This window comes from Synchiropus splendidus, chromosome 5 (assembly GCF_027744825.2).
Source record: "Synchiropus splendidus isolate RoL2022-P1 chromosome 5, RoL_Sspl_1.0, whole genome shotgun sequence".
Lineage (NCBI taxonomy): Eukaryota > Metazoa > Chordata > Actinopteri > Syngnathiformes > Callionymidae > Synchiropus > Synchiropus splendidus.
In genome coordinates, this window is record NC_071338.1 from 4,883,628 (window position 1) to 4,935,561 (window position 51,934).

The 51,934-nt window shown below is 40.9% G+C and overlaps 2 protein-coding genes across 4 annotated transcripts in view; both read right to left on the reverse strand.

The window, feature by feature from the left end:
- The window catches only part of LOC128759464 (dnaJ homolog subfamily C member 7-like), an 11,126-nt gene extending 6,103 nt beyond the window's left edge, over positions 1 to 5,023 (reverse strand). Inside the window, exons 1-7 of the mRNA XM_053866427.1 lie at positions 4,866 to 5,023; positions 3,600 to 3,688; positions 1,848 to 1,972; positions 1,639 to 1,752; positions 961 to 1,035; positions 607 to 725; positions 1 to 70 (exon numbers count right to left, since the gene is read on the reverse strand). The exon at positions 1 to 70 is cut by the window's left edge and continues 84 nt beyond it. Of these exons, the coding sequence (XP_053722402.1) occupies positions 1 to 70; positions 607 to 725; positions 961 to 1,035; positions 1,639 to 1,752; positions 1,848 to 1,972; positions 3,600 to 3,688; positions 4,866 to 4,936 (663 nt within the window). The 5' untranslated portion in view covers positions 4,937 to 5,023. The remainder of the gene's footprint in view (positions 71 to 606; positions 726 to 960; positions 1,036 to 1,638; positions 1,753 to 1,847; positions 1,973 to 3,599; positions 3,689 to 4,865) is intronic.
- Positions 5,024 to 11,179: 6,156 nt separating this feature from the next.
- Positions 11,180 to 47,702, reverse strand: LOC128758980 (zinc finger protein 385B-like). Of its 3 annotated transcripts, XM_053865521.1 has the most exons (9): positions 47,638 to 47,702; positions 21,672 to 21,935; positions 21,072 to 21,220; positions 19,580 to 19,687; positions 18,726 to 18,903; positions 17,639 to 17,929; positions 16,110 to 16,297; positions 15,935 to 16,033; positions 11,180 to 14,319 (listed from the first exon to the last, which is right to left on the reverse strand). In XM_053865521.1, exons 1-9 carry the CDS (start codon positions 47,666 to 47,668, stop codon positions 14,089 to 14,091), a joined length of 1,539 nt encoding a protein of 512 aa, XP_053721496.1. In that variant the 5' UTR covers positions 47,669 to 47,702; the 3' UTR covers positions 11,180 to 14,088. The 3 variants fall into 3 exon arrangements, with proteins under 3 accessions (XP_053721496.1, XP_053721498.1, XP_053721497.1); XM_053865523.1 differs by lacking the exon at positions 19,580 to 19,687; XM_053865522.1 differs by lacking the exon at positions 15,935 to 16,033.
- Positions 47,703 to 51,934: the final 4,232 nt, after the last annotated feature.

Sequence of the window (51,934 nt, forward strand, 5' to 3'; positions counted from 1 at the left end):
CTCATAGTAGAGACACAGGCCTCGGACATACAGGGCATCTGCATTTGTGGACTCCAGTCTCAGGATATCACTGAAAAAGAAAGTGGATTTTTAATGCCCAGAATAATTTACTGAAGAACTTACAGTACATCTTCATATTACACGAATCAAAGGCAAATTTTCATACATGTTATATACTTGAAACCACATACGTGCATCAATGTCCTACATTCTGCAAAACACACTTTTTCTGGCTTGTGAGTCGTAATTGTGGGACACTGCAACACGCATTTAAAAGAGTTTAATTGAATTAAGACCGTGCATGCATTTTTGAGAGAGATAAAACGTCTCAAGATCCAAACTGCCACCATTCCACCAAGCACTGACGTAACAATTTTCTGACACCGAATTTAGTGCTGACCTGTAAGCAATAACCTGTAACCGCTACTTAATGTGTAATCAATGTGTATAATGACTTTCACTCCCTTATGACTGACAGAATATACAGAACCTTTTTACGATATTCTTTTTTTTAAGATATAGTACAGCAAACAGATCACTGACAACTATGTGGAAAGGGTCCAGAATTAATGAAGACCAACGCAGAAACAGCACATTCGATTATACCTTGCAACAGACTGAGCTTCCGGGTAGCGTCCCAGCAGGGCTAAACACTCTGCCTTCAGGATCTTGAAGCGGTGGCAGGCAGATGCCAGAACGAGGGCCCGATCCATACAGTACACCACCTGGCTCAGAGCAATGCAAGCAAAAGTCCAGTTCACAAGACCTCAGAATGAATGACCTTCCACAACACAAGGAAAGGTCTCCTCTTTAATCAAGGCCAACATAAGTTTTTCACAAATCGCAGATGGTTTTAACTAACTTAATTCACAGAGCATTCCGATCAGGTGTTTATAACATAAAACTGTACATTTAACAGGGACTGCAAACACATGGAAACACAATATCTAAAAAGATCACCTTTCTAAAATCCCTCTTCTCAAAGCCAAAGTCAGCCAGTCTCTCGAACTCCAGCAGGGTGGCTGCATTCTTGTTCTGAAATCAAACATCATGATTACAAACTTTTTTCATCCATGCGAATAACTCAGGTCACTCATACAGCAGCGAGACAGAAATGTCTCATCAACGACTGTGATAAAGGAGTCTACATAAGATTGTCGTTATGGTCAGATAGAAGATCTACATTTTTGCCTAATAAAGGTGATAACAATGCCGAAATTTTATGTACACTTTGACTTTTTATTTCTTTTAGTAAGGAACTAATTAAGATAACATATATCAATTCTCCCTAATCAGCATCAGAACTACTAAATTTAATGCCTTAATCAATTCACGATGAGAAGATAAGGATAAAATGTCAGGTTTACGCTTTATCAGCCAGGTAAAATGTGACATCCAAATAGAGAGAACCATTCTGGGCCAATATTAAGGAGACCAACTAACCCAATATGACGGCCCAAACAAGTGCCTGGTGGAACCCAACATACAGACGGGACGGCATGAAAAAAATGCTATCTCTTGGTATAAAAAAATAAATGAACATGGAAGAATGTGTAGGTTGTTTGAATTGGTTTTCAAAAGCATATTGATTTAACGATTATTTGAAAGTTGTGCAAGAATAACAGCTTCCTTGCTAACCTCTTGCTGGGCCTCTCTGTTGCTAGGTTCCATTTCCAGAACTTTCTTGAAACAGCGGCTAGCGGCCATGGCATTCCCCAGTGAGAGATGGCACTTACCCTCACGCAAATGGCCCTAAAAGTTCAAACAGAACAGATATTACTCCATAAAAACAAGTCAAATCAGATTCAGAAATATGAAGTGAGTTACAAGGACTTAATTGAACTGACCTTCATGAAGCAGTCATCCAGCCGCACAGCTTTCTGAGAATCTTCCAGTGCCTCTTGGAAGCGACAGAGCATCATAAGGGTGGCTGCTCTGTTGCCATAATAACTTGCATTTCTGGGAGAAGCATCTTGCATAAATAAAAAAAGAGGAGAATATGTTACAAAATGTATGACATATTTATGGAAAATTAGGCTTCAGCAATAACACTGCTCTTCTGCACAAACATTTGTTTTTATTTTTTTTAATCATCCATATATTTATATCCCCTGATCTGAGTGCATCTCACAGATCACTAGGACAGAGAGACATAACCTCAAGTATGCCAGGGGAGCCACCTCCTAGTTGGACATGTACTGTCCTGAAGGGTACACATCCAGACCAAGATGACCAAGCCACTGCTGCAATCTCGCACTCCATCCTTCCATCACCTGTGTGCAAGACCCCATGATAGGATCCTACAGTACTCCATGGTGTTTTGACATATTTGTGCAGGTTTAAAAAGAAAGCCAGATCAACATAAATCTATGGTACGTTGATTGATGGGTATGAGTACTTGGTATCGGCAAGTAGTCAAATGTTAGTACTTACAGCAAAAAAGTGATACACAGGGACACCTCTATTTTTTTTTCCATATTGGCCAAATCAAAAATTCTGATTTCGATGGCAAATTCATTACCCACACACTGTGGCATATAACCCAGACAATGCCTGGACAGCGATCGGCAGTTGATGGTTTTAGCAACGACCCATTTCTCCGCTCCATACCAAAACAACAGCGCGTTGTGTACGCACTGCTTAGTGGCTGTTGACTACAGCTCTCTCTACAGCACTTGGGCTGGGTATTGCTAAGAATCTCACAATTTGATTTTGATTCCTAAGGTTGCAATTCCCAGGTAATTAAGGATTGGATTTGAGTAAGTAGTAAAAAAAAACATCGTCAATGTCAACTCAGACATTAACTGATGACAGACCTCTGCCTGAGTAGTAACAGAATGTGGCATTTCACAGCCAAAAGCAAACATGAATGAGTGTTAATTTTACAAGAAAATGAAACAAGCTGCGTAATACCAACTGTCTTGATTTATCTATGCTCCTCTCACAAGAAGTTGAACAAAGTCACAGAGATTACTGACGAGCAAGCGTTTTTATAATCTGTGAGGCACAGATCCAGCAGTCAAAATGAACAATAAATAGTCTGGTAATCTCCTCACTGCTCTCCTTATGAAGACAGCTGCATGGCTGCAGGATCACGGCAGTGAAAACAGAGCGCAACGTTATTCATTCAAGCAAATCTGTCTGTCAATAAAATCCGTTATTTAACAGCATAATAAAGGTGAAAACACATGAGTTATCAAACACCCGCTACACCTCCGTTCCCTAGCACCAGTCTCCTGCTGCTGCAGGTGCACACCTAGGAGTTCTGACAGTTTGTAAAGATGTTTTAGAACAATGTTGTCCGCCCAGATAGCGATCAGAAACCTTTACTGCTCTGCACTTATATTTGTGTGGCGTCGCACTGTACACGTTTCCTGCATTTAGCGCCAAGTCGCCTGAGGCGAGAAGCTGAGCGCCGTTCCCAGGACAAGGTGAACAGGGCAAAACCCTGTTTGCTTGTGTTCACGTCTGACTTTTGAGCCAAATACACTATGTCTTGAGACAGAGTCTGCAGTGTGAAAAGCCCCTAAATATCACAGTGAATTTACCATGTGAAAAAAGAAAGTTTGACAATCAGGTTCGCAAATCAACTTCCTTACCTATGGCCTTTGTGTAATAGTTGAAAGCTTCAGAATAATCTTTCTTGCTGTAAAAGATGTTTCCTTGTTCTTTGAATCCTTCTGCTTGTCTGGAAAGAGCACAAATACAAGATGGACATATAAGTGACCGACACAGATGCCCGAGCACGTACACACATTTGTATTTCTATGTCTTTGTGGAGTCCTGTCATTGCCTTAGTGCTTTCATAAGTCTCTCATGCTAAACCTAACCATCCAAAACAAGTGGCTAAGATTGACCAGAACTCCAAACGTAAACCTAATTCCAATGACCCAATAATTTTGACGTTCTCACCCACAAATCGGGGCATGGATTTGTGGGATCCAGCTAAATGGTCCCCACAACAGCATAATGTCGTCACAAGGATGTGTTTTGTCAAGAATTGGTCCCACAAGTAAGGATTAACCAGGAATGTGTATGCACACGCACACATTGTCATATAACCATCCAAAACAAAAGGCTAAACTTAAGCAAGACTCTTAACCAAACTTAAAACCAATTATAATGCGTAACCATATCAGGACCGGCAAAACGGCCCTAACAAAGCCAAATGTGTTCAAATATTGGCATTTTTTCATAGAGCACAGATAAACCAATCCGATGCATAAAACCAAAGACTAACATACACTACAGAAAAGGACACACATCCTTTTAACTGTACAAATGGGATGAACACTTTCAACTGAAAAGCAGGCACATTGAAGAAAAAAAAAAAACACACAAGCCACGGGTCATTAATTAAACTTCCGCAGTTTTGATGTTGTCCAGATCAAACCTGTAAATATGTCAAATTTCAGCCTACTACAACAGCATTATGCTTCCCTTCTAGTTAATTACGCTAGCGGAGACAACGGTGCAGTGTAGCCATTTCAAGGACGAAAGCACGAGTGTACAACAAAACAATAGTTTCCCCACAATCTTATTCGAGGATTTCAGGTTTACATATTTTCTATCAGAGTCACGACAAACGCAGAGATATTTACGCAATACGCTCACGGGGAACTGAAGCACATGAAACACACGACAAAACAAAAAAATATTTTTGGCGGGTGTTTCTCAATGCCACATATAAACGAGTGAAAGCAGTTTTGTTCTCTTATATTCACATGGCGCTGAGGAAGTTGTAGTTCGTTAGCTCATGCGTGTTAGCACTGAAATTAGCATGAAGCCTTGTCAGACAACAATGCTTTACTATCCCGCATTATTTCAAGCCGAATACGATGGTCTATTAATAATTCGGAGTATACCGTTCCATGTCCGCCTGATTGTGAATTTGTGGCTCAGGATCCACCGGCACGTCGATATCAACAGCTGCCATTATAAGAGAGAAAGAAAAGACGTCACTTCCGGGAACAAGCAGCTTGTTTTTAGGTCACAAGAAAAGAGGTCAGCGCTGAAAACGATGAAGGTATATTGGGAGCTGAACGGATTTGAAGGCGCAGAGGAAGATGTCCAGAAACTTGAGTTTGCGTAAATACAAACTTGAAGTCACAAAGAAAATTGTTTAATAGTTGCGCACTAGAAGAATGTTATTTCACAGAGTTGAAGATTTTTTTTATTCTGCAAATTAAAAATGAACAGCTACGCCTCCTGAAACTCATATTTTGCCGCTCCACTGCTGCGGTGCACAAATCATGATGGATTGTCATCCATCCCTGCGGCCAGCCGGACGTAGATCGGTGCGCTATGCATTGTGGGAAGTCAGGCTGTCCAGGGTCGCGCAGTTCGGCTTTGACGTCATCGACGATGCTGCCCTTTAAATCTCGAGAGAGAGCGAAGAGCGCAGCGGGCGGGAGTCAGGCGTGTCGCTGACCAATCACATGCCCTCTCCTTGGGTCTCGTAATTTGTGACGTCACCATATTTACTCCGTTAACTCGCCGAGACGGAGTTTGTTTTCCACTTCTGTACGTAAGGATGACGAGCTTCGCCCACCAGTCGCACTTTGGAGTCTTTTAAAGGGGAATTTGATTCGAGCCTGTCATGGGCAGTGAGCTGATCCATGCGCAATGCGTTATGGGAAGTTGGCGGGTTTTTATTATTATTATTATTATTATTGATAAATATATTTATTGAAAACCAAAACACAGAATAAACAAGCAGATGACAAAATAAATACAAGGACACTGAAAATTACACAACAAATGACAGCATAACACAAAAGATTAATAATTAAACAGTCACACATAAAGAGACATTAAAATAAAAGTTTTAAAGAAGAAAATAAGCATACGAGACGGCTATCGAATGAAATCAACAGATTTAGTTGAATATATTCAATTGATTACAAACATCTACTGTTATGATCGCTTTAACATTTCGTGAACCTTTGATTTCCGATTACATTAAACATTAAACCTCTTTTTTCAAAACTAAAAATGTTGGAGACCTGTTAGCACATTTACACTGATGTATGTGGAACTTGGCAAGAAACAGAATCAAATTGACAACAAAATTAATATTGTTATTTGACCAATCATCTTCTTTTCCTTTCGGCTTCTCCCTTCAGGGGTCGCCACAGCAGATCATCCTCCACCTCTCTGGCTTATCTTCCCCTTGTTCCCTCCTCTCACCACAGATCACAATGTCATCAGCAAACATCATCGTCCAAGGGGCTTCTTGTCTAACCTCATCTGTCAACCTATCCATCACCATCGCAAAGGAGAAGGGGCTCATAGCTGAGCCTTGGTGCAGTCCCACGACGACAGCCATTTCCATCCTTTTTGCAAAGTCTACAACCATCTGACCTTCAGTGTTCCTATCTTGGATACCAAACTTTCCCATCACTTCCTCGTCACCTCTGTTTCCTGCACCACCATGCCCATTGAGGTATGCCCCAATGACCACTCTCTCACCTCTGGGAGTACTCTCCTGCAGTTCATCTAATTCACTCCACAAGGTCTCCTTCTCCTCAAGGTCACACCCCACCTGTAGGGCATAAGCACTAACTACATTGAAGATGACCCCTTCAATTCCTGACTTGAGACTGATCACTCTGTGTGATACTCGTTTCACTTCCAGAACATCCCTGACAAACTCCTCCCTCAAGATGACTCCCACTCCATTCCTCTTGCCATCTACACCATGATAACACAGTGTGAACCCTTCTCCTAAGCTTCTCGCCTTGCTACCTTTCTACTTGGTCTCCTGAACACATACAATATCCAGCTTCCTCCTCTGCATCATGTCAGCCAACTCTCTAGCTTTCCCTGTTAACATCAGAATATGTAGTAATAAAGTTGTAATAGATTCGGTACATCCGAAAGAAAAAAAAAAACAAAGGTTTCAGAGGAATAGCTTCAGCCATTATGGTCTAATTTCCAACCTTTCTCCAAAATATCTGTATATTTGGGCAGTCCCACAATATGTGAGAGTAATCACCAAGCTTTCCACGCATTCACCAACACTTGTTAGTAGTGCCATTTTTAAATCTACTGGACACCAACGGAATCTGAAAGAATTTTAGTTTCATTGTCCATCTTATTTGCATGTAATGAAAAAAAAAACTATTTGGTAATGCATGCTAGTTTTCAGCTGTTCAGGGGAGTTTAATATGTTTCCTCCATCCATTTGGTCAATTAATTTCAACCCTTTATCGGCCATTTTCTAAATGTGCCATTGATAAATGTTAAAAATCGATGTTACCAGGTATTGGCGTAGCGCTAGAAAATCCCACGACCACACGCATCTGTTTCTGTCCGGATTTCCATATCTTTAATGTGTGTTGACCTCGCCATTGCCTAGTTTAAGCTTCTTCTGGATCTGTTGACTTAAAAAAGGAAGAGTTGATCAAGACGTTTTGGGTATTGTGTTTTGCTCTACTGACACCCAATCTATTTCTGGATCTGATGAAATCTGTGCTGCCCAATAACATAGTTTTCAATCTGGTAGGTCGCATCCTCATTTATCTTTTGGTGACATCAGTATTTTGAGTCTGATTCTTGGTCTTCTGTTTTTCTGATAAAATGTGATATGACTCTATTAATCAGTTTAAAGGTGGTGTTTGGTAAATGGGAGAGACCATGAACATATAATTGTTTTACAGTGTTGTTACTCCTAATTAGTTTACCAGTGGTTCAATGCTGATATATATCGGAGAGAGGGCGCCTCCCTGGCATGCACCACGACCCAAAGAAAAAAATCTTGAGCAGTTTCCGTTGATTTTTACTCTTGATCCAGGGTTTTTGTCAAGAGTTTGGATCAATTTAACTAATGTTTCATTGAAGCCCACATGTTTTGAAGGTATGCCAGAGAAAAACCCAGTCAGCCTGGTGGATGGCTTTTTCTGTATCTAACCTAAAGAGCAATTGTATGCAATTGATTGCTGGTTCAGAGTTTGTCCTTTTTGTCGCCTTAGAGTGATTGTGGCATGATCTGATATGGTTATGTGTTCTATATTGCAGTCACTTGCTTTATAGGCATCAGTGCTTGATATGTCTGGAACAGTTGCCTTGAACCTGTGACATAAAAGTGTTTATCTCTCTCGGGTGCTGCAGGGGCGATACATTACCTATCCCATTTCTTCCATAATGCACCGCAAAGCATGTGACTTCTTTCCTTGAGTTATTAGAATAACCTTAATTGTCATTACACACCTGTACAATGAATTCGTGCAGCAATTCCCAATAGTGCGCACACAGATAGAATGTGTTAAAAAAGTTTTAAATTGTTTTAAAATGTTATTTATAGGATAAGTATAAAATGGATATAAAAGATGAAGTGTTAATGTGCATCTTTACAGAATGACATGAATAAAAAAAAATACTACCTCTAGTTTTAGGATAAAATATAAACCAGCAGTGAAAGTATTGCACATTGGATTTTGCATATTGTATATTGCTTGTTACATATGAGAGCAAAGGGTGGAAAAAACTGTTCTTCAGCTTATTTGTTCTTGCTTTGATACACCTGAAGTGTCTCCCAGAAGGAAGCAGCTCGAACAGCGAGAGACCAGGATGAGAACTGTCCTTTAGGCTGTTGTTTGTAGATGTCCATCAGGGAGGGGAGAGAATGGTCCAGTAGGGAGTCAGTCCATATTCGCATTATCAGCTAATTGTAAGGACATATTTTATTTAAGTCTGCATAGTCCTCATTTTTTGTGCCACCAATGAATCTGACAAGCATCAAATATTTCCCCTAAAGTACACTGATTTGCCAATAAGAATGGCAACTCTTGTGTTTTACATGAACCACTATATACCTGATCAACCCATTCTCTTCTCAATTTTTTTCATGTTCATGTGCCAATGTTAATGCATCTCCTGAATCATCGCTATGAACAGTGCTTTTGTTTCAGTTGATTACAGTGACATTTTATTACACTTTGTAGCATTGTTTATCATATTAACACATTTTTATTGGTCCTTAGGTTTACTTAGGTTTAATTGGTCAAGTATACTCTTTAATGCCTTCTTCTCACTAACCTCACCCATTTTATTATTTTCCCAAAATCTTCCATTGTTACACTCAAACACCAAGTAGCAGTCAGGTCTCAATATGGTCACAAGGTAAAACAAACAAAATGAATTACATAAACACATGAACTATATAAAGAACAATCAAAAGGAATTCTTACTTTACCGACCGGCATCTGTGTTGTGTTTTAATGATGCATTTTCTAACCTGATAATACTAGTTACCTGTCCTGAGCAGAAGTTGGTGACAGTTTCTCCTGGGGTTCACACAAGCAGTGAGAATTAGCAGCTGTTGTTAGGTCTACTAAACAATCGTTGCGCATGTTGAAAGAAATCACTTTCCAGGTGATGCATCCACTCCTTCCTACTCCGGCCACAGTACGCACAGGAAAATGTGCATGTGCAAAATGAAGCACGTCAAAATAAAATATGGCATTTAAAACACCAGCACTTGACAGAGCAAGTGCCTGACTCATGAAAGTGAGTTGGCTGGTTCCTCAGTAGCAGGCTGTTAGCCGTTAGCGCAGCATTCTGCAAGTTTTTTTTAATCTTTTGCCTTCTTGAAAAGGTATATAAAAACATGTCTGAACTAAAATGATTTAATGGTCATTTTTTCACATTATGTACAAAGAAGGTCCCATCATTTTGATTACAAATTCAATGTCATTCCATATGATCGGTATCGGTGATTGGTGGTGATCGGCACTCTGGCTGATCGGCACTCTGGCTGATCGGTATCAGTGATTGGAAGCAAAAACCCCGATCAGAGCGTTGGTATATTCTTATATAGGACTCCTATTTGGTTCCAGGCATGTTTAATTACGGGCCCATGTCTCTTCTTCTGTGTCTGTTACCCATCACTGATTTGTTCTTCTGCTTCGGTAGTTCTTTTCTCTGGTTGCTCTATATCCCCTTTAAGTTCTTGAAGTGATGTCTGTAGTTTAGTCTGTCTGCTCTGACTATGACTGCAAAGGTCATTGGCTCCGCTTGTGTCCTCCACTTTTTCAATCACATCTTTGCTGGTGTTAGAGTTCCTGTGCGTCTTTTCTTGTTAACTTGTTCCGTTTCTTTCAGCTGATGTTGACATTTTATCTTTGTTGTTCTGCTCAGTTAATTCTAGTTAATTCTAATTCTACAAGCAGCCAAGCAGACCATCTCCCATTGTAAGGTCCTCCCCAGTGCTTTAGCAGTGCAGTGAGTTTTTTTTGTTGATATGAAGTCAAGTGTAACTAGCAGTGTCAATACTACAGCGCGATCACAGTCTTCCTAAGGAAGCCTGTTAAGGACTTTGCAGTCTCAACTGTGAGAAAAACTGCAGATTGCATTGTAGAACTCTTCAAGAAAATCAGGTGGCAAGTTGAAGGGCAAATAGAAAAAAAAGGTGCCAAGGACAACATGCTGGAGGATGCCTGCACGAGCTGGAACGGAAATCGGGCCATGTTGTCCTGACTGCAAGAAGAGAGATGGCAGGTGACGACCACACTATTATATAATATTGACCCAACCATGAGCCAGAGAGTATCAGGACCTCAAAGCAAACAAGTGGAACTGTGGCACCCCGACCCTTTTTTTAAAGCCGGTAGGAAAACACTGACCAGTTCAAATTTGATTGGGCTGGTTCCACGGACTCACAGAGATGTGTAGTCAAAGTTGTTTGAACATGTGCATGTGTGAGTTCCCTATATGCCTCATCACCATCCTGGACACCTGGGTGGGGTTCTCATCTAACATGAAGATGGCTGCACCCTTCCATCTTGACTAGATTTCCAGATGCAATGAAGCACCCATTCCTGCCACTAAGTTTCACTGTCGTGACCGTGCACTTTGGGTGAAATGCCCCTCCCTTTTATCTCCAAACACGAGCAACCTTGAACAACTGTCGTGACTATAGATGTGATGGTCATTGGAGCCACATATTTTTTTTTTATTTGCTATAGTTACTAGTTACTAGTTTTCTTGATGTGATGCATAATAGAGTGCGCCTGTAGAGGAATAGTCAGTCCAGTCCAGTCTTGCTTGATGTCTGATGTCTGCGTACTACACTAATGGTGAGTATACAAGGAATTCAAGCAGATGAAACCAACGAGTTAATGGAAACAGTGAATATGACAAAAACATGTAGAAAACAATCTTTATACATCAGCTTGTATGTTCACATTTAGCAACACAAGTTATGTTATTGCAATTGGTTCATTGTCCCTTCCTGCAAACCATCACCTTATCGTAATGGGGATGGGTTCCTCAGTGATCCTGACAGATGAGTTGATGGGAACTTGGTGCACCTGTTAGGGTCTCCCATGAAAATGTGGTCTCAGGTGAGAGGACAGACAAAGAATGGTTCAAAAGGGAATGACAGACAAGGCGGCCAGCTCATAGGCAACATTACTATGATAAAAACAAATAGGATTCAGAGAACCATACTGGAACAACAGTCACCCAGGTGAAGTCTGCCTTTGGTGTTGTTAGCCTACAGGACACTATTGGAAATTGTACAACTGTTGGCCAAAGATGGGGACAGATTGAAAGAGGAGGAAGAAGACGTTGGCGACAGAGGGAGAAAACAAAGAGCAGAGTAACTGCTAGCAGTGTAGGAATGTTGAATGTGGGAACCACGACTAGGAAGCGTAGAGCGTTAGCTGATATGATGTAGAGAAGAACGGTAGGCATAATGCTGTATGTGCACAGAAAATCAACTGGAAAGGAAATAAGGCTGAGAACATTAGACATGAATTTAAGTGGTGGCAGTGGTGAACATGTAATTCCAACAAAGGGTACAAGTGTAAGCTACAAAGATATAGGAAGAGGTTTACATATGCACCATGTCACATACCGAAGGGTCAATTTGAAGGAGGCAGTTGACTGTAAGGTGGTGCCAAAGGAAAGTGTTGCCAAACAACACAGGCCTTTGATCTGTTGAATGAGGTTAGTGACTAAGAAATGACTGTGATGGCAGAGTCCCACATTTAATGATAGAGACTTAGGCAGGCAGAATGAAACTTGAGATAGTGGACCAAGTAGTAGAATTAGCTAGGTAGAAGTGAGGCATGCTCTGACGAGGAAAAATAATGGCAAGGCAGTTGGCTAGACAACATCCCAGTGTAGGTGTGGACAAGGAGAGCGAACAGTGAACATTCAAACCAGACTGTTCAATGCAATCTTTATGACTGAGAAAATCCCTGGTGAGTGGCGGAGGAGTGTCCTGGTGCCAACAAGGAGGATTCTCAAAAGCTCTAGCAACTATTGGGGAAATTTGGGGGTCAAAATGATGAGTCACACCATGAAGATGAGGGACAGAGTGGTTGATTCTAGGCTTAGAGGAGATATCAGCACCAGAGAGCCATAGTATGGTTTCATTCTGAGAGAGAGCACCACGGATCCATTGCTTGCTCTGAGAAAGAAACTGCACTGTGTCTTTGTGGATCTGGAGAAAGCCTATGACATAGAGAGAAGCGTAGTACTGTATGAAGAGGTCAGGAGCATTAGAGAAGTGTGTGAGGGATGTGCAGGACATGTATGAAGACAGTGAGACAGTGGTGAGGTGTGCTGTAGGAGTGACAGGGGGCTCCAAGGAGAGAGGGGGATTCCATCAGGGATCAGGTCTAAGCCCATTCCTGTCTGACTCAGGTTAGGGACGAGTCTCCATGGACCATGACGATTGCTGATGATATAGTGATCTGCAGTAGGAGTAATGATGTGTTAGATGAGAGGCTGGAGAGGAGAGTGAATGAAGCTCAGAAGGAGCAAGACAGAACATGTTGAATGAATGAGAGAGACACCGGAGGGTGGTGAGCTGAGGTAGTGAAAATGAGAGCGACAAGGAAGGACCCAATTAGAAACAGGTACATCAAAGGGCCAGCTCATGGAAAAAGGGTTGGAAGGTCTGGAAGGTCAAACTCAGGTGGTTTGGACACGTGGAGAGGAGGGACCGACAGTATGCTGGACGAAGACTGCTAGAAATGAAAGTAACAGGCAAAAGGGGGAGAGGCAAGCATTTCGGTTTAAGGATGTGATAATGCGGGATAAGAAGAGGATGAGTGTGACCAGAGAGGATGCACAAGATAGGCAAAGGTGGCGTCAAGAAAAAAGAACTAGAGGAAGTTAATTGTCCCAAGTGTAATTACAGAAGATATTGAAGTAAGTAGATTTACATATTGCTCATTGCCATCAATTGTAACCCTTATTAAGAAAGAGAGTCCCACACCCAAAAACCTTAAAATAATGTAAAATGAAAAATGTAAAGAAGACAGTGAGAGCAGAGCCCATTTGACTCGATGCTGTACACATAGCAAACAAATCATGTCGATTTCTGAATATTTTCTTTCTCAGAGACAAACAGGTCTAATTGCTACAACTTTACATAAAAGTGTGGCATAGTCATGTTTTTGTGGACATTTCCATGGCTTTCAATTATGGCATTCAGAGCAAGAATTTTGGTTTGTTCTTCTTTGCCACAGCTTGGAACATAGCTCAGATAACATTTATCTACTGGGATTTCATGGAAAAAACGTGTGCAATCTTGTTACATACAACTGATCAGAAAAATTCAAGTCCTGTGTTTTAATGTATTTCTATGTGAACTTTTTAGTTTCTGACCCAGCTGACCATCACAATGTGGTTGCAGCTGCACTTAGAGTATGTAAAATGAATCACCCACTTGAATCTCTGAAGCCCAGAACTATGTAGTATGTGCAGTAAAGTTTAAAACATTGATGGTGACTGTTCTTTTTTTCTTACTTTACATCAATTGCGATGTTGGTATTTTAAAAACCCTTTCTTGCATATATACAATGAAGAGTAGATTTTTTTCCCGCTTAAGATTAAAATTTGAAGATGAATAGTCAAATGAATCAATAGTCAATCAGAATATCCACAGAGGCTCAGGTCCCAGGAAACATGTCAGCTGAGGCCAACACGAATATGTAGAAGCAGTCTTGGCCAGATGAGGCCGATGAATTATAATAATCTGGACCTGCTGCAGCTATGTATCTTGAGAGTTCATGGAGGTGTGGGGGGGTTCTTTGACCACTTCAATCCCAAGCTTTGCCTCGTCAGTCACTTTTAATATGGAGAGAAGACAACAGGAGCATGCATGGCCCTAAGCGGTCCTGGTGCAGGCCTGAAGAGTCCAGGGCTTATAAGCGAAGCCTCCATGATAGCAGTGGGACCTGGTACCATCTGAAGGGTGAGGGGGGATGATCCCAAGGTGCACAAGCCAGAAGAATTGAAGTGGCTGGACAGGAACCCTGATGGCAGAACCTTGTTCAGTTGCTTATGCAAGGCCACTTTATTCTGAAACAAGAAGAGATAAGCAGAAAACACAGGGTGATTGAAATATTACATATACATTACCCGATAGGGGCCATTTAATGCACTTGTCTGATCTATGAACACAATTAACATGATGCACTCTTGTGCTGAATGATGCATAAGAGCCACAAGAATAAATGAGTGTTTATTTCAATCACCTCAAGAATTATGACATTTGACCTGTACGTTACTTCCAACACTAATTATAATGGTGGTACACCACATTCACTACATTCTTTTGACATGCATTTTAGAGATTGAAAAGGAGCAGAGAGAAGAGGAGCCCATCATTTCTGCCCCGTATTCCTTGCTTTTCCAAACAGCGGTTAGGTGTAACTGTCTGCACTCCTTGTGTCAGTGGCACGTTTTTTTCTATTCTTTGTGTTGTGTGACAGTTGTTCCAGCTCTTTGAAGTCTCTTCTCTAAAGATGTACGTAATACCCTCATGTTGTTTAGGTTTTTTATTTCCATCGTTGATGAGTTCCACATTTTCACTTCTGGAGTACAGACTGCATGTCAGACTGCAGCATCAATATTTAAGTTATTGATAATTATTCAAATTCTGTTCCACATTCCCATGTGTTCGTGAGAAAGAATGAGACGATGAAGACCACTCTATGAAGACGAAAATGTTCTGCTGCTTTTGGCTTTGCTTCCTTCCTCGCCCCTCCCTTATGTGTTTTTTTTAAATATATTTTTTGCTTCACGTCTAATGGCACACAGCTGGAACTAAGGTGCCAATCTCCTGTGCCAGATTGTCCATGCTGCCAGACAGGTAAATAGGTCCGTTCTTCAGCACAGATTCCATGTGCTTGAGATAGTAACTTTGTAACTTTTGTGCACTATTCTGTTGACTGTCATGTGTCTACTGTTCTTCCTCAGCCATGTGAGCATCTGGACCGCCAAAAACTCTGTTTTTTTCATTCTGTTCATGTGTGCGTGTTCTGACCACCACAATACTTTGTCTTTATTTTTCTGTTCATCATGTCTTTTAATGTTAAAGTTACACTTAGAGTAGGTTGTTGTGCTTGTTCTACCTGTTTTATTCTTGTGTGCATGTTGACCACAGTGTGTTTTGTATTTCATTTCTGAGTTACGTTCAGACTTTCTTTGTGCATGCTTCCCTCTCTCCCAATCTTGTGTATGTTTTTCTCCCAGTTCGGTGGCACCCTTGGTTCTCCTTTTATGTGTGTTTGTACTGTATAGTCAAATCTTCATGCTTCCAGTCTCCATTCACACTTGGATCCAACTTCGAATAAGCTTTGCAGAGAGAAGAGAGGGATATGAATAACAAGAGCGCTGACTGAGTCTTCCTTTTAATGGATCCTGTCGAAAGGTTCTGATATTGTTTGAATATTGACCCCTTTTCTCTGGACTACCCTAATAATCAGAAGCAGTTATTCCAGCAAAGTACAAAATACTTTAAATGGAGCATTATGTGAATCTCTCATTAATTTTTATTTTAAGTTGAATGACACTTTCTCCTTACTTTGAAGGTCTTACCCTTTTTGCCAACATGCTTTTGACAGGCAAGTTTGTGAATTTGAATACGTGACCTGGATTGGTCTCAGGTTTACGGGGTCTTGCAGACTCTTACCACTAATGCTGCTGAAGGCTGCAGTTTACTTAACGGTACGAGCTTCGGACTGATGTGTTTTCTGAATAAATGCTCCTTGTGTCTGCGACTGTTCATGTGCTGAAAGAATATGAGTTTGTTTATTAGGACCACAAAGTTTGCAAAAAAACATTTCACAAACAAGAGCAAAGCAAACCTGTTTCAGTTGAGTCTCCGAGTTGACGGTAATCTGACACCTGCTGCAATGAAAGGGCTGACAGGACACGACCCCTCTGGACATGTTAGTCTGCTTTGGTCGGATGTTTTGTTGTGGAGAGAGGAACACCTTGAGTCTGTGTTGTGATTGGCCGATGTGACCTCCCAACTTCTGTTTGTGTTTGGAGCCTTAAGGTAAAGGAGAAAATGTAATATTCTTTAGAGCATTACCATCAAAAACGGAGTTGAGTAAATGCACACTTGGACAAGAATGGAACCACTGAGCAAGCAGCCTACATGTATTGGGATAATGGTATGCTGGGTAAGGTTCAGCAGCATGGTGACATTGGCTGTTAAATGCCTATTTATGCCTAAACTGCAAAGCACTGTGAGGGCCTCTCCCAATTCTCACCCTAACATTAAATACGACATTTAAAGCACCAGCACTTGACGGAGCATAGAGAGTTTCCGGGCTCATGAAAGTGAGCCCTGTGATGTCAACACTGGCGGGGGAGTGTGAGATTTGGGACGCTGAGCAAGTTGCCCAAAATAATATATAATTTCATAATTAATTTCACCGAGCTAGATGACCAGCCATTCTCAGTGGTTGATGGAAACAACCGGATCCGTTGCTGTTTTGGAGTCAGGTGCAACGTTTGTTAGCCACCTGAATTTGAAACCTTTGAAATGTCCAGAGTGGAAACTTTCATAAACGCAGTGCTCTCTGTCTCGGAGTCCTGCTACGAGCAGCCAGTATGTAAATATTTCATGGACTTAGCACAGTCTCTAGAGATTCACCAAACTGCGACGTCTTACATCAAATGAAATGTTTTTCATTTGTCCTTTTGACAGAATAGTTGCTGCATTCTGCCAGTTTTTTTTTGTATCTTGCCTCCTTCAAGAATTAAGGTATATAAGAACGTGTCTGAATTAAAATGACAAAAGGTCTCATCATTTTTATAACAAATTCATTGTCAATCGATGTGATCGGTATCAGAGATCGGTGGTGATCGGCACTCTGGCTGATCAGTATTGGTGTTCGGCAGCAAAAATCCTGATCGGAGCATCCCTAGTGTGAATTGAATAACATTACTTAAAAACAATGGGGGATAGGACATGAAGGACATTTTAGTAACGAGCAATACTATCCCGTTTGTGAAAGAAGCTGCAAAAACACTGGAGCTGGCATTTGCAAAAAGTCTGCAACACTTCAAAACAAAAAACTTCATAGTTGGGGCACTCAAAACCAAGTGCTAGTGTTGAGAGTGAGAAATGGAACCGGGCCTAGCCTCCTGCTTAGAAGGGCAAATTGAAGGAAATGATCACAAAAAAGGAGCTTTGGCTTACACCTACAGCATTTGTAATTTAAGTGGGGACATGAATGCAAAACAATAACTCGGTGGTCAAACTTTTGTTTTGAAGTATGTTTTGCAGAGAAGGGATGTGTGTATGTGTAATGCATAAAGGCAATTAAATACAGCAAAACAGTCACATTGCAATTTGACTATTTAGCCACTTAAACTAGTGTACCGTTAGAGTGCGCTTCCAGCTGAGCACTAGAATTGACTGTCACTTTGCATGTTGGACAGTGGAGATGCTTGGACTTGCTCTTATGCAGCTCGTCCTCATCACCTCTCCCAGAGGTCTCCAGACATCTCTGAGCCAGCCAGCAGGTGGAACCATCGGAAGGTAAATCTGTGAGCTGAGCACCAGAATGTGAATATTGCTGGGATAAGCACACGGATTCCATTCTGGGAGGTTTTGAGGACCATGTAGGAGTCACTCCATTCCCATTCTCCTGTTTGGAGGTGCTGCTTAAGCCTGCACAGAAAAAAAAAACACTATCAAGAATTCTTAGTATTATTTATTCCCCACAACCTGCAGTCTGTACAGTGCACATAAAACTTGAAACATAACACCACAAACACAAAAGAGTTCATCAGATGCTGCAGATGGGCACAGACCGCCCACGTGAAACTCCATGGAGAGTCTCCAACTTCTTGGAATAAGCATTGTGGATGACTGGACCTGAGTCATCATCTAAAGTGCATCCGAGCTCTGTTTCTCTTGATATATATATATATATATATATATATATATATATATATATATATATATATATATATATATATATATATATATATATAAATAAATATATAACTTAATTAAAAATCTGCTACACTGGCTATTGTCACGTGTAGCGGTTTTCCAGCTGCAATGGAGCACTTAACCACATCATGTCACAGGCAGTGTCACCTTCGTTCAACTGCACACGCACAGGCGCACTGTCATTTTCAGCACCTCTGTCTGTCCGCCAGTGACGTCTGGTCAGTAGCTTGCCAAAGTATGTTGAAGACTTTAGAAAATGTAATGTAGAATATATAAATATGTTTAAAAGTGAAAATAATAACATGAACAGTGTGTTTGTACTTTTAGAGGAATAAAGTAAATATTCGTGATGGGTCCTGCAACACTGATGTGCCTTCTGTGCAAGAGTGGCAATGATCCGTTGTACTGTTGCACTGTACTGTTCCACAGTGCCCTCTTTGAAAAATGTGTTCATCTCTATGAAGTACACAAATGCCAGCATGACATGAACACAAGATTGCAATCTTACCAGCAATGTCTTCACACAAGTCTGGCGTGTCGGTACATCCCACCAGCCATCCCTTCTCTTTCGTCCTGTTTCTTCCTAATGCAGTTGGAAAGTGGCCATACTTCTGTTTCCTTTGAGTCTCCAAGACCTTCAGCTTGCGAGCATGTTTGTGACCCTTATAGTGAGCCTCAGCTTGGTTCTGCAGCAGAAGAAGAAATTGGAAATGTCACCTCCGCAGTGCTTCACGTCCAACTTTACACTGTAAGTAAATGTGTTTTGGGCAAAATACAGTATATCGGTCATTTCAGTGGGCGGAAAGTGTTACATTGATAATGAAAATGAATAACAAATTGTTGAATCAAATAGATGTGTCAAACACATGACAGGAAGACACAGATTCCCAGTTTGAGAGTGACTGTCATGTCACCACAGTGGGTCTTAATGAACAATATCTATCTTATCAATGTCTAAATACTATCGCAGTGACTATTGCAGTGGGCCAGTGAGTGAAAGCAAAGTTGAGTGCACTCTCTGTAAAATCTGTGATGATGTGGCAGTAAACAGGCTTCCTGTCAGATTGTCCAGCTACTTTCAGTAACCTTCTGATGGACGGACTTTCTCAAGTCGACATGTTTGGATCTGGAATTTTCCTGGCTCCAGTCTGAAAGTCTCCGGACTTTCTTTTAAAGAAATCAAGAAAGACATTTTGCACAAATCTTTATCTGATGTTCCACCTGTCAGTCAGTTGAGTGTAATCATGACACAGTAGATGGCCATGTCTCACCCAGAAAAAAACAAAACAAAAAAAAAAGACATTTCCACCAAGGACCACAATCAGCCTTGTGATAGCTCATAAATGATGTCAAGTTGCTTACCGTGGAGTTGAAACACATGTGACAAACGTTGCAGGAGATAGTGGGTTTTCTCTTGGGACCAATGACCCCAAATGTGTGGTTGATCACGGCCTTCTGCACAGGGTCTATCTGAATAAATACACGTGAGGAGAACAAACGACTGAATTCTTCATGATCACGTTTTAGTGGCTCGTCAAACATTAAAATAAATGATTATTCCTGTACTACAGGGGGAGCTCAAGTAGCTCAGCATCCTGACTTGCTCATCAGAAGACATCTGGAATGTTATTAGTCACTTGCAAGGTCTTTTTTTAGAAGCCATAAGAGAGTCACTTGTGAGAGTTGCAACGCAGCATGTGACAGAATCAAGAGAAAATAGACTACAACTAAATTTTGAACTGTCAGCTCTTCTAATTATGAAAAAGTGTGGAAACTGCTCTCTAAAAATTAATATAAAATACCTGCAATTGAATTTTGTTCTTCAAGTTTTATAGAGGCACTATGTATTTGAGATGAAACACAACACAAACACTCAGATGATACGGACAACGAGCCCTGTGACACTTCGATGAGTCGTAACACTTGGCTGTAGACTCTCCCCCACACATTTATTTTTTATCAGAGCAATGAATAAACACAGGAAGAGAGGATGATGAATTCACACTTTGGAAATCACCTCCGCTGTCTTATCTAATCCCGACAGTGCCGCTGCATCACTCATATTTTTAGCTCCGCTGTCACAAATCGACTGCCGACGAAGTTGCTTGTGGAGTTCTACACATCCATCATCGAGCTCATCCGCACGTTCTCTGTCACCGTGTGGTACAGCAGCGCCACCTCCAGGGACAAGGGCTTCTCTGCTGAGAAGGTGATCGGTTGCAGACTACCACCTCTTCAGGACCTCTAGGATCCAGAGACGTGCAGGTCGGATCAGAGCCGACCCTTCTCACCCTGGCCATGGACTGCTTGTCCCTCTACCCTCTGGCAGGAGGCTACGGTCCATCCAGACCAGGACCTCCCGTCACAGGAACAGCTTCTTCTCCTCAGCCTTTGTTGTCTGTGGGTTATTTGTTTATTTATTAGTTGTTTCTGTTCATTTTGTTTTATTTGTTCTATTTTATTTTGTTTTGTTTTATTTTATTCATGACAGCACTTTCCAAAGCACTTTCCTAGTTGCTAACCGTGGCAATAAAGTTGTTTCTGATTCTGATTCCGATTTTTGTTTCCACCGAACATGTAGCACCTGACTGGCATTGAACTGATTACAGTCCTCAGATAAGTGATTGGTGTAAAGGTTTGCTCTTGCTTGGTTGGAACAAAGCCCTCATGGAGATCAGTTTGAGACGTGACTTTGTTCAGACAGAGCTAAGGTAGATAGAACACAGTCGAAGTGATGGCAGGAAGAAGAGATCCAAAATGATTAACAGAACACAATAAAAAGAAATAAATAAATGAAGAATCAACTCAAGTATGGGATGTAGCAGTGTGTATGGAGATTTTAATAAGGTCTCACCCCGTTGAAAGTGGGAAACAGGTTGAGTGGTGTTGACCGGTTAATTCTCAGAGGCAGGAAGTGCTCCAGCAGCGTTTGAGACTGCCAGGATCCAGCCATCAGAGGCAGGGAGCCGAGCAGAGGATGGATGTGACTGGAGGACAAGGCACCTAAACAAACACCTGTAGTTACCCATGTTGCCCATGTCTACAGCAGCGTAACTGACTTCAACGAAAATATTTATTAACTTTCACTCTCAGTAGTTGAGTCAGGCTGTAGTTCAGCTAAGTTAATTACCAGGAAAAGCGTTCAGTATGTCATGCATTGCCTTCAGTTGGGTTTTATTTTGTCATCCCTCTTCCTATTTCTGCCCCGCCTCATTGAACTTGAACTTCAACTGCATCTCACTTCATCACCAGGAAGGTTTGCTGCAGCAATGTGTGCCAGTTTGCCAAGCAAGAATCAATTTCAGCATCAGGCCAGAAACACATTTGAAAGACTGGAAAACACTTCGGAACTGAGGTGAAGGTGAGTTCTTCTTATTAAAAAATGCATTCACAAATATATGTGCATACACGTTCCTGTTGATGGACAGGACCCTGGTCAGGTCAGTGGACATACCTGCAGTCACGGCCTTGGCCAGTCGTCTCAGCCGCCGCTTGTGAGTCTTGCCCATGTAGTGGATCTGAGCCTGTGCCCCAGAGTTCAACTGCATGTTGCACACCTGACACATGGTGGCACTCACACTTCCTTGGCGGCGCTCGCGTTTGGCCCTCTGTTTGGTCCCCACCCTTGGCCCCTCCGGTCTGTCATCGTCCTCTTCCTTCTCGTTTTTGTCCTCCCACTGCTCTCGAGGTCGAGGCGTGCTGTTGGACAATGCCATGTCTACGCGGAAAGACGACAGATTAAGAAAATATTCACTTGTTTTTTCCTGCACGTATATGGCGTATGGCGTTCAAACGTCCACTAGAGGGCAATAGAGGAGCAGCTCAGCAGAAAAGCAGCAGCTCCGCTGGAAGTCTGTGCAGGACCATATGAGCGTGCAGATCTGTCAGTCTCATGTACAGCTGCCTGCTTTTCAGCTGACGTTTGGATATATATATATATATATATATATATATATATATATATATATATATATATCTTTAGTTGACACAGAAAAAAGGGGTTGCTTCCTGGTGCTTCCTTTTCATTTGTTTTCACGTAACTATAAATTCAGGCCGCATTGAAATTAAAAGTCTTGATTGATACTGCAATGAGAAAACCAAGTTGATGATGCCAATTATGAGTACCATTGCATTTATGGCTGTGACTGTGTTCTTAACTCTCTAAAATCAATGCATTGCATTAACTAGCATTCATACTTTAAACAATAAGTCAATTACAACATTTAGAAAATAAAAAAAATATATGAATTATATGAATTTTACTTTGATGTACGACCTACCACACAATTGTTATATTAAAAAATATTTTCTCATAAATACAGTACCTATATTTAAGTCATGCGCATTTCAATTCTGAGTTTTGGAGAGCTACAACTGAACAAGTGCAGCTGCGGAAAGACATCACAAGATTTTCTCTGCAGGCCGACAACATAAGAACAACATAACACAAACATCGCTATAGCCCATATGTCAGCTGTAGGCCTATCAGACAATGATGGTGCTGAGAGACAAGGCAAGTCATTTATTCTGCGCTACGTGAGGCCCTTGCCATATGAAGACCATCGCCTTCTGTCCACGGTTTTGATAGCATCATCCCCACTGGCTGAGCTCTTTCAGTGCTAACAGTGTTTCAGTATTTCCGGTGCATCCACACAATGAATCAACAAGAGCATGAGAGGTCATTGTCTCATGTGTGTCAATAAAACCTGCACTAGATCGTCATCTTATGAATTATTATGATTAATGTTTCAAAATAAGCTGTGAGCAAAATCCACTCGTGTTACTCTTCTTACCTGGCTCTCCTCTTTACACTGGGGGAAGCATGTAGCACGATCCTGCGCTGCAGGGGGCGATGGTAATTTTGTGCAGATCGAAGGGAAGCATTGTGATCCCTGCCTAAAGCTAGTCCAGTACCTGGGACTGATTATGGGGTGCGGTGACAGTGCCAATTCAACCTCAAACACTTATTGTAGAAATGTCACGGCAGGTTTTGTTTTGGAAGCGTTCAATGATAATGGCATCAATTAAGTCATCACAGTGGTGCGCATTCAACCAACCTCCTGCATGGGCAGCCTCCATCCCAAAAGTCCCTACGTGCACACTCCATCATTGGTGAAAATCTATTGTGCTCCAAAATGCAATTTGACATCTGGAGAGATGAAAGTGGAATGGAACTGTGTTCAATGGAATTCATCAGCCCCCGACCAGCGACATGGACTTCAAAGCAGAGGGATTAGAGGGACCAGGGTTTAGCAGCAGCAACAGAAATGGTTTGAGCTGACACACACTGCCACTTGTTTCCAACCCCCTTGATTTGTGTCAAAATCTATTTGGTATCTTCATTCATATTATGCTGCATCAATCACTACAGCACTGCTTTTTAACATTCGACCTGTCAGTATAGAAAAAATACACTTGTAGGGGGGTAAGGACACCATGTGTGTATTTCGCTGAGGGGTTGGGAAGTTGACAAGGAATATGAAATGTGGAAACATAATCTCTACTTAAAAACGTTTAATCTCCTGATCAAAATGTCTATTCATATTGCTAAAAAAACCATACAGTCAAACATAAAATAAACCAAACAGATGATCAATGGACAAAGTAGTGATGGGGTTTGTTTCTAGAAGCAAGTAAGTGTGGTTCTTTACCCATAACCTTGTGGCCGTTCAGCTGCAACATGTGTTTCATTTAAACAAAGAATGAGCTTGTCATTGCAGTATGATGATACCCACTACACAGCAGAATGCATGGCAAGACTATTATTTAGAAAGAAGGCCTTCAAATGAAAAAAGTAAAAAAAGAACAAAAAAGTGTACTGTACAGTAATACTGTAGACTGTTGGCACATGTCTCCTTCATCCATCCTCAGATGGATATCCCACCTGAAAACCTCATTACAACTTTAGTACATGTCTTTTAGCAAGTGGCCTGTTGGTGTGCAGCAGCTGCTGGTCTGACACACACAGTCAGAACAGTGCCACGTCTGTCTCCAGAAAAAGAACTTGGCAATAGTCGCCCTCTGTTACCTTTAAAAGAAAAAAAAACAAAAAGACAACACCATCCATACAAATTAAACCTACATACAAATAAACAATGTCTATATTATATCTAACTATTTCACTCACATGAGTGAAATACCTGTTCTTTAATCCCATCCTTCTGCTGTTTCCTGTTCTGCAGGATTTTGTGCGTGTGCCAGGTTCAGAGCTGCCGCAGAGGTGCGCAGATTTGTTTTTATAAACTCCAACACTTTGTATACCGGGTGACAGTCATTCTTTTGTACCGAATGGGCTGAATGTCTGGCCATAAGGGTAAAGGTCAACCAACTAACATGTCTACTTTTACAGAGGAGAACTGATAGCAGATTTGATCAGTTAGGATGATGCAGAGATTTTGCAGCCTAATGTTATCTTAACAGCAAGCTGCTCTCCCCACTCATAGATGTGACTCCCCTTGACTTTGCCCCTTTGCACAGTTCCAGGTTATCTGGTAGGGCAGGAGAGGAAGGAGCAGTGATCTACAATAAACTTTATAAGTGTACTCCCACTGCTCATCTGACCTTGAACTGCTTTAGTTTTAGAAAAAAAAGTACCTACCTTGGTCTCAGCGATTTACAGGCCACCAAAACCCAGCTCTAGTTCTCTGAGCTCTTGTCACTTTTTACTCTAAAATTTGACAATATCCCTATCGTAGGAGATGTTCATGTCTTCAGCCCGAACCAATCCATCGTTGCTGACTTCTTAGTCACATTAGACTGCTTCAATTTCTGACAGGCAATGCAACAACCTACTCACATTAAAAGGTTCTTTCCTTGAGCTGAAGTTATCTACTCAGGTCCCAACCCTACCAATAGCTTATAGTCAAGGACACCTGTGTGTCGGACCACAAGATTTTTCGACATTTCGACGCGAGAGTCTAGGCCGACATTTTTGTGACAAACAGTATGCATTCACTTTCACTACGCAAAATGACATTTTGTACACTCCTTTAGTGCTCTGAATTCTGGCAATGGTGGATCTCCAAGCTCCGAACAAAATAACATTTTTATCTGAATTCCAATCTTAAAATCACTAAAAGAATTACTAGAAACTGGACACAATATCCCAAGGACTTGTGATTAGTAGGTATTTTTCAAGATTATTTGGTAATGTAGCCGTAAAAATAGACAGAAGACGGGAACCAAAGCCCTGGATTCTGCAGAGTCTGAAAGGCCGACAGATACCCAAGGGCTCTCTGCTATCATGGCAGCCATTAAGACATCCGAACAGTCTGCCATCACTAAAACTGATAACTTTTCAGTGGTTCGTTCTGAACTACAGATCGGGCTTGAAAAGGTGAACCAGAAGTTACAAGATACGCTGGAACTGGACTACACTCCCAGGCTGGACCAAGCACACAGAAGCCTTCGTCCAAAACCAAGTGGCAAAGGACCGCCGAGACAGATTGTGGTGAAATTCCACAACTTCACTGAAAAGACGGACATCAACGTCATGCGGAAAATGGCAAGTAAACATTCACTTCATTACAACAACAAGCGGATCTCCATTTTTCCAGACAACACAGAGGCGGTGAGGAAACACAGCAGCTGTCAATGAAGCAAGAGACCTGCTGAGGCAATGTGAGGACGCTCGATTTGGACTTCTGTTCCTGGCAACTCTCAAAATGACGCATCCAAACGGAGTGCAGGAGTTTTTCGATGATGCCACCAAAGCAAAAAAATACATAACAGAACATTAACTTCCTGACAGGGGAGACAAGGACGCATAAATCCGCCGGAATGTAATTTGAGTTTCACTAATCCCATCCATGGTCACCAGCCTTGATTTTGGCTGAGACGTTCATACTTAAGTTCCACACTGACTTTTTTCTTTTTCATTGTTATTATTCTTGAAAAGATGTTCCTATTTACTTATACACTTTTCCAGTCCAAATTTTGTTTGCTTTTGTTCCTGTACATCACTTATTATAGTTATTATACCTTTCTAAAGTATATATATGTATCTAGATTAGGCTGATACATTGTGATGCATGTTTTATGAGTTATTTATTTAGGTATCTGAATCAAACATTACTGTTATCACATTGCTTCCCTCTCTCTCTCTCTCTCTCTCTCTCTCTCTCTCTCTCTCTCTCTCTCTCTCTCTCTCTCTCTATATATATATATATATATATATATATATATATATATATATATATATATATATATATATAAAACCTGGACAGCCCCACATTTTTCACTGAACTATTTGCCAAGATTCCTAACATGGACACCCATAGGCTTGTTATGGCCGGAGATCTTAACTGTGTCCTCCACCCATTACTAGATAGATCCAACCCCAAAAAGGACAGCCACCTGAGTAAAGCATCTGAATGTATGAATGTATTATTGGAAAGTGACAGTCTTGTGGATCCGTGGAGGAAATTAAACCCACTAACAAAACTGTCCTCTTTTTTTCCCCGTCCATAAAAGCTCGTGATAGCGTTGTCATCTCAGACCACTGCCCACTGCAAACAGACATTTCCTAGAGAAGAGACCGCCTTGCAAACCATGATGCTTGGACCCAGCGCTGTTACTGTGCCCTACATTTCATCAATTCATAAATGAACAAATAGACACTTCTCATAGTATTACTGATACCCCAGACATTTTACGTTGGACTCTTCGGGAAACCTTACAAGTATATATCAGAGGCCAAATAATTTCACACTCATCACATGTAAACAGGGAGTGCAACAAGAGGTAAAAGGAAATTGAGCAAATGCTAATAGATCTTGATAAAAAATATGCCGCATCACCCACAACTGAACATTATAAAGAACGCCTGCTGTTTCAAATGGAATTGAACAACTTCTCAAAAGAAAATAACTTACTCAAATCAAGACAAAATTATTATGAACACAGAGGAAAGGAAGGCAAACTACTAGCACACCAGCTCAAACGTTCATTCAACCACTCACAGATAAGGGCGATAGCAATAGACGGTGTAGCAACAACATACGACCCTCAACTAATTAAAAACTATTATTCTAGTAAACTCAAACCCAACTGCTGCACAATCTTTTTTTAAGCTCTCTCCTGAAGTGCGTACTGCGCTAGACAAACCAATATGCGACTCTGAAATACAATCTGCTATACAATCTGCTCAATGCAGAGAGGCAAAGCCCCGGGCCTGACGGGTCCGCCATCAGATATTATAAAATGGTTTCTGATAAACTAATACCAATGATTAAACAGATGATGATACAATGAGATAATAACAATCAATCATTTACCACCAACGCTTTCACAAGCAAATATTTCATTAGTATTAAAAAAAGAAGATCCACTCTTATGCTCTTCGTACAGACCAATGAGCCTCCTGAACTGTGATTATAAGACACTTACTGAAAGCCTTGCAAGAAGACTAGATAACGTCATACCTCAAACCATACATGCTGATCAGTTTGTGGCAGGGTATTTTCAAGTCATTTTCAAATATTAGACAACTTCTCAATATTTTGTCCAGTCCCCCTTCTCTACAATCTCCGGAGGTTATGCTGTCACTTGATGTGGAAAAAGCATTTGACGTAGAGTGGAGCTGCTTACATGCAGTATTACAGAGGTTTGGCTTTGGAACAGTTTTTTGCAATTGGATCAAGGTTTTATATTCCAACCCTAAGTCAGCCGTGAACACCAATAGGGAGCTAATCCACAATTTTTAAATAAACAGGAGAACAAGGTTTCTTGTTCTCTAGTTATTGAACTACCAGCAATTGCTATTAGAAATAATGAAAATATTAAAGGGATTATAAGAAACGGCACAATCCACAACACATCACAATGTGCTGACAATCTTCTTCTTTACATCAATAATCCCGTAGAATCCCACATCCCACACCTCTTAAATCTGCTTCAAAGGTTCAAGGACATTTCCAGTTACAAACTGAATCCGAAAAAGAGTATAGTTTTCCCTGTCAATGGCGTAGCCAAATCGCTTCATCTCAGATCTCTACAACTTAAATTTGAAAGTAAATCTTTTGTATGTTTGCAAGTAAAAGTAACTCACTTCTATTAATCAGTAATGTCTAACTTTGACTCGCTATTAGATAAAACCAAAGAAGATTTAAAAAGATGATCCTTCATTTGGAATGGATCAATACCGAGACTAAAAAGCACACTACTACTACAAAAAAAAAAACCATGACAGATGGTGGACTCCAATTTCCCTGATCTCTGCTCTGATCAATGAATCCTGAAAATATAAAATATTTGCCAGCCCTACTGTAGCAAAGATTATCAAAATCCGGATTCAGTTCTGCAAACACTTCAATTTGGCCAATCCTTCACGCTTCTTACCTTTAACATCATCTTTTTGGGCCCTCTCAGATGGATCGGAGCTTTGATGTCTGGTATACACGAGGTTTGGTCTTCTACATGGATCTGTTTGACAGAGTCTCACATAGGTCTATTGAGACTCAGACTGCACAGAGCATAATATTCCGAGGACACACTCATTCAAATCCAGACCCGCTGTTTCGTGTCTAAATATTTTTCATCATATCCAAAGTCGCCAGATAAAAACATTTATGAAATGTTGTGAAATGAATTTAAACTCCTCCCAAAAGGCTTGATTTCTAAAACGTGTAATATAATTTATAATATAGACCCCCCAACAAAAACGCATTAAGGGTCTCAGCCATCCACACTTCATCCATCTGTATCAGACACGGGCTAATGCAGTTTAAGGTATTACATATGGCCCACTATCCCAGTGACTTATCAAAGACATATCCAACCGTTAACCCCCAATGTCCTCGTTGTAAAAACTTGGTATCTCTAGGCCACATGTTCTGGTTCTGCCCTGTCCTGACCAACTTCTGGTCCGCTGTGTTCGACTGTTGCTCTACCAAACCAAATAACAGCTGTATTTGGAGTGAGTGATGGGATTGTACTCTGAAGAGGTCAAAGAAGAGCAGTAGCATTCAGGGGTCTTCTTGCACGTCGTCTCATCTTAATGAATTTAAAATTAGAAAAAATGAGAAACACAATTAAGGGAACTCCACAAAAGTTCTATAATTTTTGTTCTCCATTAAGTCTTTGAATTGGCAAAACAGTGACGCACCGACACAATGTTGCCTTGTATATAAAATAAGTGATGGACCTTTATTTATTTATTTATTTTATTGTTATTGGTGTAATTATTGATTTACTTATTTGTTATTACTATTATTTAATAAATGTTATTCATTTATGTATTATAGTTGTTATTATTTTTTTAATGTTTTTTGTTTTTATTTTTTGGGCTTGGTCCGGGGTGGGTGGGAGGTGGGGAGGAGTTATTGTTGTAGTTTTTGTCTGTGTATGATTGTATTGTACTGTTCTTCTGTTTGTGTAGTCTCTAAAAGAGAAAGATGGAAAAAAAAACCCGTTCACCATGCAGTACAGTACAGATTACAAATGGAAATCTGCTCATAAATAAATACAGGCAATACAGCACCAACATGTGCACTTTCACATTGACGTCTTGAACAATGGCAGAGAGAATCCTGTCACGAGGAGCCTCTTTGCTGTCATGGCAGCCGTGATGTCTTTTCCATAACATATGATGGTGGATAAAATTGAGAAGCTGACACAGACAAAGTGGACAGTGGAACTGTGAGTCATGATGATGTTGACTCTAATAAAGCCAGATAAATTTAGCCACACCACAGTTGACACATAAATCATAGAGCCATATCTGTGTTTGTGACAGTTCTGGGGAGGATTCAGCAATGGCAGAAGCATAGATTGATAGATGTACTACAATCATTGCTGTGTTGCTAAGCAACTCCGTCATTTTCCGTGAACCTAATTTTGAACCAGACAAATTGCAGCGTAATTACAGTGTAATTTGTGTACAAAGACGAAGAAATGGAAAAAGGGACCCAATGTGCGAAACACGGATGAAAAAGCAGACTTCAAATGTGCAGAGTCCTGACATGACTGAAAAAAAGTGGCATGAGTGAAGAGCAGATGAAACTGGTTATTCGTCACATTTTGTATCCGCATTGTATTGTGTGCGTGTAAGTGTGGGCGTATCTATGTGAGTGAGGCCCAATTTTGGGTAAAATTATTCTTAGGGGGCCCTCAGGTCTTTGTGAGACCCTTTTGCCGGACCCAACATGGTTAAGCGTCAATTTGAGGATGAAGACTTCAAAACAAGGTCATTATAATAAGGTTTCAGTTTGGTTCAGAGTCATGGTTAAGGTTAGCCATGTGTTTTGGATGGTTGGGTTTAAGAGGAGAGACTGGGGAAATATTAGAGCGATTGGGGGCATTGAGAGGTCCTCACAAAGATGGTGCGACAAAACAGTGTGTGCATGAGTGAGTGTGTTATATTTATGATTTCATGAGGTCAACATAGATTTGCTTGAACTTAAGAGCTTCCAGTCTCTGAAAAACTCAATATCAGAACCTGTGGACCACGTCCAAAGGATATGCAGGAATATGAAGGAGGAGCTGAGAAGACAAAATTATACCCTGGATGACCGGAGCTTGCATGATGACGTCGTAGGTGGCTGCAGTTTCTGCATCACTCAACGATGCCATGGTCTATAATATGGCACGCAGGACTTATATAACTTGTGATATATGACCACAAATTAATTTATTACAGATGCGAGTAGTTCTGTGTCGAGAAATACACTTTAGAAAGACTATTTACAAGTTTCTCAAATAAAACATCAGTGTCTGAGAAACCATATTTTCTTACAGCTTTCTAACAGCTTCAAAAGTAGATGCTTCTTCACACTTCCAGTGTTCTGTTATAAAAGTTCAAAGAAAGGTCAATGGTGAGTTTTTCAATAAAATATTCAACTTTAATATCACTATTTTAAAAGTGAACGTGTGTGTGAAAGCTGTGTGTGTGTGTGTGTCCTGTGATGGACTGGTGACCTGTGCAGGGAGTATTCCTGCCTCTCGCCCAATGACTGCTGGGATAGGCTCCAGCACTCCCCGCCACTCTGAACAGGACTAAGAGCTGGTTAACAATATATGTATGTATGTTGCCAGAGCATCGTTAGAGATTAAGGCAGACTGTAAGAAAAATCTATGACAGTATGTACAGGATGTGAGTAAATTCACTCATCTAATTTGATTATTACAGTATGACGTCACTAGTTCCAGCAACTTTTACAGATGCTTATCTGATCCACTGGAAATACTCAAACTCATCTCTCAAACATGAAGATGGCCCTGAACACCACTGCTGCTGTATTGTCTCCCATGGTTAATACCTGTAGCACGTATTCCATGTTTTGTTTTGTTTTCTGTCCTGCTACCTCTGTCAGCATTGTCATCTCGCACAGTGAAGCTCCATGTACTGCGTGCAGACTGCTAAGGCAAACAGACTTGATGTCACCATCTGTCTGCCGTGTAATCTTCACTCAAGTATGTATCTTCCTCATAATCTGAGTCTGTGCTCCTACGACTGTACATACCTACAACCTCTCCTCAACCGGATCCTTGCATTTGACCTCTTGCTATCTGGGTTGAATTACGTGGACGGCATCTTGGCTTTTTGAACTGTGAAGGCTACCATAGTTGTAGGTTTCAACTGCGTGGCACAAGAGAGTTGATTGCGCTATATATATGGTCTTAACACTAGATGGGAGAATTCTTACACAGTGGACCTTTAAAGTTGGTTATTTGAGATCAACCTTTTCTGGCCTGAGCACAAGCCTCTAAGCATGTAGCTGCGGGAGCAGAAATGTTGACAACGCTTTCAGTATTAGCCGTGGTTTTCTGTCTATATAGCTGTGGTTGCAGGTGGTTGTGGAATGCTTTCAGTAAGGTGTGTGTGGGCATGTTTTGCCATACTTGGAAGTACCAAGTCTTGACACTAGGGCACAAAGGTAGTGACCATTGTGAGTCACTGACCCAACCATTCATGCATGCAGACCAGTTCGATAAAACATATGACCAGGTGATTTGCAAATGTACACTGTAGTGATTCACACTCTTAGGTAAGTGCGTGGGAGCTGAAACAGGGGGCTTATATTTTTAGTTGTCTGCTACTTGACAACTCCTCCAAAAATGGGCCGCCGCATCCTGCATGGTCAGACTGACAACTGATAACATGACAATACTGCAGCATGTGTGGACTGGTGCTCACACACTGAGTGAAGCATGTGTCTGCACTGCCTCAGCATCCACCTTGACACCTCTGAGCAGATAGGGCTGACAAACACTGTGCTCTGCAAATTAGCTGCGATGTTAAACAAAGCAGCAGACAAGCAAAGCAACACAGCATCTCACACCAGGAAATATTAGACGATGGATACAGTTATACAACACTACACACTATCCCCTCAGGAATACACTGATGCATTGACATTCTGTTCATTCACAGAGCACATTTTAATTTGTACATGATCAAAACATGACACAAATACAGCGGATGGAGGGCTTTATTGAGAGGGTGGGTGCAGCCAACCTGGGCAGGGGGCCAATCAAATCAATTCTAAGGGGAAAGGCAGGGCTGCGGAGTGGATTAACCAATAGCTCATTAGAGGGGAGAGCATGTATGCTACAAAACATCATCATTGGTAAAATCAGAGTGGAAACAGTAATAAACAAATACAGGTGACCAAAAAAATGGAAGTTTAAGACAGAAAGGCTTTAAAACTGGGAAGTTGACAGCATAGAATGGGGGGCCTCCCGCTTGCCAGCCACTTACTTATGATCACTGAACAACACTGATAAACAATCCTGTGCTGTCGACATGAAGAGAAGTGAGAATTTTAAATTGCCGTAACTCATCTATGTTGATAATTGAAACATCAAAAAGAACAGGGCCTTTACATGCACGTCAGATTTACAGCGTAGCCTCCCTCATGGTTCAAGAGTTATTCCCGTTTCTAAAGTACAAAAAGTCCTGAACAGTGCTATTTTCAATATGTACTTTGCTTCAAGATGGCGCCAATGAAGGCTGGCCTGGAATTATCGTGCATGTTATTTTGCTCGTTTCTTTATGTTTTGATGGTGCATCCATGTGTTCTTACACACTGGGTGAAATGATGAATATCAGCGCTATCACGCCATCTGACCTAATACCTGTATTTTCGGTGTTAGTTTCTGAGTTAGACCACCTTTTGGCATCACAGAAGTGGCGGTGCATTCGTTCGAAGAGGATCACGCACTCCGCTTCCCGGGATAATCCTCTCCAACGCCTGCTCACTCAGCAATAAGATGTTGAGAAGAAACAGGCACTTTTCCTCCTCTTTTTTGTGTTTCACGGAGATGGTCTCCACCCGGACATTGCGCTTCATCTCTAAGGATTCCAGCTTCACTCTTATACCGCCCTCCCTCGAGATGCACTGGGACTCTCTGATCTGACATACAAGCAGAAGCTGAAGCTCGCAAAGCCTGTTGTGAGGAGCATGACCTGGACAAGTGAAGCTGTAGAGAAGCTGCAGACTTGTATGAAGACCACAGACTGAGGTGTGTTCAGGGCTGCTCTGAATAATCTGGATGAGTATACAGACACTGTGGCTTCATGGCCTGCTTCCTGTTCTGTGTTTAGTTGTTGTTTTTCTTGCATGATGTGAAAGAAGAAAACCTTTGTTTTCCAGGACATCAAGACATTGTATGTTGTAATCTCCCTTTAAAAAAAAATGGTGTCATTATTCTCATTGTATGTAGCTTATCTGGCTGTCCATCTCTTTTCATAGAGTATTTTGTACTAGATATCCTTTATAGGCCCCACAGAGAGCAGAAGAAAGCAAAAAGCAGCAAGAAATCTGAGCTTTAAGCAATTTGAATACATTTTAATGAAAAGAGCTGACATGATGGCAACTTGTATATGGATGGAGAAAATGGATGGCTAAACAGGACTGGAACAGGACAGAACTAGAAAACTGCGACCAAAGGATTTTTTTTCCTGCAGGGGTTGGACTATTTCTTTTCTGAGGGCGGCAGTCATGGGCATCTGTCATCCACCATCTGGGTAAACCCCTGTGGCGAATGTGGGCAAACCGGACCTGCATGTGGGCTGATTTTAAAGAAGAACCGAGAGTGGTAATCTGTAGTCTAAGAGTTATCGACAGTCTTTTCGGCATTATTGAAAACATTAGTGACCCGCGGAAACTGGAAACAACTCACCACCTCAGCTCATGCCCCATGTTTGCATTTCTCAGTAGTTTTTGTAGCGTTTTGAGTGATGCAGCCATTTTGTTTTTAAGTAGTTGGAAATCACATACATTTTTGGATCATTTTTTATGATGCGAAGCTGCTCTATTAGTGCGTGAGATTTGAATGAGGAAGAGAAAAAAGCACCACATGATGGGCCCTTTGCTATTGGCTGTTTGCACTCGGTTTAAATAGCCATTTAGGCATATAAGCATACACATCTGAATCGAAGAGCATCTTTTTGCATAATGTAAACATGGAAGATATAATGTCCAATCAGATACAGCGATTTAGATTGTGGAAAAAGCGCTCTTGTAACTGACTATGTGTCTGGTAACTAGTCGACAGGTTGCACACTACGAGACTCTTCCAACCGACCCACGCTCAAAGCAGTTATTTGTGCAGCAGACATTGACACTTTTACGTTGTACATGGATTTCCTCTGTTCTCCCATGGCCTTCACTCCTAGAAATGGTGTGCCCTGTTGCCGATTACCTCGAATCAAGACAGCTAAGACGTGTGCCATGCCGTCTTTGCTCCCATTCAGGTAAGGAGGCTATTCAGTCATTTATTTTCTGTCCATTTTCATGTTTGCCTCCAGAGCCTTGAGCTTACATAGTTAAACTATCTCTTAGTCATTTCGGCTCTGCCGCTTGCTTTGTGGTTACTCTCTACTTGTTTCATCCTGCTCTGCTGTGTTTGCGTGTTTCACCACAGGTTCGTTTTGGTTTGTTCTGAACTCCTCCCATTTGACCATCCATGAGTTTTAAGCCACCAAGTCACTTTCTGTTGCATTTCACTGGACATCGTGTTTTCCCTATGAGTAAGTGTCTGACCGTTGAGTGTATTTTATATTTCTGCACTAGTCTGTTGTCCTCCACGAGCATGTGTTAAGGTACGTTCACAACTTTAGACTGGGTGACACCCTCAGTTCTTCCTTCTGTCTCCTTGTGTCTGTCGGGGAATTAATAAGTTATCCATTTTACCTGTCCAGGGTGTATTCCTGCCTCTTGCCCCATGACTGTTGGGATAGGCTCCAGCACTCCCCGCCACTCTGAACAGGACTAAGCGTTGGTTAATTGACGATCTATGCATTCTTGTTGCCAAGTCTATGCTAAGAGTGAAAACACAAACACCTATGTTGTCTCTGTTGCAGTTACCTCAACATTTTTCTCTAACTCTGTTTTTTAACCTTTTTTAGATCACCGCACACAACATCCATTGAAAAAATCCAGAGGCGCACCACCAGAAGAACCTTGCAATTGTGCTTAGTCAAAAGTCCTGAAGAAATTTCCTTTTAATTTGTGAAAAATTGCAGCCATTTTGGCATGCTATTTGCAGAAACAAATTGTAGAAAGTGTATTTCTTTAAAGATGTCCCCAGAAAGGGCTGGGCAACATGGCAAGAATACATCATCCTTCTCTAATAACATTTTGGCATATTTGATATACTTGATATTTGATTTGACATATTTGGTTCTAAATTTAGTTTTTAGTCAACTTTAAACCCAATCCAGTTGCGATAAAGTATCGAAGTGAGACGTAGCGATTGCTGTCAGCTCTCTGGTGACAGTCTTTGGCATCACGGGACTAACGCACAGCGTCTATGGGAACAGGAGCATTGCGCACAGCACTGACTAGTTGGTCAGTTGGTTGACTTGGTTGTGATCCTCCTTTTCTCGTCTTCCTCTAGTTGCAGATTGTTCATGTCTGTGGGATGTGATGTGTTTTTTGGCACCGAGTTTGATATCAAACAATTTCTTTTTTTCTTTATTTCTGAGAGTGATCTTTGACTGAACATAAACTTTGTTATTATATTCTATCCCACAGCAATTTTGTTTCGTTGGTCATAACTTCATTTAGTGTTCCAAACGGTACCTTTGAGTCTGTTGTAGAAATTATTCTAGTACAGACCTAAAGGAGTGATGAAGGCTTCGCGAGAAACGATACGTGCGGGTAAATAAAGGGTGCTAAGTAATTACAATGGAGCGATGTGACATTAACAATGGTCGCTTATTATCTGGCATAATGTTTGAGGTAAATTTATACTGTGTCCCTGGGCTTCAGTCCTGAGTGCCGTGAAAGCAGCTGAGCTCTGCTGTAATTGCTCCTTCAATCAAAAACCTTTTATTTAGACTGCACCACTGCGCTTTTGTAAAGATGTAAGAGGAAGAAGTCATTTCCATTTAATCGACGTAAGAACGCGACAGTGTGAACAAGAGACTGTGACATTGAATTCACCCAAATAATGCAGGGGAGGGACACACTGACCAAACCGTTTTTAACTTGTGATTGCCATCCATTCGTTTTTTTTCATCTGATGGAGGTGGACTCTTGTCCTGCTTGTCTGGCTCTCCTGGCCAACAAGAGTGTGTGGAGCCGGCAGCCTCCCTTCCATCAAGGGAGACGGCTCAGTCTGTCAAGTCTGCTACCGGGGAGCCGAACGACGAGTTGGATGACAGGAGGGTGTATGATGAGGAGGACCCGGAAGCCCTCACAGGGGACACAGGGGACCTTATGAGCAGAGGTGGGGCCTTCCTGGGTGAAGAGTCAATCAATTGAGTCTCAGGCACGAGGCTGGGCCTCGGAGTGAAGGCCCAACCTCCATTGCACGTATTCGGAGAACTGAAGTTACATTAGGCAACTTAACATTTTTAGCCATGAGATTATGCCAGGGCCAAAACCAAAATTTTGAAGAGTGAAAAAAAGTAACTCTACTCAACCCTGTGGAAGCCTTTCTCAGCGTCGGGAGAGACAATAACTTAATGAGTCTGTTATAGAATGACGAGTGTTAATGATGCTTAGGAGCCTTCGGATATTTGTGAAGGAGTGCCTTCCCTTGATAAAGCCCGTTTGGTCTTCTGAGATGGTACTGGGAAATACTGCTTCTGTTCGACGAGCAACAATTTTGGAGTACATTTTTGCGTTTACTTGGAGTAAAGAGACGGTTTGTAGTACTTGGTTTTGAGCAACCTTAGCCTTTAATTGATGAGCTAATAGACGGCCAGCATTGTCACCACGTTCATGGACTGAAGCCTGGGTTCCAGGGGGAGTTATTCAGCTTCTTTGGTTCGTAGGAGGTCCAGCTCTGTTTGTAACTTTATCCTTTTCTAAAACAATCCCAGTGATTGATCAGCTACTGCCTGGCAATCTATTTATCTAATTGCGTTGATTAATTTGTTTTGACGTTCCGTCCTAATTTTATTTTTCTGGGTGGAGAATGAAATAAAGTTGCCCCGTGTAACCACTTTCAGAGTTTCCCATAAGAGAGAGGCAGAAGTTTCATCACTTTCGTTAGTTTCACAGAAGAAATCAATAGCCTCTTCACTCTGTTAGCAAAAGTCAGCATCAGCCATTAATGTGGGGTCAAGGCGTTATACGGGAAATTCTTTTGGTTTCACAATAACATTTTGACCCAAAACTACGTCAGCATGATCTGAAAGACTAATAGGAGAGGAATGAAATGATATAACACAGGGAACAAGTGCTTTATCTATAGAGGGTTTTCATGGCGCGTCATCTGTGTCATCGGCTGTGAATGAAGTGCGCGGGGGTGGCAGGACATACAGAGAGGGACTTAATGAACACGAAAATGCATGAAAACGCGACACGTGGAATAGTTGAGCTTTATTGGTGGTACAGACCCATACAAGTCATGGGTGGATGACGATCCAGACAGTCTGCCATCAGTGACGTATCCTGATATCGTCAATTACCTTTTTTTTTGCCTAGTCCATCCACCGGCGAGGACCTGAAATGTTACCGGCGTTTGGAGCCATGTAACCAGATGGTGTGCGAATGGGTCAGGGAAATGTTATACGACGTCATCGACGACATTTGGACCTTATATGAGAATGTGACATATTTAAATATTTTGACGTTTCATTTTGAGTTTGTGTGCACTTTTAGTTTGAGTGTGTGTGTGAGATAGCTTTTTAAGGGAACGTTCTGAAAACGGTGTGTTGGCAATCAATAAATATGCTACGATTATTCTCTTCCACAGCAATATAATGCAAATTAATATGGATTTTGGCTGTACTTTTTTTCAAAATATTCCGATTCGGTTATCCACAGTTTTGCCACAAAGGTCCTGGTTCAGCTTTGCTAACCACAAGCACCACCTTTCTTCCAACAGCTTCTGGCATTGTTCTCCTTGATTTGTAATAACTTTTGGAAGTCGATAAAATTCCAAATGTTTTTCACGATCGGTACAATTCGTACAATCCAAAACACAACCGTAATTCACCATTTTTTCAACAAAACGCTGCAGAATCTGTGCTGAGCAGTGAGTATCTCCAACATCTCCGTATCTCCGGCGGCTTCCGAGTTTGATGACGCGCTGTGAGAACCCTCTATAATAAAGTAATCAATTCTTGAGAGCGACAGATATACATGAGAGAAAAATGAGTATTTGAACCACGAGGGGTCTATGCAGACATTGAAAAAAAGAGAGGGTCTGTGCCATTTTTGAAATCATGATGTCTCCTCCCATAATCAGATGATGAGTGTTTAAATTTGGCATTGGTGTTAATGAGGATTTCAAGTTCTGGTCGTCCCAGTTAGGTGCATATATGGATGCTAGAATGACAGGTTTCTAGTACAAGCTTCCAGCTGATTTTAGAGTGTTTCACAGATGAGTTGATCCCACCTGTATTTGAAGAAGTCATTTTAATAGTAAGACACAGGACTTCGGATGTTTCTGGCTGGCTCTGTAGTAAAGGGAAAAACAAAATGCAGTGAACTTTGTATGTACCAAAATCAAAAGTCATGAGACTTTTACCAACCCAAAACCCAATCGATGAAGAAGAACCCCCGCTTTATCGAATCTAGTTTTGATGACAAAATGCCTTTCTAGCCACTCCCTTCCTATTTTAATATTTCCTCCTGATCTTTCACTATTGACTGAATAACCTTGGCCCGTCTTTTGTAACCTCCTTATCTGTAACATAATTCCCCCATCAGGTCTGCCATATCTATTAATATAAAACAGTACCCTATTAAGTAAAAACAAACTTACGCTGAACTTGTGAACTCACTGAAAGCTTTGCCTGAGGAAAGAACCATACATCGTGAGGCATAATAAATGAAGTGAATTTGGATCAATCAGACGTACAAAATAAGATTATGAATCATCTGCTTTCTGAATGTTTAATAGCCGTATAACCGAGTACGGCATAATATTAACAAAATGTTATCACAATAGTCACTGTCAGCATTTATTCCAGTCAGTTGCCTGTCCCCTGAGGTAGCTCGTGGTAAACTTCCTTCCTTGGGCGAAAAGAGACACTTCATGCCTCTATTCTCAAGTATGACAAATGGCTGGGATGGAAAAGCAAGGGTTGGTCAAAGACCAAGGATGTATAACCTGGCCATCGCATCTTTGCACGATCCAAGATCTCAGGCGGGTGGTTCTTGTAGATGCCTATTGGTGTACCACGATAATTCAAAGTTCCACGGTTGTTCCGAGCCTCACGAACAATCAAATTGTTCACCTGATATTGGTGAAGTCGTATGATTATGAGGTAGGTTAGTGAAAGAATGACTGAATTATTTAGGTAAGAGCTGTCGAGAACCACCTGTACGTACTCACCTCACTCCCCTCTGGATTTGTCACGTTTAAACAGAAATATTTATTAAAATGTGTTTTTTCTTATTTGTCATCATCACATGATTACTCCAGTCGTCGAATGACCTCAGGGCTGTTCTTGAAACATTTAACCAGGATGCTCCAGTTTTATTTGTAATTGTTTGATAAACCTCTCCTGTAGTAAGAGTCAGGTTAGGACTTTCGATGGTTCTTCCTTCTTCTGATGGGACTCTTGCACAGCCGTCTGTCGATGTGAGACAGCTAATAATGCCTTCATAGATACTGACATAATATTTATTTTCAACAAGTTACCTGCTGCAATCCGTAAAAAACAGTAGCATGACTTTGATCAGTAGCATGACCTTTTCGATGCCTTGGATTCCGTCGATGAGGAAATAATTGTAGTAAACATGATGTGGGAGTGAAATGAATGTTCATTCTTTCAGGACAAAGAACATGAGAACATGATTCTAAATAAAATGTTGTAGATATTATTTTACTTATTTTAGTGACAAAACAGAACACACAATACACTTTGAGCTGCTCGCAACACACACATAGACACACACACACACACACACACAGTGTTTGTGAAGACAGTTATTGGAATACATATCCAGCAGTGCTCACCCAGCAGCCATTTTCTTTTGAGGCTTTTGTGTCCGCCTCTCGGGAGCAAAGAAAACTGACTAGAAGAATAACGTTCTCTGCCTCATTTCATCCAAAATGCCATCAATTATACAATGGACATGTCATCAGAAAAGAACAGCATGCAGATTATCAGCTACAGGCTTTTAACAGCATTGCAAAGCTGTCTCACTAACAGTAGTGGCTGCCCGCTAAACCATTGCAGTAGTTAATTTGTTCTCAAGTCTGCCATCATAGACGTAATGGTTCCTGCTCTGTTATTTCAACTCACTGTGGTGGCTTCATTCTGGCTCTGGAGTGATAACAGTTCACAACAAAAGCACCTTGCTGGTTTCTTTTGATCCCCACGCACCAACGCCCTTCCTGCTGTAGCTGGATGGAGAAGAGCCATTCTTTGTGAATGCTGTTGATGTCAATATGAAGCTGTGTTCGCTTGGCCTGCCACATGGCTATATGTCCCAGGATTTATCACCCTAAACAACATTTAACTCATAGTTTTTAAGACCATTTTCACCTTGAAATAATTGACTAGTGTTATGTACTCATGTTAGCTGGTTTCATGTTGACAAAAACAATGTTTATATGTTGTTAGATCTAGTTTCAATTTGACAAACAACAGCATGACAAGCATATTGCTTCAATATTTTTATTTGACCCACTAGGTGATCCATTATATTCAAATTACTTTTGTATTTTGACAGTACAGTTTTGTTTAACATTTCATCTGTTTGGATTCTTGTGTTTCCTCATGTTGAGGTGACAAGCTAATGTTTTCCCTGGCATGTGTGTTTGTGTGTGCATGTGTTTCACCTCAAGACCAATCATGCATGTGTCCGTGCCATTCTCCGAAATATCAGTTGTCAATGGTCTTTGTCAAAGCTCCTATTTGTTTTAGCAACCCAGTTTCATCTGCATTTTATTTATTTTTTTTCTTTAAATGTTCATATCAAGAGTAAATATTTGTCTGAGAAAGTGTGCAACAATTTTCAGGACTGCATTGAGATTTTTGAAGGAAACATTTCAGTGGGACGCAGACGTTCAATCCAGTCAGATGCACATGCTGCAACACGGCTGCTCTTTTTTGTCGCTGTCATATGGACAAACAGCTTGAGGCCTCAATGAGAAGTCAAATTTTAACATGGTCCATTAACCTTCTATACCTCAGCGGCCAGATTACAGATTGAGCACAGCAGGCAGTGTGTGTGCGTGTGTGTGTGGGGTGTGTGTGTGTGTTGGGGTGTGTGTGGGGTGTGTCTGTGTTGGGGTGTGTGTGTGGGTTTTTTTTCTCCTACTTTGTGGGGACCAATTCTTGACAAAACACTATCCTTGTCAGGATTGTGGGGCAGGCTATAGCTAGGAGGGCGTCTGGGCGTCTAAAGGCCGTCCCGGAAAGGTTGAACATGAAAAAATTAACGCCCAGTTTTTCTCAGCAGGACGCCCTAAATGTCTGATTATTAGTGCCTGTATAATGCTCTACTCGTAGTGTCATCACAATGGTTTCCCCGAATATGATTGAAATTCGCTGATTCTCGACCCTTGTGCAGCCATGGCTTAGCCGCCATATTTGTTTACTGGCACACTCGCAGCATGGAAGCAGGCTGTGATTGATGGGATGTCTGACGCTGATGACAGGAGGAAACCGCAGATAAGTTTCAAACTTTAGACAATCATTTCCAAACTAACTCATAGCCTATAGCTTCTGGCATGAATCTCGCTCCCCCCGCTTCCCAGTGTAGTGCTTCAAGCTGCGCCAGGGAGCATTGCAGTTCGCTGCATGGCACACTGCGCCTTCCAAAAGCGGGCAAATAGTTTAACAGGAATCCAAATTCATGTGGTTAAATTTATTTCATCAAGAAGCAAGTCTTCATATATATTTTGTTTAAATGAATGAATGTTTAAATGCGAGAAAATTTAGAAAACAGATGCACAGCTGATACAACATTTTAATTAATCAGGGTCAGTCAAGTAAAACTCAGTTTTTATTATTTGTTATTTGACTCAGATGTCTGTCTTCATAAAAAGTTATTTTCGTACCAATCTATGTTAACAGCTTGTATTTTACGAAGCAAGTCAGTTGTTGACATGGTGTCTTCGGAGGTGAATGAGCTGGGAAAGGGGTTATGGATGCCCTGACATTTGGCTGGACCCCATGAAGCCTAAATTTGATGAAGACTTCAAAATAACTGGGTCATTATCATTGGGTTTAGGTTTGGTTCAGAGTCCTGGTTAAGGTTTACCATGTGTTTTGGATGGTTAAGTTAAGGGTGAGAGGCAGGGGAAAGCATTATGGCAATGAGAACCCTCACAATATGCCCACAGGGATAGAAATACAAACGTGTGTGTGTGTGAAAATTTGTATAGCTACAGTATAGCTGTGTGGACCAATTGGAAAGACACCTCCTTGTAGGGACCATTTGCTAGTTGTGGAAACCTTTTAGTGGTCCCAACGGGTTTAAGCCTCAATTTGAGGATTAAAACTTCAAAATAATTAGTTCATTATAATTGGATTTACGTTTGGTTTAGGTGCCGGTTAAGATTAGTGAGAGGCACACACATCAACACATGGACACTGTACGGTACGCAGAACAGTGTTTCAATGTGAAAACTCAGCGAAATGTACTGTCATCAGCGGAAAAAACATTCAAAATGTCCAGGAATTTCATGCACCTCATCGAAAATTCCACCAATTTCAGTTAATTCAAGCACCTGTACAAATCCTGAAACGATGATGATGAAATGATCTTGTGTTTATTGAATTTATCGTAATTTTTAAATTCTAATCTTGGGGATTATTTTCAGATGTAAATCCTGTAAATGACAAGTTATCGCCCAGTGCGACTTGAACTGTACATGTTAATCGACTGGGTCACTCTTAACATAATGCAAATTATCACAATTCATTTGCAATTGCTAAAACTTCATTCCAGTGTTTCAAATGAAATATGATGACTTTCGTGATGGAATATTATGAAAATAAAGTGTAATAAATATTTGTCTATTTAGAGAGAGACATTGACATATGAAGAAGCTATTGTCAAAGCCATGATGTAATGAATCACGCAAGCTCTCAGGAAAATTGACAAGACTTGGTAAAACATGCATCTCCAGAAAAGTAGTGCCATATAACAGTCACAATAACAAGCCATACAAATTTCAAGAGCAACTGCTCAGAAATAAAAAACAAAACTCACATAGCTAGAATGACTATCTGTGTGTGTGTGTGTGTGTGTGTGTGTGTGTGTGTGTGTGTGTGTGTGTGTGTGTGTTGGGGAATGGGGGGTGTTCTTTTGTTCCCAAACCAAACATATATCATGTGTTGGTGTCAGAGTGTTCTTATCGGTAGGGAGCTCCAGCCAATAGACGAGTCGAGTCAGAGCTCAAGCTGCTCTATACCAATTTCGTTCCACATGATTATTCCCAATTTCACACTTGAGGTTTTTCTATGACACTGCGGCAGCCAATCGCTCCCCCCGATGATGAGGAGGAGAACAATGAAGATGACCTCTCTTATTCCACCACCCATGTTGGGAAATGCATGACGTCTATCAGCACAGCTGCAGTGTACCAGGTGAGAGGAGGGAGCATATGTAGGGATGTAAAGAGAAAGGAGAGAACCGGGGAACGTAGTGTAATTTTTTTTTTTTAAATACCATACCTATACGTATTTTAATATTTATTAATAGATAATATTAACAGATTGGTCATCATGGTTTTGTTACTCCATGTGTGTCTCCATATCTGTCTCTGTGAATGCAAGGGTGAATGGTTGCTGCTGTGCTTTCTCTCATAAGGGCGGTATCTATATTGGGACATGATCATTCAAGATATTAATATCGCAAAACCAACAATATCTATTTCCTCCGCTTGTCCTGCATGTACAGCTCCATCAGTAGCAAACGCTATCCCTTCAATGTGTAGCTAAGACCAGCCAACCACAAACCTTGTGCTCATTGTTGATCGACAGCTGAAGCCAGCCAATGAAAACACACACAGCTGAGTTCAAAAACATGCTTAACAGAGCAGCCAACTAAAAACACACCTCTATTTCAAACTAGGCTTGGGCGGTATGGCCTAAAAATAAAATCTCTGATTTCTTTGCAAAAAAACTGATTCACAATTTTATACAATCTTTTTATTTGATTTTTTTTATTCACTTATCACTTATTTCAGAACCAAAGACTGTTTTTTTAATTAAAAACACAAATATATTCTAACTAAACAGAAATAAACTTGAATTTAGGCGGGAATGTAGACATACTGAATCATACAGTAAGTTAACAACAAGCAAGCATTTTAAACTCAGTTATTTCAGCTTTAAGACTATTTGGTTATTGCTATCTACTGCTTCAAGTTTCACAATTATCCAGACACATAAGCTTGTATCGAAATCAAGATCATCACGTGGCTCGCATGTAACAAGTCGTGATTTCACATTTCAAGCATTTTTATTTTTTTCGTGAGATCCTTTTTAGAAGTCACTATTTGAGAATAAACTTCTCGACTCATCGCTTTTTTTGCAGTCCGGCGTTCAGTGACAAAAAAAAAGAAAAATTCACCACATTTAAACTTGTGCGTGAGCGACTGTTCAAATGGCTGAGTGTCTGCTCCTCCGAGGTTCTTATGATGAAGACGATGTCGGAACGCGTTGAACATAGAGCATGTTTCACTAAACGCCGGTGAATACGAGCGTCCCCCCGTCCGTGTAGACAGCGGGAGCTCAGTCTGTGTCTTGTTGTTAGCACTGTTGTCACTGTCACTCTAAACGGGGGAGTGGCGGGGAAATCTATGGAGGCTCTGCAGAGCACGTGTAGTCAAACATTTCTTTCATTTTTAAATTGTCTGCCAACAAAAACTTGAATTAAAGGAGAAAAACAGTTTATTGCACAGGCCTTTCCAACTCAAATCAAGAACTTGAGGGAAATGGTTACCAAGAACTACTTGCTGAGCACCTCACCTCAAGTACAGGAAGTGAGTCGGCTCATTATTTCATGGAACTACATCAGCACACCCTTGTGCATATGGTCTGTTTAGCTCTTAGGTTTTTTTTGTAAGTCATTGCACATAATACTGTTACCACTTATATATAGTAAATAAATCAAAATAACATGAAAACATTTTCTTTGGTTGCAGCAATGATTTGAGATGAATTCTGCCATCGTAGAGATGTAGTGTGAAACATGGCGCCTTGCCTGGTGATAACAGCAAAGAAGGTGAAACCTCCACAGTGATGTCTTGTTGCTTTGTTCAGGTGCAGAAGAGCTACTGGCTTCAGTGGACAGCTTCGCTGCATCCACACAATTAATTCTGTGATTTGAAGATCTGAAATCGATCAGTGCACCATGACAACTTTTATCAAGAAACCTCACAAACACAGCACGAGAGCTTTGTATATATGACTAAGACTAACAATATCAGATATTAGCCAGCTTAAACTATAGAAATTTGAGAGACACTGGAGTGGTTCATGCCTCCACCGAGCCGTACCTTTCATTGCACACTGTGATTTTAAATTGTGGACATTATTGCCATACACATCTAATTTACATTACGCATTTTCTGAGGGCAATGAGCTTAATCGGACATTAGGTGGCGGTTGTATTACATAGTTCCCCTAAAATGCTCTGTCTGGAAAAAATGGCAAAACCTTCAAAATGTTATTAAAGCCACATATTGTCAGTCACTATAGTGATGATTTATTATGGTGGTTGGATTTGTGTTTTGTTCTATTAATGCCCACTTTCTTCCTGTTTTAACCGTAGCTGTTCATGTGACTTGATGTGCACATCAGCCCAATGAAAGTCTTTAGAATGTAGATCCCAGTGACCTACTGAACACCACCAAATTCAAATAACGTCTACGTCAACCATTATCCAACCAACCCTGAACTTTTTGTCGAAACAACATCGTCTGTTTTGGAATTATTCTGTACAAACAGAACCTTGATACATAACCTAAAATATCAAAGTGGATCCCTCCATGTTAATGTCATTAATGAATGAAAGATACAACCCACAAAATACAAATATCATGGGTTTCATGTAATGCGTGATTTATGGCAGAACCACATCAAATAAACACCTCTGAAGGGAAATGCTTCTGACATCAGACTGTGCAGAGAAGCATGAGGCAGATCCTGGTAAATTCAGTGAATGCAAATGTATGGCTTACTCATAGCATTGGACTCACATGTTACACAGTGTTTGGGATTTCCTACACATCAACAACACTATAGGTGAGACTTTGTGCAGTCACATCACAACAGCAACAGATGTTGATTCAACTGCATTTTTTAATATTATTATTGAGACAACACAATTTATTATTAACACAACACCTACTATAGGTCCTTCACTAGCCACCACGAAGCTCTTGGAGCACACACCATCTCACAAACCATTTCACAAAAAATAAAAATAAATAAACACAAACACTACGTTGTACAAAAAACATTGATTTGCCTATCTCTCCTCTTATTTAGGCAATATTTAAACATGAACATACTTGCATTTTGAGATTCATTCGTTTCACTGAAGAAAATTACAGCTGAACTCGGGTAACTGGGGTGTCGGAACTGGGGATTTGATGATTTAAGGGCCTTTTGTTTGCTGAAATAATGTTGCAAAAGGTGTCTCTCAGCCATAGAACGGAGTAAGATGAGCAAACGGGCGTCCTTTGTAACAGTTTAGGTGAGGGATAGCAAGGGCATGTAGAGCAAGGTTACACAAATTAAATATGTATATAAAAAATTAGTCTTTCTAAATATCCATATTTGGCGATCAATTTCTTTTTTTTCCTGACAAACAATATGACTACAAAGAAGTCATTCATCTGACATCTAATGACAACAAACGGCCTGCTGAATTGTTCGAAGAAACGAAAACAAGGCGCATTCATGACCTCCTTAAATGTAGCAAGGACTATTGGATGTCAATTTCTTAAGGCTGTGATAAGTGGGAGCCCCACAGCAGCGGCACGTGTGATCCTCAGACCGACGCACAGGTGCCCATGCAGAACAAGAAAAGTTGCGAAGAACGTACCTGCACCAGGAGTCTCCTCCGCTCCCGCCATCTCTTGCCTGCACTGAAGCCAGAGCGAGCGTCTGTCACGCTCAAGCCCAGGGAACGCCGCGCACACAAGGGAGAGGGTGTGCGCGCGCCGTCGCCGCCTGCGGACCGAGATAAGAATGAATCACCGAGAGCGGGAGGAGGAGGGAGGTAGGGGGTTCGAGCCCATGGAGGGAGAGATGTGGGAAAGAGACATTAAGTATCTCTCCAGCTCGAAATCCCGAGACTGACAATGACAGATAAACACTACCTAATAAAAACAGCCAAGCAATTACTGTCGATGCTTTCGTTTATTATGCACATAATTAATACGCATACCACATGAATTGAAGTACAATGGATGTTTTACTCATAAAAGATAGGGAGGATTTCATATATATATATATATATATATATATATATATATATATATATATATATATATATATATATATATATATGTGTGTGTGTGTGTGTGTGTGTGTGTGTGTGTGTGTGTAAACGTTCGTTTGTTTGTTTATAACTGCATAACTGAATAACAGCAAAACAGATAACCTTATTTGAATAAAACGTTCACAGCTGGTTGTAAATGGCATAACTTAGGAGGGAATTTGAATTTGGTGGTGTCCGGTAGGTGTGTTGGTATTGATCTCAATGTGATTTTACCGACACTTACAAGGGTTTCTGATTCGCTCTTCTTCTTTCGTGTGTTATAAGGGTACTGCCACCTGCTGTCCATACGAGCACATTGCGCTCGAATATTATGGACAAATCTGCAGAATGACGGAGACAGACACTTATTTAGCCCCAGACCTGACGCGGCAAAAAAAAAAAAAAGCAAAATCACGCGACCTGTCCCCATACCTTAGTTGTGTCTGAGTTTCCACCACTGTGGCACGTTTTCATCTACTTTACTTAAGCATAGGACTACAACTTTGGACGTTGCTGAAGCCAGCATGCACGCAATGAATCACAGCGCTCGGGAATGGCCTGCGCCCCCTAGGAACCAGAGCCAAAAGACGGTCATGACGGCCCTAAACAGCGCCGTTCCCACTCGTGCCGTTAGCACTTGGTCCTTCTTAATCGATCGAACTGAGAGGTGGACAATTACATTTCCAAAGCAGGCAGGTTATATATTGTGACCGTTGACAAGGGTCCTCAAACCGAAAGAAAGGCGGACAAGAGAGAATTGAAAACTAAAATTAGAATGCTGGTTTGTTGTGTTTTATTTTTTTAAGAGAGAAATAATCCTAAAATAGTCAACGGAAAAGTCGAACAATTAAGAAAAATAATCAAACGAGAAAGTTGTGCTTCAGTTGCATCACAATGAACAAAAAACAATTCACAAGACAAATATGAGACAACAATGTCAGTTTTATAGTTTATAGATGACTCCAGGAGAGCCACATAAATACAGTCAAAGGGCTGCATTTGGCCCCTGGGACGCACTTTGACCAGGTCTAATCTAACGTTCACAATAATGTCAGGTAAAAGAAAAAAAGAAATCACTAGATAGAATCAGAATCTTGGCAACGGTATGCCTTGACGCTGCGCATTTCTAGTCAGTGACACCATAGGAGAGTTAGAGCCAGTACCAAAAATGAAGCATGACAAATTTTCATCAGTTCTGTGTGTGAAACCAACCATCACTTATTTTTAAAGCACTGCCACACTGACTGACTTGCAGACTGTAATATAAATGTAGCTGTAAGAATTTACTGAAATATAGTGTTTTCTTTTCATTGTTGGCCATGTATTGGTGGTATCAGTAATACTAACTTACACGGATTAGGGCCTGAACATGTTGGAGTGTGTGGGCTGGCAATGATGATTGTGATCTTCACAACGGTCAAGAAAATTCACCCATCTGTTGTTACTCATCATCTGAGAAAGAAGACAGAAAACATCCTGACTGAGCCGCCTCATCTGGTGTCTCTCATTGTGAAGTGATGACAGTTATATCGTGAGCTTCTCCATAGGGAAAAATAAAAAAATACATAATGAAAAATTGTTGGACGCTTGAGAGATAAGATCATTCTAGAGTACTGGTTCATCCTCTTTCATGAAAAGAGCAGACAGATTAGCATTAGATTAGATTAGCTCTCTAGGTCATTTATTGTTCCTTCCCAGTTCTGGAGGTTTCGTTTTGTGTTTCTTGTGTTGTCTGAAACCTCATTAGTTAGACTGTGTGTGCTTGATCGGTTGGAACAAAAATCATCAACATCCGCTTTGCATCTTATTTCTGGACACATGCAGCCCCGGAACTCTCTGTGTGTATATGTATATATACATTTATTCATATATTTGTGACCCACAATCATTGACAAGACACTGATCATATGAGGACATTTTGCCTTGTCGGTCCAGATAGAGTTTTGTGGGTGAAAACGTCAAAATGTTCCTTTGAATGGTTTTGGCTAGTTAGGGCCTTTTGGCTGGACCTAAAAAGTTCAAGCCTCAGTTTGAGGATTAAAAACATATATTAATAAGGACATTGTAATTGGGTGTAAGTTTGGTTTAGGTCCTGGTAAAAGCTAGCTATTTGATTTGGATGGTTACGTTTAGGGTGAGACGCTGGCCAAAGCATGAAAGTCAATGAGTGAGAGGGAGTTACAGTAGTGAGACAAACTTGACTGCGTGTGTGTTCTCACCTGGCACTATCTGTTCAGTCCGAAAGATTGACCCATCGCAGCCACCATTTTGCAGTGTCTGAACAGGCCATGATGCTAATGCAAAGTGTTCTGGTTTCCCACATGTGCAGTGATGCATAATATTACATTGCTTCAGATCAATTACATATAATGAAGTGAACATTTTGTCTTACGTTTTAGAGAGACTGAAAAGGCACATTGCGAAAATAGTTTTTATCATCTATACCTCTTATTTCTAATTTTCAGCTTCCTTTTTGTTGTTTAGCAAAAAGGAAGCTGTTGCACTTTAACTTGTACAGATACACAATGAGGCGAAGACAAAGACTGTCAAACTTAACAAACAAGACATGGGGTTTGTCCCTTGTGTTTCCGGATGATGTTTTTGAGCTTTATACACCTTGTCCAAATAAAGATGAAGTCTTTTTGCTACAGGAACTTGAGGACTTTTAATGATTACATGATTGGGAGATGTCCACTTCCCCCAGAAAGACTGCACACAAGTCAACTCTCTGTTTTCCTAACAGTTACTAGAATGAAATCTTAAACGTGTTCATTTTCACACGTCCTTCTGCTTATTATGATGACCTTGAAAATGCACAACACTCTTAATCTGGGTGATATTTATATCACACTTAAAACTCAAAGTAACCCACATTGGGTGCGTCAAGCTGGACATGAACCTCCATCTTCCTCATTGCAAGGCAGTTTAACCTCACCGGGGTACTTTGAATTTCCCTCATTTGGTCTCCAGGGTCATCCTCTAAAGCAGTCATTCTTGACCACAGGGTCGAAGTCCATAGTTGGGCAGGGAGTGCCCCCCTAGAGGGCTGCTTCAAGTTTTTTGTTTTACACCTCTGGGCCTCTTTGGTGGCAGTAATGTGTCATTGAATTGACTTGACAGCTGCAAATTTGTGATAGCTACCAACTATATTTATATATATAACTATAATAACTATAATATATAACTATATTTCTTGAAAAGAAAAAAATGATAAAGAAAGTGGTGGCGCCCCCAACAGTAAAAACTGTTCATGAAAGCATGAGCAGTTTTTTAAATTAATTTGAAAATTTTATGGCGATACTTCTTCAGACTTATCTTTTATGATATTTAGACGTTGTTATGTTATATTTATTTCATTCATGATGTTCAGTTTTTCCCATTTTCATGAACAGTTTGCATCAAGTGTATTTTTTGATGGCAAATATCTTCTATCGCCGATCACATGGTTTCATGTAATTTTTGGTTTGTTTATATGTATGGTGATTGACCAAAAATGAGTAATTCTGAAATCAGAAATCAGTAATCACAGTAATAAATCTGTTCTACTGATGTCAATTGTCAAGGGGTCAACGGAAAAACAGTTCGACTAACACGTGTAAAATCCTTTCCACTCATACGCGGTGTTTGTGTGCAGAGAGACTATCAGCAGCTACCTCTCTGAAATCCCAGGCCCTTTTGGATCGCTACATCAACATTGTTGGTTTGTGTTCAAAGACAGAGGCGTGCTGATGAAGTCCGAGCACAGGGAGACAGCTTGTCAACCTGCCTACATAAGTATACGTTTGGTACAGCTGTCAGCCAGAAGAGTGATGAATATGCGATGGAAATATACTTGGACTTTCAGCTATGTCCTTCCCAT

Excerpts from the sequence above, each read along its gene's own strand:
- LOC128758980 (XM_053865521.1), bottom strand. The coding sequence starts at position 47,668 with ATGGCGGGAGCGGAGGAGACTCCTGGTGCAG. Across the intron at positions 21,936-47,637 it reads GGAGGAGACTCCTGGTGCAG|ACATGGCATTGTCCAACAGC; the intron begins GTACGTTCTTCG and ends CTTTCCGCGTAG. Across the intron at positions 16,034-16,109 it reads CGGAGACTCAACTGAAACAG|CACATGAACAGTCGCAGACA; the intron begins GTTTGCTTTGCT and ends ATATTCTTTCAG.